The sequence below is a fragment of the Hemiscyllium ocellatum genome, chromosome 11 (genome assembly GCF_020745735.1).
Source record: "Hemiscyllium ocellatum isolate sHemOce1 chromosome 11, sHemOce1.pat.X.cur, whole genome shotgun sequence".
NCBI lineage: Eukaryota > Metazoa > Chordata > Chondrichthyes > Orectolobiformes > Hemiscylliidae > Hemiscyllium > Hemiscyllium ocellatum.
Window position 1 is genome coordinate 80,433,943 of NC_083411.1, and position 72,089 is coordinate 80,506,031.

Below are 72,089 nucleotides of genomic sequence, written 5' to 3' on the forward strand. Positions count from 1 at the left end.
TTCCTACCTTCATCGCAGATATTTTCAAGTGTTCAGTTGTTAAAGGAATACATTAAAATATGAATGCTGCACAGCCTAATTAAAGCCCAGTTATCCCTAGAGTATTGTCTAAATGCAGTCTAACAGATCATAAATCCACTCAACTCATTTAAAAAAAAGACTTTCTGCTCTCTGATCAGCCTTCTGCTAGTAACTTTCCAGAGTTTTCATGCTCTTACCTGGATTAACAAAGTAAGAATTGTAACAGCAGTCACAAACATTAATCGCCTCTGTCCGGATGGAAATAATAAGATGTGATGTCAGACTATCAGGTTAAGTGGTTCAGATGTTGCTTTGGTTTACAGCTCAGTGTGCCCAAATAACTATTTGGTCGTATTGAATTTGAACATTGCTGAAATATGACACAATGTCAAAGCTTTCATCTTACACACGTTAGGACTAGGATGTAAGAAATTACGCTTTCAGAATGGAGCAACAATTTATACAGCAGAGAAGAAAGTGATGATTGGTTCGACCATGGTCTGAATGATGATGAAACATGGAATGATAACTCTTAATCTTAGTTGGCTGATTACTTTCAAGCCTGGCAGGGAGATGTTGATTTGTCAGGGCATTGCCATGCTGAATGCAGTGGGCATTGTCGTTCTTTGTTGCAACATTTTTTCAATGAAACAGGTATATCAAAATTAGACAAATTCCTTTAGCCTGCAAAGAATAGGGTTTCTGAGTATGAATATATGTAGAATCTAGCATGTGCAAATAATCACGCTGTGAGCCTGACTGATTATCTTAACTTGGTTTCCTGAATAATTCTTAGCATGGTCAGGATGAATTTATAAATGGTGTTCATAGCAGATTCATATCAAATGCTGGACACAGTATTGTGAGGTTTACAAGCATAGGATGTTTGAGCACAATCACAATGCAAACAGTCAAATGGAAGATTTTTTTAATACAATTTGATACAGCCTATAACCAGGTTTCATGATAGCACTGAAACTCATTTGTATGGTACATAAAGTATCTTTTTAGCTTGATGACAGCATCCTGCTAATAAAGAATACCACTCATGTTTACCGCAAGGTAGCAGTCCCTGTTTCATCTATTGCTCAAATATTTGAGACACCTTTCCCTTCCACAACAAGCTGAAGTGGACTGGACACCATTCATGGCCAAAGGTGGCAGCCATTGATCTGTATATAAGATTGCATGATATACAATCTATGATGATTGATCTGGGTAGCCATTATCATGCAAGATAGTTTGATAGTCCTCCTTTCAGTATCAAGGGTCCAATTCCAGACATACATTGTAGCTCTACTATTACAATGACAGTAAATTTACAGTGATGTTAAACCTGCAGCATAAATGCATGATTTCTGCAGAGTACAAAAAATGTCTGAGAAAACAGATAAACAATTGGAGAATATAAATGCATGACTGATTATACATGAAAGTGCATGTAACCTGAGTCACAGCAGCAAAAGACAGCTGATCCAATGCCAAATCGTGATTTGATTCACTTGAGGCCTGAAGTTACACTCCAGCATGAACAAAGGTTTAAAATTTCCCTCCTCACTATCTTATTTAAAGCATTGCCTGACTCACCGTAAGCAGTTTAGCACCTTTGCTAAAATTCTAGGGCAAAGAACTTAAGAAAAATATCTTAAGGATGTCTCAGAAAATTATATTGGTGCTATTGTGATTCTGGCAAATACCATGCACTACCAACAAATGTAACCAAGGAGTCTTTAGTATCCCTAAAATATTTTCAAAGACTAAAGGCTAAGGATAATGAAAAAGCTGATTTTTCAATTTAAAACTATTCTCCCTCTGTCCAAGTAATGCTGTATCAAATTAACATTGCACATGGTATTAGATAAAGTGTTACATGTCGAAGGTACCATCTTTCAGATCAGACATTAAATCAAAACAAAACAAAGATAGAACATCAAATGCTGGAGATGATCAGTGGGTCACACAATATCTATCGTGAATTGTTGCCTCTCATTCTCCGTTCACAGAAGTAACATGACTTGTTCAGTATTTCCAAAGGGTTCTGTTTTTATTTAAGCTTTCCAGCATTGTTATATTTCACATTTGTATTAAAGTCCTGTGTGCCCTCTCAGTCCATGTGAAAGATCCCAGGTGCCATTTTGGGAAGACCAGAGGAGCATTTCTGGTGCCCTAGTCAATATTTATACCTCAACCAATATGAATGAAAGAAATTTGGTCATTAACCTGTTGCTGTTTCTGGGACCTTACTGAGAATTCCTGATGAAGGGCTTTTGCCTGAAACGTCAATTCTCCTGCTCCTCGGAGGCTGCCTGACCTGTGCTTTTCCAACACCACACTCTTGACTTTTACTGAGTATAGGTTAACTGTTATGATTCCTTTGGTTTGACAGTGATGAGATTTCATTAACTTTGTGGCAGCTTGAGATAATGAAAGATATCTTTTATATTAGAACATAGATTATAGAATGGTACTTCACAGTACAGGCCCTTGAACCCTCAAAATTGTGCCGATCTTTTATCCTACTCTAAGATCAAGCAAACCCACATACCCTTCATTTTACTATCATGCATGTGTCTATTGAAGAGGTACATAAATGTCCTTAATTTATATGACTCTGCCACCACTGCTGGCAGTACATTCCACACACCCACTACTCTCCGTGTAAAGAACACCTCTCTGACATCTTCCCGAAACCTTCATCCAATCAGCTGAAAATTATGCCCCCTTTGGATAGGCATTTCTGCCCTGGGAAAAAGTCTCTGTCTATCCACTCTATCTATGTCTCTCATGATCTTGCACACCTCTATCAAGTTACCTCTCAACCTTCTTCATTCCAACGAGAACAACCTTAGCTCCCCCAATCTTTCTGGTAAATTTCCTGGTAAATTTCCTCTTCACCTTCCACATCTTTCCTGTAATGAGGCAACAAGAACTGAACACAATTATCCAAGTGTGGTCTAACTAGGGCTTTACAGACCTGCAGTATAATCTTGCTGTTCTTAAATTCAATCCCCCTCCTAATGAAAGCCACATTGCCAAGAATCCTGTCTTTAACCCTATAATCTGCATCCAATTTGACTTTCCAAAATGAATCATTACACACTTTTCCAGGTTAAACTCCTTTTGCCACTTTTCAGCCCAGCTCTGCATCCTGTCAATGTCTGGTTGCAATTACAACAGCCTTCCACACTATCCACAACTCCACTAATATACTAACCCACCCTTCCACTTCCTCATCCAAATCATTTATAAATATTACAAAGAGCAGAGACCCCAGAACAGATCCCTGTGGAACACCACTGGTCACTGAGCTCCAAGCTGAATACTTTCCATCTACTATCACCCTTTGTCTTCCATGGGCCAGACACCCAAATTTCCCTTTATCCCATCCCTCCTCAGTTTCAGAATAAGCCTACCATGGAGAACCTTTTTAAACACCTTGCTAGAATCCATATACACAACATCCACTGCTCGATCATCACCAATGTGTTTTGGCATATCCTCAAAGAATTCAGCCAGGAGAAAATGAGGACTGCAGATGTGAGAGATCAGAGACGAGAGTGTAGTGCTGGAAAAATACAACAGGTCAGACAGCAACCGAGGAGCAGGAAAATCGACATTTCAGGCATAAACCTTCATCAGGATGCTGCCTGACTTGCTGTGTTTTTCCAGCCTCAAAGAACTCAATTAGTCTTGTGAGACATGACAAGAGACATAGCCCTCACAAAGCTATGCTGACGATCTCTAATCAAATTATAATTTTCCAAATGATCATTAATCCTGTCTCTCAGAATCCTCTCCAATAATTTGCCCACCATCGACGTAAGACTGACTGGTCTGTAATTCCCAATCATCTATCCAGTGGACAATGAGTACACAAAGATCATTGCCAAGGGCGCAGTAATTTCTTCCCTCCATCCCATAGTAACCTTGGGTATATCCCGTCTGGCCCAGGGGATTTATTTCATGCTGTCCTCACAAACAACAAGGTCCCTCTCAGTAGTGAATACTGAAGCAAAATATTCATTAAGGAGCTCCCCTACTTCCTCTGACTCCATGCACAAGTTCCCTCCACTATCCCCTGATTGGCCCTACCCTCATTCTGGCTATCGTCTTGTTCCTCACATAAATGCAGACTGCCTTTGAGGTTTTCATAAATCCTACCTGCTAAGTCTCTTTCATTCCCCCTTCTATCTCTCCTAAGTCCATTCTTCAATTCCTTCCTGGCTACCTTGTAACCTTTTAGAGCCCTGTCTGATCCTTGCTTCCTCAACCTTAAGTAAGCTTCCATCTTCTTCTTGACTCGATGTTCCACATCTCTTGTTATCCAAGGTTCCATCACCCTACCGTCCCTTCCTTGTCTCAGTGGGACAAACCTATCCAGCACTTGCAGTAAGTGCTCCCTAAACAACCTCCACATTTCTGTTGTGCATTTCCCTGAGCATACTTGTTTCCAATTTATGCTCCTCAGTTCCTGCCTCATAGCATTGTAATTCCCTTCACCCAATTAAATACTTTCTCGTACAGTCTGCTCATGTCTCTCTATAATATTATAGTTAAGGTCAGGGAGTTGTGATCACTATCACTGAAATGATCTCCCACCAAGAGATCTGACACCTGACCTGGTTCATTGCCAAGCACCAAAACCAATATGGCCTAGCATTAATGCACATTATTTGGTTGTTTCTCTCTTATAACTTGTGCATTTTCTACTATTTATTATTGCTTTGACCTTGTTGAAATGAACCTTTTGGTTTGCTCCTTTCTCCGACTCGAAATGGGTTAATGCAAGTGCAACTCCGTGGGACGTACTGTGGACTGTCATTGTGTGATTGTTCAAGGTAAAGGACCATGCTGATATATTATACATTCAGAGGTTAGAGTTGGAAGACAGCAGAGTTAGGAGCAGACAGGCATGATACTACAAGCGTAGGGTTCGGAATGTCCTTCTGTTAATTAGAGTTCTTGTTTACTTGAGCAACATATTGGAGTTATGTTGGTTGGCATGCAATCATATACCAGTAGGATACTGCTTTGAAGATGGGAGGATGGAAGAATGAGTGAGCAAAGAACAGAATTAGAAACAGTTCTCAAATCAACAATAATATTGAAGGTCATTTTTAAAGTAAAGAACAAAATAAATCAGAATAAATTACTTTATGTCATTACAGGCATGGTAACAGAGATATGTGAGCATCAAGCAGTAGGAATTACACTTCTTAAGACTCAGAAATAATTAATGTTAAATACAAAGTAAAATTGCATTTAGACATAACCTCATTCCTTAAACCAGAATTTGGATTGTTAAAAATGGTAATGACATTCACAATGTATCGTGTTATAAGTAACTACTGACTTGCCTCTTCCTGGATTATTACTGAGGAGTTGTCCTAAACATAATCTGAACTGCAAAATAATTATGATGAATTAAATAAATTGTTTTAAAAATATTAAATACTTTAGCCTAATAGGCAGTGGAGACAAAATAGGGTAACAAGAGAACTGCAAGGCAGCAGCATTATGTAAATAAATTGCATCAGCTTACATTTTTTACGTATGCAATCTACCAGGAAAATCTACACATAAGTATCCAAATACTGAACAAATGCACTGACAGGTTTGTTTTTTTTTCAGGTTTTGTTTTGATTATTTCTAATCATGGCAAAGCACACAATCTTTCTCCTGTGACATCACTTAGGACTAAAATATTCTATTGTTTCTAACAGTGATGTAATGGAAGTGAGCTTTCACGCTGATCAGCACCCTTTGCAAAACACACACCGACAGTTCTTAGAAAATGTGATTCAGGACCTCTTCAAGTCCTTTTCAGTACCTATCAAGAGGATCTGATTGTTTTTGGCAAGAATGCTGAGGCATCTCAGAGGAGACAGTGCTGAAAAAGTAAGATTTGAAGGGAGCAGTGATTTATTCTCATTTGTCTAGTCTACAGTTGATAGTACAGAGCAGACATCTGGTATTAAACATTCACTGCAAATGAATACTTTATCCACACTGGGATGTGAAATTTGAACCTGCAATGCAGCAGACTATAAAATGGTTGACTGAGAGAGTGAAGATTCTGACACTTAGGTGCTCAGAAATGATGCACACTTTTGGCTCCACAACTTGACAATTTAAATTACTCCAATGATATGGGCTAAAATGGTATGATTTAAAGTTTATCCCCAGGAAGGAGTCCATGTCTGTACTAGTTTTGGTGCCCTTAAGTAGAAATGTTGCATTGTCTCACTCTAAAAGTTAAATCTTATGTTTTACCACTATTATCATGATGAGGTGAGGAAAGGTGATTTGGCTCCCCTCTCTGTCAGTCACAACAATGCTTTTCTTTTTGAACACATAGCTATAAGATACATCAATTTAAAAATACAGTTAACCAGATCAAACTGTAGGAGCTGATTACAGGTGAAGAGGATTTTTATTATCTACTAGTCATAAGATTAAAAAAAAACTTGAACATTATAATTACAATTAATAAAATGTTAAAAAGGGGATGGTGTCTGGCACAGATAGAAAGAATAAAGACTATGTAGCTTAAAAATCCTCTCAGTCTTTTTTTAACTGGAGACCACAATTAGAGTCAGTGTGTCATAGTCATAAAGGAGTACAGCATGGAACCAAACCTTTCAGTCCAACTCGTCAATGCAGACCAGATGTCCAAAATTAATTGTCCCATTTGCCAGCACGTTTCCATATCCCTCTAAACCCTTCCTATTTAAATACCCATCCAGATACCTTTTAAATGTTGTAATTAAAACAGTCTTCACTCCTTCCTCTAGCAGCTCGTACCATACATGCACCACCTCTGCATGAAAAAGGTCCCTTTAAAATTATTCCCCTCTCACTCTAAACACCTTAATTGTTTAATTGTTGACTGTAACCCTTAGCAGAGGTGAAATGTGTAAGTTTCCTTGAATTAACCCTCATATATTGTCTTCTGAATTGAGATAAACAGGGAGAGAGGTGGAATGAGAGAGAGAGATTCAGCTCTTGTTACAAATTCATTCTTCCTTCTCTCTTCTCTGACCAGCAGCTGCAGAAAATAGTTAATTTTATATATTCACATGTCTGCCTCAATTTCCTTTTCAATTGGAAGAGTTACTAATAACTTACGATATCCAATATGTGTACTTATCATATAATGGATGAGAATAAGGGATGTGAGTTTCTTGCTGCTGATTCAGTTGCCTTGTTTCAAGGTCTTCAGATAGATTGGTATTTTCAGTGCAGACATTTTTATTCCCAATTTCTGTTTTCTGGATATGCCAGAACCTATGGTCTGGTGATGGTGGCAGCCATTTGAGGACAATATACTTCTATTTTCTCAAACAATTTTAGTACATGAAGGTTTGAGGGGTAGTATTCAGATGTTGAAAATTAAGATTTAATATTATCAGCATTATAACACCATATATGCACCATTACTTACATGAACAATATGTTGAGTTAAAATGTTACTGAAGTTAATGTGTCCATCACAACATGTGGTTAAATGCAGAAGTTGCTGTCTAACTTGTGCCATAAACTTTGCTTCACCTCATTCTTTGGTCATTAAGGCATTTCATGTTTCAATGCTCTTTTTACAATGTAGTTAGTGTTAATTACTACTAATAAATCTCTTTGGTACTGAAATTTAACTATGACAAGTGTAAAGGCTTAATCTTTCAAGCATTAAATGGTGTTGAGGTTATTTCCTTTCTGTTTATGTTTCACTCTTTTAATCCAATTCAACCTTTCTTTAGTCTATTTGTTTTCTAAATCTCATTCAGCATGTATTTAAAACAGTCTAATTCATTCTTCCTTCTCAGTCCTTGCACTGTTCTATTCACTCCATCAATCTGATTGTTTAAGGAGATACACAGCTACCTGAGCAATTCAATCAGATTTCAGAAATGTTTTCTTCATTATGGCATTATTATTTTAGGTTTTCAACACTTTTTTTAAAAAAATGTAAATATCCTTAAATTTAAGCAAACAAAGGCAAATTTAATCACAAAGTAGTATTGTATGTTGTTTTGTGGCAAAATGTGGGTCATTGATGATAAAAAATATATACAATTGTGCATCTGATACACTTCGCAGGAAGCAGCATGGATTGTTTGATTAGTTGTATTAGGCTCACCACAATGCTACATCATTATCCCAACTCTCACTATAAACATGACATTAAAGAAGATATATTAAATTACAAATCACTATTGAAGATATTAGCGATGATTTTCCTCTGCCCGCCACTCTTGCTGAAGCTATAACCTATTTGAAGCAAACTGATTAATGCTGATGATTAAATAACAAAATATTGTACAAACATGCCAGGCATTCATCCTTTAATAAAGCTAGCATTAATGTCTAAGCTATTTGCATTATACCACCTACAACAAGAGAAAACTGTGTCTGTAATGATGTTTTCAATATAATGAAATAGTCTGTGCTGCCTTGCATTGTAGAAGGATAGATCAAATAATAAAGGATTTTTGACAGCTGGCTGGAGGCAAAATCATTTGGAAAGGCTAGACACAGATTTTTATGGAAAAATAGCAAGATGAAGAAATTTAGAAGGAATGTATAGCTCCAGTCCCTTTGCAGATGGCCTTGGGATGGTAAAATTCATTTGGGCAGCATTGGAATGAGGTTGATCCAGGTTTTATCAGCAGTGAACAACAAGTCATGTGAGTATGCTATGCAAATTTGAAAGAGAAGCAAATAAAGCAGTAAAGGACTTTACAGCGTCAACTGACATGCAAACACTTACAAACCTATTCTAAGTTTTCAGAAAGTGCACTGTGGTAACAGGGTTTCAGAGTCCTGACAGATAAATCAGTGGGACTCCAGCTCAGGCAGCTGTTTAGTGAGGCTATGCACTTCCACAGGAGACCTGTGGGGCATCATCGGAGCACTCTAAAGCATGGAGGAGGAATTCAAGTGGTAGGACTTTGGGGATACAGCCTCCTGAATTGCTTGCACTCGGTTGCATTGAAAGACGGTTGGAGAAAGAATGACCCAGAAAAGTGGCAAGGAAGAAACATAACTCAAACCATGAAGTGGTCTGTGCCATCCGCTAATATCTTCAACAGTGACTTGTAATTTAATATCATATCTGTAGTGAGAGTAGACTGTAGATTGTCTGGCATTTCAGGCACTTGGATTGCTGTAATAGGTTTATGATATAGGGGATATGAACTCCAATATGCCCAGCAAATCTTACAGGTCATAGCAGTTTGTTGCACAATATTGCTCTGCAGCAGGGAGTAGACCCCACTGCGGCTCGGGCATGTTGGACCGAAGGATCTGTTTCTGTGCTGTATATCTCTATGATTCTATGCTGAGGATATACTAGAGCATGAGGCATCCCTGTGGGGTGGATAATGAGGCGATTGGTGAGCAGCTTTGGTACTCTGATAAAACATAGGGGTCACACAGGGAAGCTTGACAGGTACTCATACATACACACATCATCCCTTCAGTCAAGTAGAACAACCGTTGTTGTTGTTTACCTCAACTGAAACCCTGGCTCTTGTGCTGAGTGTCATTTGGTGCATCTAGACAGTCAAAAAAGTAACAAAAAGTACTGCAGTCCATCAGAATAGCCCTTTGGGGTGAGCTTTGATAATCATGTCATAGTAGAGGGGCTCCAAGAAGAGATGGCAATGTTGAAAAGATGAATAACAACTTGATGACAAATAACGGCATGCACAAGCAGTAACTCTTTGACTAATTCGTCATGCATGAAGTCCAAGCACATTTTATTCATTCTTTTCTCAATTCTCATGTATGAAGCTCTCCAGTTGTTGCCAGCTGCAATGGAGGAAGGTTATAACTCATCCTGCACCCTTAGCCTACAGTGACCTTGGCAGCTGTCCTGTGGCTGACCAATGCCTGGAGGGCCATGACTTTCTGAGGAGCTCCTGCACAGAGCCTGGAATATTTCTCTGTCACTAAGGTGCTTGCATCATTGGGCAAAGAAGCTGATGTGTTGCTGTCCTCACTCAAAACTTTCTGGTAGGAGCCCTGAGTGTGGAATGATCCACCTCCACTTTCCTCGCAGTGCAAATTTGTAATATCTTGTTCAGTAGGGATGGGTGAGAGAGAGGATACAGTCTCATCCTTTTCTGGCCATAGCACCAGCAGCCCGCCCTTGTGCTTAGCAACAAATGTGTGCAGTATGCTGACTAGAAGGCAAAATCATGCATAAGTCCAGGTGCAGCAGAGTTATTTACAGACATTGGTCCTGTAGTGTGCAGAAAAAGACTGATAAACATGCACTAGCATGTTGGGATGCTGTAGCATGCCTGTCAGAGGGCCTGTGAAGAAGTCTGACTCCAACACGATATTGCTGAGAGCTTGAAACCCATCCTTTCCACTATTGAAATGGTGGCCGACTCCAGAAGAACGTTTGTGAAGCGACCTCATGATGCAGGCTCTCATTGTCAGTGAATCCGTTCCCATACCAGCACAAGCAGAAACTGGCTAATGTTGGAGAGTTGCAAGGGCAGCTCATAATGAAGTCATGTAACCTCAACTTTCCTCCTTGCAGCCTCAGATTGGTGCCGCCATTGTTACAGGTGTCAGTGGTAAAAGGAGCTTGCAAGGCTTCACAATTCTCCAGCCAGTTGTGCCTCAGCTGTTTCTTGGATTGTTGAGCCATTCCCTGATGCCACAGAATTCAAACTTGCTGGCCTCCTACAGGATGACAAAACTTAATTTGCCAACATTATCCATCCAACGCGCCCTTGCTAGTATTTTTCTTCTAGTGAAAACTGCTGAAGTCATTGCAGTCCACCGACTAGAGCTGCTTTGGGTTTTCCTGCAAGACACTCTGCGGTCTCTCCCATTGAAGGTCAGCAGCCTTCCACTAAACATGGTGCAACTACTGAACAAGGACAGCCACTGAGGACAGATAATGGTGCACATGAGACATCCACCTTGAAAATGCATAAGAGTAATTAGTTGACTGTTGTATGGAGTATTGGATGTATTGTTGGACAAAGCTGGTATGTAATGGCTGTTTCATTTGGTGTTTTATTTCAGGATTGTAGCTAAGAGGAAGCTATGATGTTTCATTGCAGGGAATGATGACAATCCTCATGGCAACGTGGTTCACTTTGTACCTGTAGTGAGATCAGAGTGGAGAGTCTTCAGTTAGGTGGAGGGACAATAGCTCTTGTTTCAAAACTGCCACTCTTGGATTTGATATAGTGGCTCCAAAATTGTTAGCTTCATGGACTTTCATGGAATGAATGCATTCTGACTGCTGCCAATAAACGACAAGGTCACATACCAACTGCACATTGAATCTCCCACAATTTTGGTGCCTCTCACCATTGCTGTGTCTAATGTTAACTCATCCTGTATATAGGCGAAAGTGAGAATTGCAGATGCTGGAGATTAGAGTTGAGAGTGTGTTGCTGGAAGAGCACAGCCAGTCAGGCAGCATCTGAGAAGTAGGAGAATCGATGTTTTGGGCAAAAGCCCTTCATCAGGAATGTGACCCATGAAGGGCTTAAGTCCGAAAATTTGATTCTCCTGTTCCTCGGATGCTGCCTGACCGGCTGTGCTTTTCCAACACTGCACTCTCACTCACATTGTATATTGTCAATATCACCTTGCAGTTTGGAAGAAACAGCTATTTTGACAAAGCCAAGTATGTATTCCTACTCCTCTTCCTTTCCAGTTCGAGAGTAGATAATGACATTTTCTTACACCTTTTAGATGTAACCATGGGTGGTGAACTGACATATGTTTGGTAAGCCACCTTGTGTGACCTGGAGAATTCACTGGTGCAAAATCCTGAGATCATCTGGCCTCTTGGAGGACAACAAAAAACCTCCAGACAGGGGCTGCAGTGTATTTGGACAATGGGTTCAATGTACAAATCAACTTTCAGATTAACATATTCCAATGCATGCTGTACAAGCAGGAAATCAAGAATCCATTAACAACTATCAAACCATGCTGCAACAATAGGGTCTGTGTGTACATTTTCTGATGACGAACTAGCAGAGAGACTAATTGAATTAATAATTGCCTCTACTGAAGAGAGCCTTTAGGAAAGGTCTGCTGGGCAAAAAAAAGGAGCCAAACTATTGACATTTTGCTGAAAGATGGATGCTAGTGAAAAGCCGTTGTGTCAGGCTAAAATCAATTATGTGCTTTCAATGTAGATACCTTTGTTGTTACTGTCAGCAAACTGTACAAAATCAGCAAGGTCTGTCATGCATGCAGTTTGATTTAGCTAACCATAAGTTGCCCAGTGTTTCTTCACTGAGAGAGGCTTTACATTCACATGATGTTCCTTCAGCTCCCTGGAATTAAAAAGCAACAGATTTAGTCATGGTACAGGGAAATGATTACATCCTTGTAACAAATCACTTCTCCAAATTTCCCATTGCTGAATGGCTAATTGAGGCAATGAGTGTAACTGTAGCCCCCATTTTCAGTTTATTTGGCATATCAAATAACATCTAACTCTTCAGATGGTTGTACAATCACCAGCTCAGGATGAGTTGTCAAACCTTCAAAATATTATTTAGAATAATGAATTAGTAATCATGTTAAGTCTATTTTACCTATTTGTATAATTACTGAATTGACAACACATGCTATGTACTACTAAGTTTATGTGTTTGAGATTTCTTTCTGTTTTGGATAAAGGCAGAATATTGTGATATGTCTCATAGATATTACACAAATTACCTTTAAGGGATTTGCTCATGATAACATTATCATACCATTGCATGTATTGTGATGCTGTAAAAGTCTCCATCTTACTGAGCTCTGCTTTCTCTCTTATAGTATGACAGGCAGAGGGAAGCGTGCTGCAGATTACATCCAAATTGCTTAGCTTGAGCCCTAGACACAGAAGTGTCTGCTATTATAAAGTCTATCTGAAAATAACAGGAACAGTATTAAAAGATTATTGAATGTTTCAGTACCACTTTGCTCACATATAATTCATATGTTACAAGAGCTAATGTAAGCATCACCTCATCACAGAGGCAGTTTATAAGGAAACGATTCCCAAATCACAGATATCACATCAGGTATCACATTGTTAACAGTCATCTGCCATCGACTGGCAACTATGTCTTGCTTTGAGGCCTGGTCTCAAGAGATGACACAGTTCTCTGATCATCTCCTTGGTGACATAAAGCTGTGGAACAACTCCTCCTGGCTAAAATTCAGATAAAAGAAGTGCTTCTTGAAATCTTAAGTAGATAAGGCCTCTTGCTGTCAGCACTGTTCCTCCAATCTCAGTGAGCAACTTGTCAACACTGCGGTCCTTCTGATATCTCTGTGCAAGGAAGTCTGCAATCATAGTCTCAATGACTTGGAGCATGCATTTAAAGGCTTTTCCATAACAGAAAATATCTTTCTAACGCCCAACACCATTCCTGCAGACCTTACCAACTTTTTGGAATTTTGCCAATAACCGAGTATTTCCACAAATTCTACAAGATCCATCAAGGGGAGTCTGTTCATATCCTGTGAATAAATAAGACAAATAAGAATAAGCACTTGGCATGCTAATCGCATAAGTCTCTTTAAACAGTCCTGGTGTGGACAGTGTCCCATTTAGTTGAATGCATTTTCGACTGATACTGTTTAAGGAAAGCCTTTTGTGGGACCTGCACAGCCAAAGGCAAGGTCAAAGTCAGGCACCAAGTCAGGTGGTATATGGACAGTATAATCAGACTTCCAAGATTGCTGACTAATGTGGATCACCTCAGAGATGTACCCTACCCTATTATTTATCTCAGCTCATATTGCTATTATTGGCATCACACCGTAGAGCTGCATTTTTCAGCTAGAGAGTTATTGTGGGAAATGGAATTGTTGCAGGTTAAAAGGTGACTCACAAATGCTGGAAATTTGCAACACGAATTGCTAAAATTTCAAATGAGCCTGTAGAAGGAAGAACAGTTGCAGTTTTTAGAACATCAAAATTATGTACTTACATCATCTCTGTCAGGACCACCAGATATCTCAAAGTGCATTGTAGCCCAGTACATTGTTTAAAAAAAGTGACTTTTTTTTAATCAACCTGTTCAGAGATTTTGTTACACACTCCTTGAACAGGTAGGCCCCTCGAGCAAAGGATAGGGACACTACCACTGTGCCACAACAGCCCCCTCATATGTTTTTGGGAAGCATTGTAAATTAGGAAAGGTGGCAGCTAATTTGCACACACTAATACTCACAGAAGCAATTAGGTTTTTTTTGTGTGTTGATTGAAGGAGTTGTATTCATCAGGATATTTCAGCTCTTCTTCAAAACAAAGCTATGGAATCTTTTACACCCACTTAAGAGAACAGAGGAGGCCTTAGTTTAATGTCTCATTGAAACGATAGTTAGAATAAAGCTCCATCAAAAATCAGGGAGCAGATAGAAATGGTGTGGTTGTAGCATGTGTACCATGGAGGTGAGGTGAAACTGTAACAGCCAAACAGTGCAGCAAGCATATTACCCATGACTTGTTCTTGAAGAAAGCCTAGACTGTTTAATGATAACACTAGGTCTAAAGAGTTGTATAATTTTACAGTCTTCCACGGTAACATTCTTCACTTTGAACTGCACAAAATTACTTCCCCAAATTAAAGTCTACTGGGTTCCATTCAGTTCATAATGCTGCATACTATTGTAAGGCTGTGGTAAACACTCTAATGTTTTACTATGAAGCCTGACCTTTCTAAATATGCATTTGACTCCCTGTAATACCCTTCCAAATCTCTTGTACATAAATAAGACGTTAAGTTGTTGTTTTGCATAATTATTAGCCATGTTCACAGATGGTCAGTTGAGGTAACGAGTCCCTTCAGTAAAACCAGGTCCAGAGATGATTCGCTGGTATTGCTGTTATATTATGCATGACATCTGTTTCCTCATCTCTACAACTGACCGTGTAGTATAAAGGAATACTATTAGACTGAAAAACATCTGAATAGAACTATGCTTCTTTGGGAAGTATTCATAGTCAAAACCATTTACACAGTAACAAAAAGGAAAGCACAATGATAATTATGATACTATTTTTCAAATGAACTCTAAGTCCTTAGAGGAGAATACAAATTATGATGCTGTTGTTCATATGAACAGGAACTTAAGTGCATTCAACTACATTCACTTATTTTCATTAATGTCATTGCAAAAGCTTTGGTACTTATTGAAGTTCAGTTTCCAAATTTGCAGAGTTTAAAGCAAATATAGTCCCAAATCTTCTAGTTTCTAAAGAAACTCTACACTGCATTACCTTGAACTAATCATGCATCGATTATTATTCAAATGGAGTTACAATTCTACAGTTTTTATCTGTTAATTTATTTGTAGAAACTTCACTTGTTTATATCCAATGCTCCTTTCAAGTCATTAACAGACTCTTTCTCAAGACTGAGACAATTTAAAAGGCATTCTTATTTACTATTCACATTGATTAGGAGTTCAAGAGAAGCAAAACTAAGGTTGTTTCTGTAAATATTTTCTCCTCTATAACAATGCATGGATTCACTCCAGTATGTAAAATTGATTTTCTATGTTAACTAACCTTTACTTCTCACATAGCGTATCTATGTAAGGTGTTTTATGCATCTCTTTATTGGGCCAACAGGTGGTATGGAGGTGTGTTAGCTAACACTCTGAGCAATTCTTCTGACTGTTTACGCATTCAGTGTGCAAATAATTAAGTAAAAAATCAGCAATGATCAAGGCTTATAGATAAAATCCATACAGTGTGAAAACAGGTCATTTTGCCCAAAATGTCCACACCGACCCTCTGAAGAACATCCCACCCAGACCCACCCCCTACCCCTGTAACCTTTCATTCCCCCATGGCTAATTCCTTATCCTGAACACTGTGGTCAATCTACAATGGCCAATCAACCTAATTTGCACATCTTTAGACTGTGAAAGGAAACCAGAGTACCCAGCGGAAACCCACACAGGCAAAGGGAGAACATGCAAACTCCACACAGACAGTACCCAAGACCAGAATTAAACCCAGGCCTTTGGATATGTGAGACAGCACTACGAACCACAGGGCCAAAAGCTGTGTCAAACATTGAAGGTTCTAGATTGAATAATCATTTGACATTCAAATTAGATTATCTTTCATTTATTTAGTAGAAGCTGCAAGATCTCTTGAAACACTTTTTATTATCATATAAACCCCACCTATTGTGAAAAGCTCTCAGTTTTGCAACAGATTGGTTGATTAAAACTATTGTCAGAGATAAGGATTAAAGCTTTATTTTGTAGTCAATATCTTGGCATATAGTAACTTTTTAGGAGAAAGTGAGGACTGCAGATGCTGGAGATCAGAGCTGAAAATGTGTTGCTGGAAAAGCGCAGCAGGTCAGGCAGCATCCAAGGAGCAGGAGAGTCGACGTTTTGGGCATGAGCCCTTCTTCAGGAATGAGATAAGTGTGTCTAGCAGGCTAAGATAAAAGGTAGGGAAGACGGACTTGTGGGAGGGGTGTTAGAAATGCGATAGGTGGAAGGAGGTCAAGGTGAGAGTGATAGGCCGGAGTGGGGGTGAGGACGGAGAGGTCAGGAAGAAGATTGCAGGTTAGGAACGTGGTGCTGAGTTCAAGGGATTTGACTGAGACAAGGTGGGGGGAGAGGAAATGAGGAAACTGGAGAAATCTAGGTTCATCCCTTGTGGTTGGAGGGTTCCTCGGCAGAAGATGAGGGGCTTTTCCTCCAGCCGTCATGTTGCTATGGTCTGGTGATCCTCCAGCCGTCCTATCGCCAGACCTTAACAACACAACGGCTGGAGGAAGAGCGCCTTATCTTCCGCCTAGGAACCCTCCAACCACAAGGGATGAACCTAGATTTCTCCAGTTTCCTCATTTCCCCTCCCCCCAACTTGTCTCAGTCAAATCCCTTGAACTCAGCACCACCTTCCTAACCTGCAATCTTCTTCCTGACCCCTCCGCCCCACCCCCACTCTGGCCTATCACCCTCATTTTGACCTCCTTCCTCCTATCACATTTCCAACGCCCCTCCCTCAAGTCCCTCCTCCCTACCTTTTATCTTAGCCTGCTGGACACACTTTCCTCATTCCTGAAGAAGGGCTCATGCTCGAAACATCGACTCTCCTTGGATGCTGCCTGACCTGCTGCACTTTTCCAGCAGCACACTTTCAGCATGTAGTAACTTTCTGCCTGGTGGAGATTAAATTATAATGAAATCAATTCTTTTTCTCTTTTCTGCGTCCAGATTGAAGCATGGATTTGAATTCATTAACATTCGAATATACTGTACATTGAATAATGGATATTTCAGAGTCCTACACAGCCACATAATCCATGGTTCAAGTAGATCTCTTGAGCTGTGATAATGGAGCACAATTTCCCATTGCAGCTCTTCCTAAATCTTGAGTTATTCTGCTACCTTCAATCTATGATTATTTTTGTATTAAATGTAAATTCTATGTTTAATTAAACAAACGTCCAATTCCACTTGTCACGCAGCAACTAAAACTCCCCAACCTTGAAATTTGTCAATTCAGAGTTTGAAGTTGAGCCTAGGTAAATTCAGAAAGGTCACTGGTAAAGTGCCTGATAGATTACTGGATGAACTCTATTATCTTTCAGGGTGTGGTTAAGTAGTTATGTGGAGCCGAGGGAGAATATTCCCAACCTCCGATATCTTCAGTGAGTAAATTAGCTGGAGTGCAGCTTGGATTTTGAGTTGACAATAGAGCTTGTTTAGTTCTAATACAGCACACAAAGTAGGTCATCTTGAAGTCATTTCAACCAAAATTTCACCATCCTGCGAGAACCAATCTTCACTCGTCTCAAATTTGTTCAAGCTTTCAGGTTTGTAAACAATATTACCCTCATCTCAAAATGGATCTGATTATTGGGTTCTTGAATGATTTGTGGCATAGAGCCAACTGAAAAAAAACCTCATTAAAATAAACAGATATCAGAAGTTTGTATGTGTGTGCATGCGTAAACCGAAGATGCAGGATTGATTGAGAAAGACAAGGTAACCTCCATCATTCTCCACATTCATTCGTTTGTCGTTAGCATTAATTGGATTTAACAAAATAAATGCATAAATTTGATGGCACAATGGAGGGCTATTGTACAACTCATTGTTTTATGAGATGGTGAAAGGCAAAATACTTCACGGTGTTCTGTTTAATGCAGAGACTTGCCACCAATATCATTTTTTGATTATATTCACCCCTTTTTTCCTTTGTTACAGAATTGTGGCTGATGCCGGCAAGGTGAATTCATTGTGCATTTTTAACTGACTGAGAAAATAGAGTTATTGGATTCTCTTGTAGACCTGAGTTTTAGATCCGACTGACCTTTTGACTGGATAACAGATACAATGGTTTTACTTTATACAAGAGCAACAGAGTTATCACCGGTGCCCTCGCCAATATTTATCAGTTCGACTTGACAAAAACAGGTTATCTGATTATTGTAACGTTACTGCTTGTGAGAGTTTGCTGTATGAAAATTGGCAGCTGTGTTTCCTACATTCCAGCAGTAATTGTACTGCAGCAGCTGTAAAGCACTTCGAGACAACTGGTGTTTGTGAATAACACAGGTACAGAATACTTCCGATTAGAATTAGAATTACCATATATACACATGTAAAAGTCAACATTTTTAGGCTATTTTTAAAAGGTTACATTTATAGGGTCGACTATTCCATGGATACCACTTTTGAGGGGCTGAAATTCATGCTACTGTCCAAATACTGCATCCTTAGCAGAAGCCCAATTGATCCCGAAACGAAAAAAAACCCACAATGAATTACAGTAATTATCAGATAAAGACAATAGAAACAAAAATGAATTAGTAAGCTTTTAGTTATACATACAAAAGGTAAAGTAGAAATATCATATGTTTTTAAATCACAATTAAAAAATAACATCTTATATTAAAATAGGCAAATACAAAAATTCATCTTTCTTGAGTCTCTCACAACCTTCTCCGTAACACAAGATTCTCTCACTGCCACATAATTATTTGTCTTCTCTGCAACTTCAATAACTTTCAGTTTAAACGCTGCTGCATATTTTTTTGTCTATTCTGGAGGGCATTCTTACACAAAATGATCAAGAAATTTCAAAACCTCAACTCGGTATGTGATTGTATTCCAAAGGGGAATAGAGCTCAGCTAAACTGCACACAAAGGGAGGTTGTCACCTGACTCTGACCTGATACGTCTTAAACTTTCGGCCGAATTGGTGTGAATTGTACATCAAAATGCATAATAGCCCAAGAAAAATTTGTTTCCTCATCATAATATTTATGTATAAGATAATACCTTGACTCACAAATGTTGATCTGTTATCTGTGAAGAACTAGAGTGAACTTCTCCATGAAATATATAGAAAATTCCAGATTCTTTTTACCAAAAATAGGGGGTTGACCTTTACATCAGATTAACTTTTACTCGAGTATATGCAGTAGGTTTGTTGTCTCATGCAGTCAAATTTCAAAAGAACAGCAGTACAGTGAAAAGTGTACAATGTTTGAAAACACACAGCATCGTCTTAGGTACAAATTTTAAAAAAAAGGGAAAATAAAGAAAAAATATTACAATACATAGGACAATATAGGAGAATAAGGTGCATTATTGAGGTGCATAAAAGTTATGAGAGGCACAGATGAGATGAATGCTTGTAGTCCTTTTCACAGGAATGGTGTATTGAAAACCAAAGGCACAGATTTAAGGTGATGGGGAAAGATTTAAGAAGGACCTGAGGGGCAACTTCTTCAGGAAGAGAATGGTGTGGAAATAGAATAGGTTGCCAGAAAAAGTGGTTGAGGCAAGTACAATAGCAGCATTTAAAAATAACATTTGGACAGGTACATGGATGGGAAGGGTTTCGAGGTATATGGACCAAATGCGGGCAATTCGAACTAGCTGAGTGGGTACCATGGTCAGTATGGACTAGTTTGAGCTGAAGAGCCTTTTTCCAAGCTGTATTATTCTATAACTCTATGATTCTGTTACAGATATACATAGTATAAGTCATGAAATTAAGAAATAAGGCTAAAAACATAGACATTACAGTCTTCCTATAAAGGTTTCCACCTGGTCTGTCTGGGTTCCTAACCAATAGCCATTTTTTCTCAGGGCCCACTGGCCACCAACGCTATGTTGCTCTGCCATGGTTGATTGGAGAGCTGGAGCTGGTGGCATTCATCAGGAGTATGTTCTGAAATTAATTAACATTCTTTCAATAATGATATAACAATACATAATACTCAGAATGACAGATCAACTATCGGGTCCCAATTCATACCAGCCTCTCAATAACATAGAGCATACTGTAACAGGAGTTATTTTGCTACATCTTGTTGCTACTGGAAAGCACCCTCCCCCAACCATAAACTTGGTCCAAAAGGTAGGGGCATGTATGTCTTCTGTCCCAAAAATAGGATCTTTAAAACAATGTCAAGCTGAAAAATGATCAGATATCAACTGCGAAGGCTAGCCTGGTGGAGAAGGCATGGAGAGATGCCCATATCAGTTAAAGCTCATCAAAATCAACCACAACCTTCAGACATGGGAGAAAAACAGATCAGAAATCCCTAACTCAGAGCGAGGAGAGTGAACCGAAGTCTATAACATTGCAGTAGCTCATCAGTTCCAATTTAAATGGAAGATTTCGCTCTTTGTGAACAACTCAATGTGAAATATTTTACAACTGATACTGACTGGTATGTTATATTAAAAATCAGACCTGGAAGTTAAACATTTACTGGAATGTACAATGGCAGGAATAACAAAGGTTATGAATATCTGGGTGCCAATATTTACCTATAACACTTTGAGAAAATATTTGACCTACCAGAAAATATTGTTGTGCTCGAAACAAATATCTTTTTATGTGGATTTTTAGATCCCACACTTTACACAGCCCACAAAGCCAACTATGTTTTTGTATGCACTGCTGTGTGGTAGATCAGAGCTAGAATGTGTAATTTCCATCAGTTTAAAAAAAAGTCACAGTTTGACGTTAAACTTCAGAGTGTTCTACGACAATATTTGTCCGTACCCTGCCAGTGATTGGAGAATAACATGTCCCATCAGTGTTCAGGTGATAAAATGCACCACAATCCAAAAATCTGAATAGTATTGGATCAGAAGTGAATGTCACACTTGTGTTTCCATTTGATAGAGTATGTAATTGGCAACAAATTCACACACTGAATCAAGTTAATTTTGAAGTGTGATTTGTCGGTTGAGGTAACAACAACTGACAGCTGCTTGAATGCGATATAAAGTGGAACAGATTGCACCATAGCAGATTGTGACATCGTCTTGAAGGACTCTAATTTATTTCATGCTAGAATATACATTATCATATTATGTCATGTGATTCAGATGGATGTAAAAACTTTCATTTAACAGTATGATGCAGCTTCATTCAGGGCTTTGTATATATCACAATGAGTACCTTCAAATGAACCACTGGAAGAATGGATAGTCACAATATTTACATTGTAGTAATAACTGCATTAATGAAAACCAGTGAACCAATTGGCAGATTCAGTTCCTTGTGTGTATACTGCATACTTATTTGGAAAATAAAACATGACTGAAAATAATTAAAGATACCACCCAACCATTTGCTTAACAGCTGACTTTGACCCACTGGTGAGAAAAAGCTATGTTAACTCTGTTTAAAATGAGCCTCAAGATCAACACTACCTTAATGATACTTTTAACATACAATTGTATTTTTCATGTACGCAGGCCAATGTCAAATTTTACAGATGAAAACAATTACGTCCGCTTATTGAACTTACTACATCCGCAATTTTCAACCATCACGTATATGTATTTATCTGTCGACATGTTGTTGTTCTGATCATTCCTCTATTTCTGAGATCAGCCTCAAGCTTTCTGAATTTTTTTTTCTCTCCACCATATTTTTGTCATTGCAATTGGACTTTCTGAACAGTTTGATATCTTTAAAGCAAATTGTGTTCCTTCTTTGCTGCACATCAGGGCCTCCTCACCCTGTCCTAACATATCCAATTTATATCAGACAGCCTTTCTCTCTTCTTCTTCTTCTTCTAGATTTTTTTTTCCATGTTATATGCAGTTGCCACAAAGATCACCTTTCACAGTAACTTTCTTTTCCAAAAAAACAGTCTGTGGATCTTTTGTCTTACCATTTGTCTATAATGCCTCACAATTTGTCTATAAAGTGGAGAAGCACTGACATAAACTGGTTTGCTTGCACTGGTGACTGCATTTACCCGAGGCTGTCAAACTCTGGATTGGGACTTGAACCTAGAATCTCTTAGGTCAGAAGCAGGAGTACTACTAAAGGCACCTCTCTGGCTCCTATGCAGTGTAGTTCTGAAAACAGTACCTCCATTTTATTGTTACTGTCAATGCACTCCCAACATGTTAAAAAAACAACACAAAATGTGGTCCTACACACAACGTTTCAGTCTCTGCTGCAGACCAAAGAGCACAAAATGACTCACATCTGCTAAAAGTGTAGTTATTTTTCTGTATTTGTCAACAAATAAAATGACTCAAGTCAATGTTGAATTGTGAAATAATATCTAAAACTCTTTGAAATGTATACATCTAAACTAAGGTCTCATAATTCTATGCCCTGACTATTTTGCCAGAAAAAATGTTGAATGTACTGTCAAAGCAGCAATGCATCTGCTAGATGGCAGTGCAAGGTAGCACAAGGTAGCAGAGGAATAACCAATCTGATAGCTAAATGAGGTTTTGCACGGTACATATTCTTTAATAAAAGCTTTCTGTGTGTAAATCAAAGCCAGCCACAAGATGAAAAGACACACATACAGTGACACATTTATATGCAAAATATTTCAGAGGAAAACCTTGCGCAAATAAGCAATGGTATTGTGCTGCCAGAAAGATCTACTGCATAATGTATGAGACAACACAGTCTCCACAGATACATTCTGCTCTCTGCAAAAGACAACACTGCAGGCCAAGTAGTACAATCACTTAATTGTGGATGAAGAATGAAAAGTGGTGCCTTTCCTTCAACGTTAGAGAGCAAGCAAAACAACTTATGTTGGGAGCATCAGCAGCCTTCAGTTATTGTCCAGGGAAAAAGAGCTGATGATAAATGTACAAAGGATATGTCTTATCTCATTGGTCAAAACTGTAGATATTATTCTCATGTTTCCTATCAAGCCTTACCCCTTCCTCAGCCAGAGAGCTTTAAGCTAGCTGTGGCACTGGATCAGGTGGTGTTGCTGCTTCAATTGATGCCAGATTGCTGCCAGAACTGACAGGGATCAAGTTGGTATGCAATTGGCAACTGTGCCACAGCTTCTCTAATTAGACATGGATCAATGAAGATACCGTCAAAGATGAAGAAGGCTTTAAGACCTTCAATTCTTATTTCAGTTCATATTTCATTACTCAAATAGATCGGGTGAAGTTCAATCAACACAGCCAGGAGACAGAAAAGTCTATCAATGACCTACCACACCTCACTGATAATTACCAGTATGGCACACCGAAAGATGAACTTATAATAGTGTGAGTGTTGTATAAGGTGATATTTTAATGTAGCAGCTACATTAAGCTCCACCCAATCTGATGATGAAAGAGTGGAGAAGAGGCAGTCCGGCAAATGTTACTGTGATGGGTTGGAATTTTAAAATGCCATATATATTTTCAGCCCTTAATTCCAAAATCTTTTTTTCACAAAGAGGACAGCTACCAAGGCAAATTAGCTGCATGTGTAAATTCAATGGCTGATTGACAAAAAAAAAGTCTGATGGGGACTGATGAAATGTTACAACTAAAGGTGCCAAAGAAACATCAAACAGAGAGAAAGTAACTTGAGCTACAACGGACTAAAAACCCTCTGTCCAACAGCAAACCACCCTTATATATTATGTCCAAAATTCTCCACACATTCTATGTTTTTCATTTTAAAGTCTACACAAGGACAGGGGTTAAAAATCCAGTTTTAACTCTACTGGAATCTGCTAGTGCACTGACTGTTCTTATGCATACCGGCCTAGGTTTAAACATTAACATGCGGTGAAGGTCACAGTTAATTAATTATCCCCTAATGACCACTTTGTTACAGGCATAAGGATTCCCTTACTCTGATTGCCAGAAGTCAGCTAGTTTGCCAACCAAAGGAAAACAAGGCTAACAAGGTGATTCTCTCATCCTAAATGCTGTAATTCATTCACAGTTGAAAGGAATCAGAACTGTAGAATCGCAGACATTTTGCAAAATAAGAGACCAAGAAATGAACTGTTCAATTATCAATGCCAACACTACTAATATTTGTGGTGATTGTAATGAAGTCAGCCTGGTAGACCTCATAGAATATGAGTCCCCTGATTTGGGCTTTTAACCTGGAACAATCAGGGAGCCCTGACTGACAGATATAAACAGGAATATCAGAGGTTCTATTCATTCGGAGAGCTGGCTCTGAGGGAGCTGGATCAGTGTCAAGGACTCTCCACATGTAAACAAAGGGTGACTTGATGATGGGATACCATCCCCTGTGGAGTAATTTCAATAACTTTCACTGCAGTGGCTACAGCATTTAACTATCCACTAGTCATGAACAATTCAGAGACTGATTAATAGATCTGTTTTTTTTAACAGTTCTCATTTGTACCCACCTATTATTTCTAGACCAAGTATGTGTGCTATGTTATTAATCCTTCTTGTGTTTAATAATTAAGAAATCATTATTATTTCTACAAAGCCAGGTTAAATTAGTTCTTTTTAAAACATAATTGCAATTGATTTGAGAATATGGTATCCACAAGGAAAGTAACACTTTGAAAATTAACCATGTTGTGACTAACTGAGTTGGCTATTGAACAAAGAAAGGGAGCCATTTTATTTTTCCTGACTGAGAATTTAATAGCTGGAGTATCCTAACTGGTACCATTGGGGATCTTCACCTTAAGCCTGGTCATAACACACAAAATCCTCTGGTTGTCTGAAGTGATATGTTTGTTTCTTTTAAAATTATTAATTCATGGCATATGGGCTTCACTAGCTGGTCAGCACTTATTGTCCATGCCTCATTGACCTCAAAATGGTGAGCTACTTTCTTGAATTGCTGTTGCCCATTTGTGAGCTACTCCCAAAATGCTCTGACAGAACCAGATCTAAGATCTTGACCCAACAACATTGAAGAAATAGCAACCTATTTCCAAGTTGGTATGGTAGGTAGTTTGGAGGGGAACTTGCAGATCGCGGTGTTCACATGATATTGCTGTCCTCATCCATGTAGATAGTAAAGTCAAGGGTTTGTAAAGTGCTGTCAGAATAGCTTTGGTGAATTTCTGCAGTGCATCTTACAGGTGGTACACATTATTGCTACCGATCAAGAGTGGCGGAGTGAGTGATTGTTTGTGGATGTAGTGCAATCAAGCGAGTTGCTTTGTTCTGGACGAGGTCAAGCTTCTTGAGTGTTGTCAGAGCTGCACTCATCCAGGCAAGTGGGAGTATTCTAACACATTCCTGACTTGTGCCTTGTTAATTGTGGACAGGGATTTAGGGGTCTGGAGATGAGTTGCTCATTGTAGAATCCTTAGCTTTTGACTTGCTCTAGTAGCTCCAGTACTTACACAAATATTCCAGGTCATATTTCTGATTAATGATAATCCCCATTCTTCCCAAGGTGATGGTAATGAAGGGTTCAGTGATGGTAACGCCACTGAATGTCAAGGGGTGATGGTTGGGCCATCTCTTTTTGAAGGTGGTCATTGCCTGGCATTTGTTTGACATGAATGTTACTTGCCATTTGTCAGCCCAAACCTGGATATTAAGATCTTGCTGCATGTGGGGTATGGACTGCTTCAGTATCTGAAACTCTTAATAGTCTTAAGAAGTTGTCTCTGACTAGTCAATGTAACTTATAACTATGCAAAAAAATGACTCCTTATGTGAAACTCACCTGTTAAGACTTACCAGTGGCCTATCAACTACTATTAAATACAACTATTTACACCCTCAAACTCAGCATAGGAAGGAGAACTGGTAGTCATGTTATACCTTAGCCACCCAGAGCCCAATGCAGGGTAAATATCACAAGCAAATGTGAGGAGGAATTCTTGCAGCTAGATTACCAATTCCCATTCAGTCTCATTCACACTTTGCCACTGCTGACCCTTCCTCTCCCAAAAAGCTGTAAATGGGCTAGCAAGAAAAAGCTACCAATGGAAAAAAGACACAGTTCCTGCTATGGTTAAATGCCAGTGTTGCCATCAAGCCTGGTTGTGCCATTGATGCTAAGAAGCACACATAGAAGAAAAGGAATCATTTTAATTTGGTTTACCACAGCAACACAAGACTTTTATCTGTGATGTAAACATACTTAAAGCCATGCCTCTCCAATCTACCCCAATTCAGGAGGTAGATGATACTAATGAACAGCATGGATTCTTCTTAGGGAAAGTGACAGATCCATAAGAAAATTTCTGATATAGCGATATCATGGTTCATTGCAGGAATACAAATTTTATATCAGACACATATGTAGGAGTGCCCATTCTTGAAGAAACTGAATTTTGACTGAACTGCAGTTTCACTAACAGTCTTTTGTTCAACTTCTTGGCCTAGGGTCTATTCCCCTTAAGGTGCAATGGAAGATTTGTGGTACTTTTTAATGAAATGAGAAATCCATCATTGATTTAGTCCTTAATCAACATTATCACTTATTGAACAGAGAAGCATGTGCAGTGTTGAAAATTTTGTATTTAATGTCTAACAACTGCAGATGAAATTCAAGTTGACTCAATATTCTGTGAAGCAGTTTTCAATGAAAGATCGCCATTCCTAGTACCACAGTGAGATGTTGTGTAGGTATTTAATTTGCAATGGAAGGTATGTAACTGATCAATATTTAAATATCATTTATTTTAGAATTTGGATTTGAACTAGTTGCATGTGGGCTTTAGTCTGTGTGTCTGAAGTGGTTTAATAAAAAAAACTTGGATGGATTTATGTAGCTATAGTTAAAATATTTTTAAAAAGACAGTCTGAGAGACAGTTTTGGAAACAAATGGTAATGTATTTTCATTTGGAGAAGGTTTATTTTGTAGCTGTACAAAGTAAACAGTTGTGCATTAGCCTTTCAGCTTAGAGGCTCAGAGGTTTTTTTTCCCCAATATACAAATACCCATTGCTTCACAAAATCTTTTGGGTTTTGGATATTTGCAGAATCTTGATGAAGCTGAATGTGTAAAACAGTTACTTCTGATGAAAGGAGACAGTTTAGAACTGTCTAGAAATAGGTTCCCACTTCTGTTGAGTGCCATGTCAGAAGTTGTTGGCTTCAACATTCAAGGGGTTATTTGAAGCTGAGAATGTTTATACTCTGTTTTGTGAAGGCTCAAGAAAGAATTGCCTTTAGTGTCACATGCACTCAAATCAATGTAGTGAAAAGTTAGTAATGTCACCTCTATGTGCCACTTGAGGTACAAGGTACCTCGATACAGAATTATGGATGTTACAGAATTGAAATAGAAACAAAATAGACTAAGATAGGAATACAGAGTTTAAAAAGTCCAGAATGAGAATTAAAAAGTACCTTTAAAATACTCAAGTTGTAGTCCTTTTACATTGAATCCATGCCAGCTGGGCTTTAGAATGTGAGGCCTCACCACCTCCACACGCTGGCCTCTGTCCTGAACTCACCTCTAGGACACATCATTCTTGCTGGCTGGGGTTCACTCTGCTCTCACTCCAGTCTCTGGACTGCGATTCACTTCTGGTGCTTGGCCCATATATGCTCTGTTCCTGCTCCAGGTTCTGGCCTGCAAATCACTTCTGGGATTCACTTCTGGAATATCATTGGCCCTCACTTGCTCTACTCCTGCTCTGAGCTTCGGCCTGTGACTTAGTTTTGGGACTTGGTCCTCACACAATCTGTTCCTGTTCTGGGCTCTGGCCTGTAACTCACTTCTGGGACTCAGCCCTCACACACACTGCTCCCGCTTCAGGTTCTGGCCTGCGACTCATTCCTGGGACACAACCCATACACGGTCTGCTCCTGCTCCAGGCTCCAGCCTGCAACTCACTTCTGGGATTTGGCTCTCATACGCTCTGCTCTCACTCCAGGCTCCAGCCTGCAACTCACTTCTGTGACTAGGCTCTCACATACTCTGCTCCTGCTCCAGACTCTGGCCTGCAGTATGCTTCTGGTATTCAGCCTACACACTCTGTGCTCCCACTCCGGACTCCGGGCATGACTCATCTCATGAGTTGATCTAGGACTCTGTTCGTCATTGCCTCCAGGTAGGGTACTTCAAGAAGTTAAAAGTTGGATGGGGGGGCTGGCATGGAGATGATGTGTGGAAGAAAAACTGTAGCAAGAGGAAGAACAGAAAGGAAAAGGAGCTGGCGAGCAGAGGAACTCTGGCTGAAGCATCTTACTCTGCCGCCATCTTAACCAGAATTTTAATAATAACATCAGCTGGGATCATAACACATTTCCCTTTGAAGGGAGGCTAAATGATATTGAAGACAAAAAAAAGGTGACCAGTTGCACAACAATATGAATTTGCTTTCAGGAAAGACAGGAAGAGAATGAACATGCCACTGATGTAGATGATTTATTGGAGAAGAAGGTCTTGAATCTGCTTTTTCTTTTTCAAAAAACAACATAGATGATATCCATGATACCCCTAATGTCATTGTTAAGGTGGATCAATATATTGTTAAAGAAGGACTGAGTATATGTAGTTAGACGATTTAAAGAAATCGAGATTCTGAAATAAAAATCATAGAAATACACTTACAAATTGGGTGACAATTGTTTCAGGACTAATATTATATTAATAAAAATTGTGAAGCTACATTGAAGTTTCTGAATTTCATGATGGGAAATGCTGCGGGTAACCCAACTGAAATGTCATGCCAGGGATTGAAGTATGCAATAAATATGTTACAGATTTGATGATAGCCTGTGTAGAAATACAGAGTGCCACTGCTTCTGTTTGAGGTCCAGACACTCACTAAGACTAGAAATAGAAGAGATTCAACAGAGGACAGTCATGGCCGCCTACCTACTATGTGGAATAGTGGCACGTCATGATCTAGCTGGACAAATCAAAGCTGTTCTGTATGTATTCAACTAAATTGGATAGATGTTCAGATAATCACTCAGGAAGTGTTTGTCCAACAAGCGGTTATGAAAGAAGCTCAAAGATTTCTTCAGAAAATCAGTGCTCGGTTATACAACAAGAATGTCTTGAACATTTGAAGAGAATCTGGCTTACAGAAAATGGCAGTCAAACTGCATTAACAAACAGCAGAAAAGGATTCACACACTCAAAATGGTGTAATAGAAGAAAACAAACCGACTGCAGTAAAGGAGTGTGTAATTGTTACACTGCACCAGAAGAGACTAAACAACATTAGAGTATAAAGGGCCACAGAGTAAGTAACTGAAGAAATGTTGAAAATCTATATTCTTCCTATTACCAGTGTAGCTGTTTGGCCGAAACTTCTGAGGCTAATTGTAAAATATCAATTAATTCTTAGGCTCCGAATATTATGGTGAAACTTTCTATGGATCTTACTATCTGAATCTGCAAGTTTTTCCCACTGTTAATGGTGAAGTGTTACTTTCTACTGGAGTCTGCAAAAGAATAACATGAATCTGAAGAAAATGTGGCAGTAGCACTGTCACTGACAGAAAAGCTGTGTTTTACCCTAGGACTAGGAAGGAAATTATCATTGATTCATCTCCAAAGCAGTCTTTGAAAAAAAGATCTTTGTTCTTCTTTACATGTAGCGTTTCACTTCTGGATGAAGTGTTGAATAGTTCTTTCATCATTCCAGTAGAATGATTCAGCTGTGCAGCTCCTCACGGGAGCTGAAAGTGTTTCAGTTTTGACAAACCAATACATTCAGCCAGCATGCCGAAGCAAAGACAGAATGCCGAAGATGTGAATCAGAACTTTAATTTGTTGTTATTCTCTTTGTATTTAGGTTGGGCAGACTTTTCCTTTGCTGATGCATCTCTGAGGGATTATGAGACTTGTTCCTCAGAGATGGAGAAGGAGATGTGCTGTGGCATTTGCCCTTCGGCTGCCAAGACTGTACAGATGCCACTTGTATCTACAGGAGATGAAAGAGAGAATGCCTTGTGAATAAGGGGTAGAAGTTCAAGCATTCAAGAGTACATTGTCAGTGTCAGTAATGGTGAGCAGCACAGCTTTAAATATGGCAATGGTGCCAGGGATCTCATGATGTCCTGGTGGTGGTAAGTACTCACACCTTCAGTGCGAGAGAGAATAGAATGAGCAAGAAGCCATAGTTTGTGCAAGTTTGGAATACTGCATGAGAAAACTTACTGGCCTTGCAAAGAGAAATCCTTCATGGATCTTACCAAAATTGGTACTTGGCCAATTTCTGATAAATTCCGTCCCACAAATTGAAAATTGTAGTTCAATTATAGAGTCCATCAATTCAAAAGTCTTAAAATCAGATGGGATTTAGGGTGGGTTGGCTAGATGGATACAAAACTGGCTTGGTCATACAAGACAGAGGGTGTCAGTGGACAGGTGTTTTTCAATATGGAGTCTGGGAACTAGTGATGCTCCACAGGGCTCAGTCTTAGGTCCTCTGTTGTTTGTAGTCTATATAAATGATGTGGAGTAAAAAGTGAGGTCTGCAGATGCTGGAGATCAGAGCTGAAAATGTGTTGCTGGTTAAAGCGCAGCAGGTCAGGCAGCATCCAAGGAACAGGAAATTCGACTTTTTGACGTTAGGAGGGCAGTGCCTAACCTGCAATTTTCCTCCTGACCTCTCCGCCCCCACCCCACTCCGGCCTATCACCCTCACCTTGACCTCCTTCCACCTATCACATCTCCATTGCCCCTCCCCCAAGTCCCTCCTCCCTACCTTTTATCTTAGCCTGCTGGACACATTTTCCTCATTCCTGATGAAGGGCTTTTGCCCAAAACGTCGAATTTCCTGTTCCTTGGATGCTGCCTGACCTGCTGAGCAGTCTGATTAGTAAAGATTGGTTAAGTTGCTGATAGTGCTAATGACTGTGAAAGGATACAACAGGATATAGATAGATTAGCGACTTGGGCACAGAAATGGCAGATGGCTTTTAATCCAAACAAATGCAAGGTGATGCATTTTGGAGGATCAGATTTCAGTGTGAATTTTATCATAAGTAGTAGAACCCTTAGGAACATTAACATACTGATAAATTTGGGTGTGCAGGCCTATGATTTCCTTAAAGTGGCAACACAGGTGGCCAAGGTGATTAAAAAGGCAGATGTCATGCTTGCCTTCATCGACTGGGGCATGGAGTACAAGAGTTGGCAAACAATATTGCAACTATATAAAACCCTTGTTAGGTCACATTTGGAGTATTGTGTGCAGTTTTGGTAGCTACCAGAAGAATATGGAAGAGAAGGTTCACCAGGATGTGGCCTGGTCTCGAGGACATTAGTTATGAGGAATGGTTAAAAAGATTAAGATTGTTTTCACTGGAAAGGTGGCTGCTCAGGGGAGACCTGGTAGAGGTCAACAAAATTGTGAGAGGCATAGATTGGGTGGATAGTCAAAGACATTTTCCTAGGGTTGAAGTTTCAATTACAAAGGGACACAGGTTCAAGGTGAGAGGGTGAAAATTTAAGGGAGATGGGCAAGGGACGTTTTTCACGCAGAGACTGACAGGAGTCTGGAACGCACTGCCAGAAGAGGTGGGAGAAGCAGGTATGTTGGCGACATTTAAGAGGCATAGGATGGGTACATGAATAGGGAGGGAACAGAATAAGTGCAGCAGGTTTGTTTTGTAGTTAAGTTAGGGCTTGATGATCGGCACAGGCTTGGAAGGCTGAAGGGCCTGTTCCTGTACTTCTCTTTTGTTCTTTTGTTCAATTATATGATCAAAATTCTGGAAGAAACAGCACAATTTACAATGTCTGTCAAATTTGTCCCTACTCCGGCTCCACATTGCACGGATGAAGGCCTACTTAGAGTTTGAAGCACTTTGATGACCTATATGTTCCAGAAGCTGAATGTTGGAATTAATTCTAATTTGCTGTGCCTGGAATTAGAGAGACATTAATGGCCTCAAAATGTCATTGGTAACCTTACTTGCCCATTGCAGTAGCTGACACCATTTTTAAAGCACCGAATTTTGATCAACTAAAATGTCTCATAATTTTAATCCAGAAATTGGGGTCCAGATCCTATTTTAGGATGAAAATCATCAGAGAGTGCTCCCTAACACTCGGAAGCCTGGGCTGATTCTGTTGAATGCTGAACTGGCAGTGAAGGAACCTAAGCAGGATTTCAATTAGGCAACACCACTTTAAAATGATCATTTCAGTAAAAGTTGTCTGCATCAATGTGATAGTTCCTTTTGAATCTATTGTTAATATCTACTGCGCATTCTTCCATCTATTTTTCAACAATGTTGTTCCACTGCTTTTCATTTTTGTCACAAAGGAACAGATAGTAGTGTAGTGCTGCAGGCTATCTGCTACTACTGCTTGTTTCCCCAAGGATATTTCATTGTGTGTCCTCATATATAGTCACGTGGGCAACATTGCTTATTTACAGCTTGAAGCAGAGGAGAATCCAAACACATATGCTAGACAGCTGTATTTTCACCTTAGATCCTCAGTGAGGACCTTTGCTTGCTGCATGTACAAGGCCACACAGTTATATTAAGAATATCTGAACACAGCCCTATAGCTTACAGTTGAGAAATTCTGCAAAACTGCACATTTTACAGGCACTAAGTGACCTCCTGTGTGGTATGATGAGACTCAAATAAATCATGATGATGTAACTGATTCTAATACCAATTAAAAACCCATCCAGGATGAGCATGTGAAGAGATAAAAGTTGCACTATGTACAGATGTAAATAAAGGACAGTACACAAAGAGTTGAAGAACCTTACTTAGAGGTAAGGACCAAGTAGCCTCAGGATCAATGTACAAAAGATCACAGACTGAGATACTCCAGAGCAGTGTCTGAATGTGCAGGTAGCTATCTTGATAAGAGTACATGATAAAAACATTGCAGCTTGGGAAAAAAACCTCCCAAGCCAGAATCTGAAGCTAAAAGAGATACAAAACAAGTTAAAAGAAGGAGCATAGTTGAAAGGGAAAAATGCCAAAGGTGGGCCAAGAGCTTGGAAGACTTTGAGGGAAGAAGTTGGAAAAGAGATGAATCCAAAAACAGAGAAAAGAACTTTTAAAACTTTTACCACAGGGCTATAGTGTGGAAAGACACCAAGGGGCAGGGAAAAAAACCCAAGAAGACTTTGAAACCCAGCCATAAATTAGTAATAGTCTAGATTAGAGTGGTGCTGGAAAAGCACAGCAGGTCAGACAGCATCCAAGGAGCAGGAAGATCAACGTTTCAGGCAAAAGCCCTTCATTAGGAATAGACGCAGGGTGCCTGCAGAGTGGAGAGATAAATGGGGGGGGGAAGTAGCATAGAGTACGATAGGTGAATGGGGGTGGGGATGGAGGTGATAGGTCAGAGAGGAGGGTGGGGGAAGGTAGCAAAAAGTACAATGGGTGAATGGAGGTGGGGATGAAGGTGATAGGTCAGAGAGGTGGAAAGGAAGATAGGCAGGTAGGACAGGTCATGAGGGCGATGCTGAGCTGGAAGGTTGGAGCTGGGATGAGGTGGGGGCAGGGGAAATGAGGAAACTGGTGAAATCCACATTGATATCCTGGGATTGAAGTGTTCCGAGGCAGAAGATGAAGCGTTCTTCCTCCAGGTGTCCGGTGGTGAGGGAGCAGAGGTGGAGAAGGCCCAGGATCTGCATATCCTCGGCAGAGTGGGAGGGGGAGTTGAAATGTTGGGCCACGGGACGGTGGGGTTGATTGGTGCGGGTGTCCCAGAGATGATCCCGAAAGCGCTCTGCTAGGAGGTGTCCAGTCTCCCTAATGTAGAGGAGGTCGCATTGGGAGCAACGGATACACTAAATGATATTGGTGGATGTGCAGGTGAAACTTTGATGGAGGTGAGGGAGGAGGTGTGGGCGCAGGTTTTGCAATTCCTGTGGTGGCAGGGGAAGGTGCCAGGATGGGAGGGTGGGTTAGTGGGGGGGGGGGGGGCGTGGACCTGACCAGGTAGTCTCGGAGGAAACGGTCTTTGCGGAAAGCAGAAATGAGTGGGGAGGGAAATATATCCCTGGTGGTGGGGTCCGTTAGGAGGTGGCAGAAATGTCATTGGATGATGTGGTTTATGCGAAGGTAGGTAGGGTGGAAGGTGAGCACCGGGGAGGGGGGTTCTGTCCTTGTTACAGTTGGAGGGGTAGCAATACACTGCAGAGAGAAAACATAGAATTGAAATAGTTTGAAAATAGGAAGGGAAAACCCAAGTACTTCCCTAGTTCAAGCAGACATGATAGTCCATAGGGTTGGCACTTTCAATATAGAGCTTGATATGACTTCAAGTATTTGATAACACAGAAGGCCCATAGCAGATGGGAAGCTGGTACTCAGGGAGTGGCAGTCACAGTGCTATAAGAGTGCTTTAGATGTACGCATGGAGGAGTTGCACAATCACATCAACATGTTTTATATAAAGCAGGTCCAATAGCTGAAAAATATCAAATGAGGCAAATTGAGGAAGAAACTACATAGGATACATTGATTGAAACATTTGATGGATATTTTAACTCTAAAAGAACTTCAGCAATAGAACCAGCAACCTCAGCATTTGGGAGAATTGATCGAACCTTTTTAAATGGATTTATAACATCTTGCAAGTTGTTGCAGTTCTGGGACTTTGAAGGATAAATTCATTAGATACTGTATATTACTGTATATGTCAGTGTAAGGGATGAGAATAGAATCAGACTTTCTTTAACAAGAGGAGGCTTTAACTTTTGACCAGATAATCCAATTCATTACAGATAGACATCAGGGTCCAGAAGTGGTCAGTATGCAAGGGAACATAGGGGTTCCTCTGATGCAATAGGATAGGTAGGCCCCAGGTGGCATTGTCACCTCCCAAAAGCCTGCCATTACATCAATAAAAGCAGGAAATACAATCATCAACCGTGCGATGATCTGGCTTCGATCAGAATCATAAAGCAACAAATATTCAGAAGGATAATTGTATCATTTTAAGTGTGACCCGTTGGAACACTTAGGAAAATTCTTTAAGTTAACAGCAACTTCATCAACTCAAAGAAAAAGAGAAAGGTCCTGCAGAGGGATAATTTGTGGAGGAATAGAAATCGTTCAACAAGTCAAACATTCAAGAAGTTAAAGGCACAGAACAAGACACAAAGACAACATTTTTGAGGGGGATCAAGCAGAGTCAAAACAGATTCTAGACAATCAAATGAAAGGTACGAAGATTTAAACAGAGTTTAAACTTGACACAGGAGCTGCTGTTTGAATACTGGCAGACAGCTTATCATGACTGAAGTCTGGGAGAGTCAATTCAGTTCAGATAATACCAAGGCCCATGAGGAAAAGCCTTTAGGTACATAAAGCTTAGTCACAGAAGATTAAATGTCAGTAAAATATTGTATATACTTCGAAATGCATTGTCTGCATGACTGACACAATACTCCCTAAGCAGCCGCTGTCCTCCCAGCTCCATAACAGCTGGCGAGCCCCAGATGGACAGAAAAAACGCTTTAGTGATAGCCTCAAGGCCTCACTGGTGAAGTGCACCATTCCCAAAGATACCTGGGAATCACTGGCCCAAGAGCATCCAAAGTGGAGGAGGTGCATTCAGGAAGGCATCAAGTATCTCCAGACTTGCTGTTGGGAAAAAAAATGGAAGCCAGGCAAAAAACAGGGAAAGGACTGTAGTGTTACATCAATGCCCCAACCCCACCCCTCTTCCCATGGCCACCACCTGCCCCAGGTGTAACAGAGTCTGCGATAGCCCTATCGTCCTGTACAGCCATCTATGGATTCACCCTGAGAATGGAAGAGAGCCATCCTCATCTACGATGAAACTGAGGAATCAGAATTCCTCATTGTTCGACAAAATGTCTTCATTCGCCTAAATCTCTCAGAGATTGTCGATAAAATATATCAGATTGAAGATGGTTGGAATTTCAGCACGTTTCCAAAGCTGTTCAACAGTTCAGAAAAACTGAATCAGGAATATAGAATGACTCTGTGAGAAGACACTAACCTCACTTGCTTGTATATTCCCAGGAAAATTCCTCACCTTGTAATTGGAAAAGTCAAATCTCCATTAAACAGCATGAATGCAACTGGGTTCATACTGTCACTTAAAGAACTGACAGAAGGTGGTCAGGGCTGGGAACAGGGCTTGTTCCCATATTACGTTTGTGTGTGAGAATCTCACTTGCTTGAACTAATGTGTATAAATGGAAATCCATGTTAATTTGTCTGTTCTCATTTGATAAAATTACATTTATTACTTCATGCGGGCAATATTGCTTCAATTTGGGATTTCTGCTTCACCAGAGATTTTCCAAAGGGCAATAACTAAAATTCTGCAAAAGAAATAGGGAGCCATCTGACATGTGGATTTTATCCCAGTGCATGGTAAAGCAAACAAGGAACTCATCTTTGAGGATCAGTGACGTAATATAGGCACTGCAGAATGCGCTAAATGATAAATACTAATTCTCTGGAATGATGATTACGTTTTGAGGACCTGATTCATTTTCCTTTTAATCACATTATTCAATTGTATCCGAGGAGGAAAAGATCCATTTGTGAGTTTCTACACGAAAGTGAATCAATGATGGACAGTACTTTTTTGGCATGGTAGATCAAGGAGACAGTTAATTCCCAATTTAATCAGTCCTATTCAACCCATAAGAAGCTTTTTTTTCAAGAAGACCAGCAATGATATTCAAGGCAAGAAAAGATTGCAGCTTTTATATGGATTAAAGAGAATATTTTCAATTCAAGGTTTGTGCGAAGATTTGTAGCTCGGATGCTCGTTGTTGTGGTTCTGTTCGCCGAGCTGGAAGTTTTTGTTGCAAACGTTTCGTCCCCTGGCTAGGTGACATCATCAGTGCTTTGGAGCCTCCTGCGAAGCGCTTCTTTGATGTTTCCTCCGGTATTTATAGCGGTCTGTTCTTGCCGCTTCCAGTTGTCAGTTTCAGCTGTCCGCTGTAGTGGTTGGTATATTGGGTCCAGGTCGATGTGTTTGTTGATGGACCCAATATACCAACCACTACAGCGGACAGCTGAAACTGACAACCGGAAGCGGCAAGGACGGACCACTATAAATACTGGAGGAAACATCAAAGAAGCGCTTCGCAGGAGGCTCCAAAGCACTGATGATGTCACCTAGCCAGGGGACAAAACGTTTGCAACAAAAACTTCCAGCTCGGCGAACAGAACCACAATAATATTTTCAATATTTAATTACATTATGCTCCAGATTATTCATGACAGTATCCAAAGGTAATCTGGGGTGGGGCAGTAGCTCAGTGGTAAGCACTGTTGTCTCACTGCACCAGGGATCGAGTCTCCAGTGATCGTCTGTGTGAGGTTTCCTTTGGGTGCTGTGGTTTGCTCCCATAGTCTTAAGATGTGCAAGTTGGGTGGATTGATAATGCTAAGCTGCCCACAGTGTCCAGGGATGTGCAGACTAGGTAAAATAGCCATAGGAAATGCAGGGTTACAGGGATAGATGAGGTGGGGTGGGGAGGGGTTGTAGGTAGGATTTTTTTTAGCGAGTTGGTGTAGATTCAATGGGCTAAATAGCCTTCTTCCACTTTGTAGGGTTTCTATAGATACTTGGTCCACAGAATTTTTAAAAAATTCTTATTCAAGTACATACTGACAGACTATGAAAACTGTTCTATTTAATGTCAGGACCTTTGATGGAGACCAAATGGAGGAGTGTAATTGTAAAGAGAGAAGCATTAACAGTTGGATGTGGATGTGAAAGCTCCACTGATTATCTCAGGGGATTGATTTTCTAGGTTAAGATGGACTGCAAGCCTTTGGTAACATTATTGAAAACATAGAAATGTAGAACACAGAAGCAGGAGAAGGTTATTAGGCCCTTCGAGAGGACAGTGAGGTCTGCAGATGCTGGAGATCAGAGTTGAGAATGTGATGCTGGAAAAGTATACCAGGTTAGACAGCATCCAATGAGCAGGAGAATCGATGTTTCAGGCCAGAGCCCTTCATCAGCCTTTCCTGATGAATTGCTCCAGCTCGAAACGTCGATTTTCCTGCTCCTCGGATGCTGCCTGACCTGCTGTACTTTTCTAGCATCACATTCTCAACTATTTGGCACTTCAAGCCTGCTCCACCATTCAGTATGATCATGGCTAATCATCTAAGTCAGTACCTTCTCCCCATATCCTTCGACTCCTTTAACACTAAGAATTATATTCTATGACATCTTCAAAACAGTCAATGTTTTGACTTCAACTGCTTTTCTGTGGCAGACAATTCCACAGACTCAGCACTCTCTGGGTGGAGAAATTTCCCCTTATCTCAGTCCTTCAGGTCTATCCAGTACCTTTGCAATTTGACTCCTGGTTCTGGATGTCTTGGTCATCGACAATATTTTTCCTGCATCAGCCAAAATAAATGTCTCTACAAAAACAAAGATTCAGGCTGCGACTGATGATATACGACAATGGATTCTGTATGTTCCAGGTAAAGCTCAAGTAACGATTAATGCACTGTCTCACTAGCTGCAGTGGATCAATCAGTAGGAAAGTGGTTCTTTTTTCTTGTAAATGATATTGAGTCTTATGATTTGAAAAAAACTAGCACATTATCTGCAACTAAAGAACATTCAGATAATTTTGTGTCACTCAAAATCCGACGCGTGTATAAAAGTCAAACGAATCTGTCTGTAGAAGAGTGGATGTATATTCCAGTTGACTAAGTGCTGCAAATATACTACAAGCAGGCACAAACACCTGATAGTAGTGGAATATTTCTTTGTGTATGAGCATACCTAAGTCAGTGCAAAAGAGAAATCCTAAAGTAACTCTGTAGGGGGCATCTTAGTATTAGGAAGAACAAGATAAGAGTACAATAGTCAGTAAAGTGAGCAAAGGCATACTGAATTAACATTTCATCATATCAAGCATATGCCATACACAAACTAGTGCCTACGAAGTCAATCACTTGTTCAAAATTTACAGAAGACATTTTAGAAAATTTAGTAATAGAGTCTTCAAATTCTAAAGGGAAAACTAATTTAGTCCCTGTCAACTAGTATTCAAGATGAATTTAAGTGGGAAGACTTTGTTCGACCACTGCAGACTCAGTCATCCCAGCAATATAAAATATCAATGCAATGCACCAGTTCCTTCAAGAATTAGTACCTGGCAATTGATGACAATTCAAGAACAACAATTTCAAGAAGTCCACATTAAAGCAGGCAGAAACAATATGCTAAGTTCTGCACTTCATCCTCACTCGAATTGAGAGGTGAAAAAATTGTGAAGTCATGTATACATAAGAATCCAGACTGCACATTAGCTTTTGGTTACAGAGCAACACTGTTGAAAAATGGATATTCACCAATTGGTGTTTCATGCATTTGGTCACCAGCCAGAAAGCCCTGAAAATTCCTGGTGGACATTGCACTACCGATACCACCCTACCAACCAATATTATATACGAGGTACATTGATGACATTTTCTTCCTCTGGACCCATGGCGAGGAGTCACTGATAAAACTACACAGTGATATCAACAAGTTTCATCCCACCATCAAACTCACCATGGAATACTATCAACTATCTATCTCATTCTTGGACACATCAAGGATAGACACCTCAGTATCACACTATATCGCAAACCCACAGACAAGCTCACAGTGCTACACTTCTCCAGCTTCCACCCAAAACATATTAAAACAGCCATCCCTTATAGAAAAGCCCTACACATACACCGGATCTGTTCAGATGAGGAGGTACGTGACGGGCACCTGGAAGTACTCAGGGATGCCCTCATAAGAACGGGGCACGATGCTCAACTCATCGACCGCCAGTTCCGACGTGCCACAGCAAGGAACCGTAATGACTTCTTCATGAGACAGACACGTGTTGCAACTGACAGGATACCCTTCATTGTCCAGTACTTCCCAGGAGCTGAAAAACTACGCCATGTTCTTTGTGACCTGCAGCACATTATCAATGAGGATGAGCACCTCGCCAAGACCTTCCCCACAACTCCACTGCTTGCCTTTAAACAACCACCAAACCTCAAACAGATCGTTGTTCGTAGCAAACTGCCCGGCTCTCAGGACAACTCCATACAACCCTGACAGGTTAGACACTGCAAGACATGTCAGAGGGTGGACATGGATACCACCATTATACATGGGGACACCTCCCATCTTGTACATGGCAGGTACTCATGTGACTCAGCCAACATTGTCTATCTTATACATTGCAGACAAGGATGCCCTGAGGCATGGTACATTGGGGAAACCAAGCAAAGGCTATAATAATGGACGAATGGGTTTTGTACAGCAATCAAAAGACAGGAGTGTTGCCTTCCAGTTGGGGAACACTTCAGCAGACCAGGACATTCAACCTCAGACCTTCGGGTGACCATCTTCCAAGGTGGACTTCGGGACAGGCAGCAGCGAAAAGTGGCCGAGCAGAGGCTGATAGCTAAGTTCAGCACCCATAGGGAGAGTCTCAACTGGGACCTTGGGTTCATGTCACATTACAGGTGACCACCATTGCACTACACACACACACACACACACACACACACACACACACACACACACACACCTATACACACACATATACAAACACACACACTCCCACACTCACACATGCACCTCCTCACACATGCACTACACTCACATACACACACATATACGCTCTCTTTCAAACTCACAATCCCCCCGCCCCTAACAGGCAGACAGACAGACAGACAGACATGCACACACACACACTCCTACAGACACACACAATCCCACACATGCACCTCCTCACATACGTAGACATTCTACACTTACACACACACACACACACACACACACACACACACACACACACACACACACACACACACACACACACACACACACACACACACACACACACACACACACAAAGACCCACATGCACAAATATACATATACATTTGTGGGATGAATTTGTTCTTGCAAAGTTGCATTGTTCTTTGCTCAAAAACTGCATGAATTCATGTAAAACTCTGTTATCTCACTTTTGAGATTAGAATCAGTCTAAACATTATGGCACCGACAGAGAACACAGAGGGCTAACGTCTTCAACTTACTGTCTGGCTAACGATAGAAGAACCCAATTGTTACAGCTAACCTGAGAATGTAACTTTTGCTAAAAAAAGGTGTTGTGATTTACACATGGAAGAAGTGAACCTATCATGGTATTCGAACAGATGAAAGACTCAACAAACAATCAAGGTATTTTTCAATGTATAATTTCAGTTACCTCACAGTGCGAACATTTGCTATAAATTTTGAGTCTTACAATTGTGTACTCCACAACCTCCTGATGAAGGAGCAGCACTTCAAAAGCTAGTACTTCCAATTAAACCTGTTGGAATATAACCTGGTGTTGTGTGATTGTTAACTTTATACCACCCTAATTTATGTGCAATGTTACAAGAAGCAGGGAAGCAGGCACAAACCTTAAATGATAAATTGTTGGCAACCTGAGAATCTCTTCTTGCTCACAAGTTTGCAGTCACTTGGAGGAGTTCAGAGGTCACAGTCCAACAGGTCAGTTCTCTTTGACACCAGGTGAGAAAGACCAGGTATATGTCTACCATTGACACTTTTTAGATGCCCATCAAGATCCACTTCCTGCACTCCCGCACCAGACCCACCCTCCACCACCACTCCTTATAGACTTCCCCAAACTGATTTCCAATCAATTCTCCCAGCTCTTCCCCCTGTTCACCTTTCGTGAAAGGCCTTTCACTGGTGGTGCAAGAACCCACTGGTGAAACGGCTTGTAGAAATGGCCACTGCTTCTGGTTATACTGGGACTGCAGAGCTACCTGTCAATCAAACTGGCTGGCAGCTCTCTGAGGCAGGACTGAGTAAGAGACACTTCCAGCCAATTTATGCAATGTATTTCCATTTGAGAAAAAAAACTTGCTTGCCTTTGTAAAAACATGAAACTTATTGATTCCCTTCAAAGTTTTGCATAATTTTACTCTTTTCTTTCCACTTTCCATTACTTTGATCCTCTTGTGACATTGTCTTTAATTGGCCAATACCCTTGATATTTCACCTTCACTCTATCTTCCTTTGCTATTAGTAGTGTGTTCCAAATTCTAAACTTTATCTCAAATGCCTATGATTGAGGCAATTTTGGGTCTAAATTAGAGCAATACTGAGAAATCGCAATGATCCATTTCACAAATCAAATATCAGCTACTCTGAAATTTGAAGAAAAATGCCTCAGTTCTGATTAATTTCAATTTAGAGAGGAGTAGAAAGTTATTTCTATACATGCATATGGGTATCATTGATTATAAATCATAGGTAAATAAGGAATGCTTTATAACTAATAAAAAGAGATGAAGTGAAGAATACATGCTGTCTGAAGAATAAAAAGTCAGGGACATCCACCCCCAGTCCTGAAGAATGTTCACACCTGAAATGTTGACTTCTCCATCTCCTGATGCTGTATGACTTACTGTGTTCTTCTAACCTCCTGCATGTCTACCTTAAACAATAAAAAGAACTTCATCTTTGCCATAATGGATTCTTGCATCTAGGTTCTACACATCACACTCTTCCAATTTAGTCCATTTTCATATTATATTTATTTTACCAGGCATTGTACTCAAGGACAGTTCATCCATTCTTGCTATGCTGTTTGCTGATGACTGATCCTGATTTTTTAATGGGAGTTTAACCTTCTAGAATATTCTTTGCACAAAAGATTAAGAAACAGTGCATTTGACTTGATTAGGATAAAAACATGCAAGCAAAGGTACATTATGCATTTAGATAGTTATTAAACAAAAACAGACATTGCTAGAGAAATTGTTGCATATCTGGTAGCATCAATAGCAAGAAAGCAGAGTTAATGTTTTGAATCCACTGACCCTTCTTCAGAACTGTTAGTAGCTCAGAAAAGCTGGTATTTGTGCTGCTGATAAGGGATGGGGGTACAGGGAGTGAGCAGATAGCTAAAGTGGAAGCTTAGTGAGTGAGCAAGAAAGTTAGGCAGATAAAAGGAAGCAGATTAGTAAGTCAGGGAGGAAAAAGAAAAGTCAATAATGGGGACCATAAGTACGTGAAATTGGTTGCGAGTAGGCTGTGCTAAAAGCAGTTCATGTTACATGTGGAGCTGAGTAAAAAAGAAGAGTTCAGGCTGTAAACTTATTGAACTCAATATTGAAGCCCAATGGTTGCAGGATTTATAAGCGGAAAATAAAATGCTGTTCATCCAGCTTATACTGAACGGTGTTGGAGCTCTGCAGAGACTTGATGCCACAAGGAATTAAGGGCTACGGGGAGAACGCTGGTAAGTGGAGTTGAAATGCCCATCAGCCATGATTGAATGGCAGAGTGGACTTGATGGGCCAAATGGCCTTACTTCCACTCCTATGTCTTATGGTCTTATGGAGACAGAGACGTTAGCATGGGAATACAGTGGTGTGTTGATGTAATAGGCAACTGCAAGTTCAGGATAATTTTTGCTGACAGAATGCAGTCACCTCCTCTACATTTCATCTCCCTAAGATACAGGAGACCACACCGTCAGCAGCAAATACAGAAGACTAGATTGAGTGAAATACAGATTAATCACTGCTTCACTTAGAAGGTGTGTTTGGAGCTTTGGATAGGGATATTTTTCTTATATCGTTATTGTTGAACAGGTTGGACCTTTTGGTCAATTGAGCAGAATTATCTTAAAATGAAGGACTGATGAAAGTAAAATTGGCTGTTTAAAATTGATCGGGTTTCCAGGTTTATTCGTAGTTTTAATAGTTCACAGCTTTAACTGTTACAATTGTCCCACTGTAATGAGGGGGCCTATTTTGCTACGTCTAGTCAGTGCGTATGAATATCTAGTGAATTGATTTTAACAGTCGTCAGTGATTGGGAGTAAATTCAAGGTAGGAAATCCCACTAGACTTGACAAATTTAATTTAGATTTATCTTGGTAGAAAAAAATGCTTAGCCTTTTGGCAAAAAGTAAAAGATAATGAAAATATTGGTCTATATGAACACCATTTTGTTCATCATGCAAAGCATCTATTGCTTTTCAACAGCTATGTAGGAAGAAAATTATTGTGTATAATAATTCATATCCATTTTATGTGATAGTTTAATGTGCATGTTTCCCCTTTCTCTGGTGACTTAGTGATAGAAAATATCACTTATTCTTTGGATTTCATCGGATCAGCAAGGTTATGTTCAAAGGTTAGATACAGAGCACTTGAATTTCAAGCTTTCATTGAGCGTTCAAGTCTAATTATCAGTGCTTACAATAAATTCTAAAATTTATTTGATGATTGGCTTGCCAATTAGATTTTGTTACTTTACCAGTTTATTAAATGCTATCATGTAATTCTAAAGGGAACAAGGCAAACGCGAAGGTAACAGCAATGATGAATCCTTACCACGCAAATATGACAGTGAAAACGTTGAAGACAAGGCTCTGTCAAAATCATGCACATTTCAAAAGTAAATCACATCCAGGAGAAAATCCGAAGACAACATCCCACCCTTCTGCACCACCTTCCCCCCCCCCACCCCCCACCCCCAACATTCACCACATCGACTATCACTCCCTCTTTGCTGATTTCATTACAACACCTAACATTTCCATCTCTACACCCCCTCAGGTCACAGACTCTTTTTTTTGTGTGGAGTTTCAAAACTAGAGAAGTCACATTTGATGTTTTGGATCATTTTACCATGTATTCCAACATGTAACTTGAAAGTGTTCTGTTCATCACAGCAGAAAGAAAAAGATAGTAAAAAGGAGGAGAAAAAACAATCTGTTTAGTGACAAGCCTGTGGAAAAAAAGAAAAATCTTCCAAATTATTGCTGTGTAGTGCTGCTTAGAGGTGATGTTGATGTCAATAAGACTTTTACAGAGGTTGAACATACTAGCATTATCACTTTCACTGGGTTTTTTTCCCTTTATCATTGAGCAGATCTATTCTGACATTCAAGATATAACTGATTTGCATTTAAATGGCATCATTTGCAACCTCAGGATGTCCCAAAGCACTTTACATTCAATAAAGTACTTTTGACGTGGAGAACACAGAAGCAAAATTGCACAACAGGAGGTTCCCGCAAGGAGCAATGTGGTAATGATTAAATAACCTGTTGCGGTCAGAGCTTAGTGTGTTACCGAGATTGAAATATTGATCATGACCCAAGGGAGAACTCTTTTGCCCTGTCGCAGTACAAAACCATTGGATCTCTTACATCTACCTGAGAGGACATACAAACAGGTCTCAGTATAATATCATCTGCGAAGGATTCCATCTCCATCAGATCACGAATCCACATATTCCTCCACCCAGACCCAATCCCTTGAGATGCCAGCCTAAAACTGTGCCCAAGCTGCAGCTCTTGAACCCATGCCCCCTGACACAGTGGTGAAAATGTAGCCAGCTGAGATACAACTGACATCAAACTCTCAGCCGTTTGGATGAACTCTTGATTAAAGTTGCTATCCACATTTTCAGTTGAACAGAAAAGCCACTGGCTTTGTTATAGTCACCTTGTCTGTTATCTTTACTGTGAAATCACTTTCTTGGGCATCCTGATGATAAGGTGAAGTAACTCATTTTCACTGCAGCACAACCATTAGGCGAAAAGAAATTGCATTTGGGAAGAAGTAGTGCTGTTGATCTGAAGTACCGCATGCTGCAGATTTGATCAACAGTAAATGATGTTTGGATGCTTTGTGGTGTAGTAACGGATGTGGGATACTCCAAAAGAATACATGACCATCCACATCCATTTCAACATTAAATGCAGTCATCAAAGAAGACTCTTACTTCGGAAAGTTAACAAGACAAAAGCATTAAATAAAATGCCCTGTTTATAAGAAAATAAACTGCAGGCAGTTGGTCATATTAAGTAAATTAAGAAAGGACTAGAAACATTCAACAGGTAAATTAGAATATGTGGCAGAAAATTAATATTTCAGCTGAATGACCACTCGTCAGATCTGAAAAAAATAATCCTTTTTTTATCTTTCCACAAGGTCTACCTGACTACAGTGGCTACCCAACATTATGTCTGTAAGTTTTAAAGTCTGTACTATTCTGTGCTTTATTGATCGTATTAAAAATGTTTCATATTGATGCACCTTGTACCAAGAATGGGCAATCAGTAGTTTTATTTTATGGCACTTTTCTGCTCCATTGCTATTCCAACAATTACCCAAATGAGCACCCCCTCCCTCCACCCATCCCCCCACCCCCCATCAAAGGAAAGAAAAAATCAATTCTGATGAAAAGTCATTGGTCTGAGCTGTTAAGTCTCTTTTCCCCTCCCTTGGTAGTGCTTGAACTACTGACTATTTCCAAGATTTTCTGTGTCCTTTTTCAGAATTCCAACATCTGTGATATTTTGCTTTGGAAAAATCAATTGTTATTGGGATGCATTCAAACAGAAGGATAACTTCTCTACTTGTCTCTGTAAACAAAAAGGAATTACCCACACATGAGAACTAAGTGATCACTGAAAGGCAGCAAAAACACCTGGGAAATATTACATTTTGATCATTTTATTTTGCAAATTTGTTGTTCTTCAGTAATTTGATCAACACATGGTTTGACTTCTAAAACTGGATAAGATTGTACCATAGAATTATTGAATGGTTACAAGACAAAGGGATTACTGTGTTTATGCTGCCTCTCTGCAAAATCAACTCAGGTAGTCCCACACTCTGCCTCTCTAAGTTGGATCTGCAGTGGTTTTCTTGTCAGATAATTAGGCAATTGCCTTTTGAAAATCAGAATCAAATCTTCCAACTTACTATCTCAGGCAATGTTATTCTCATCCTAACCAATAAGGGTGCAAAAAGATTTTTCTTCATGTTACAAATGATTCATTTGCCAATCCTCTCAAACTAGTGTCTTCTGGTTCTTGGTGCCTCTGCTGGATTGGACATTTTTTCTGTTTACTCAACTTCAACTCATCATGATTTTAAATGTATTTATAAAGTCTCTATTCAACCATTTCTTCTTTAATGAGTATCGTGCCAGCTGCTCCATATAATTGAAGTCCCTCAATTCTAGAACCATAATTACTGTGCCCTATCGAAAGCATTCATATACTTTGCATATATTGTGTCCCAAAAATGGACACAATATGCCAGTTAAAGTTAAACCATGGTTTTGCATTATAAATTGTTTATTGTAATTTCCTTGCTTTCTGTAATTAATGCATTCCTGAGTGAAGTTCAAGATCACACTCTTTAACACATTTCTAAACCTGTCTTTGTATCTTCAAGGCTACAGCCCATATTTTTTGTTGGCCAGATAATTGTTATTGTGGAATTTGTTGCATACGTGGATCTTGCAGAAGTCTACCATAGCAGACACCAAACAAATTAAATACAGAGTTGAACTATTCAGCTGATACCACACAGATCTCACACACCCTCAACTATATTTCCCTGACACAACACCACAACACTGCACCCATGCAACCCCCACACCCCCATACCCCATACTATGTCATCCATCAGCTCAACCCTGCAACCGCGCCCCCACCCCCGCACCCTCCCCCAACACTGGATCAGACTTGATGTTCTCTCATGCCATCCCCTCTACTGCTGAATCCAAGCCAACCCGAAGCCTTATGGTAGACCCAAATACCTCCCCTATCCTACCCAAACTGGACCAAACACGCATCAAATCTAATTTCTCCCACTTACTCCACCTACTTGAAAAATTCCATTATAATCTTTAGCACCTTGCACCTTACCAACTTGGCACCCTGCCTATAGTTAGGTGGCTCCCTACTCTATCTAGCAACCTACTTAACTGACACATTACCCACCTGGCACCTTACCTTCTACCATCCAGCATCCTACTCCCTCTACAACTGGCACACTACTCAACTGGCACCTTGGCACCAGCATTCCCTTTATTCCTTTTTTTTTTACAGAGACCTCTGAGCTCCATGACTGGTGGCAACGTTCATAACTTGATGTCAATGCTTCCATCAACATCAGCACACCGATCACCATATGCAGAATATCAATGAAGAACACCATGCAACTTGTATGGGACACTGTCTGCCACCATACACACATACACCCTAAACGCTAGGTTCAAGTAGGTAAGGTGTCACTAGGAGTGAGTGTTTGGCTGTCAGCTGGGAGCATGCTGTGTGCAGCATATAATGTGTCAAATGGATAAGCTGCAAAGTGGGCAGATAAGTGATGCAATGTTTAAATATATCAGGTTGGGTTGGAGAAATCAAATTTCCTAAGGGATGTGGGGAGGATCGTTCTTGTGTCTGGGAACTTCATGTCTGGTAGTAGAGATGATGAATATAGGGTCAGTTTGGTTAGGATCTGGCTATGGGACAGGAATGAGTCCACCTGACGAAGGAACCGAGCTGTAAAAGCTTGTGATTTTAAATAAACCTGTTTGCTGACAACCTGGTGTCATGTGACTTCCAACTTTGTCCAGCCCAGTCCAGCACCAGCATCTCCACATCATGGCTACTATCAGGTGCCCTGGTGGAGAGGAGCAGGAATTAGTCCAGAGCTAGTGCCTGCAGAATTGGGTCATATTTGAGATTAGGCTGGCAGTGTGGTCGTGTGTCAGACCCTGGAGAGATTGGGTCAGCTCCAATGGTTGAGAATAGAGGTGGTCGAGTCTGATTGAGGGAACACAGGGTCAGGGCCCAGCAGCCATTAATGGTCTGGGAGAATTGTATTTGGGCCAATGTGAGCTAATTATAGGGTTTATTTAACAGTTACTCATGACTATGGATTTAATAAACTAAACCTTTCCTGAGTAACAACTTAATTTCATCAGAGCCATTCAAAATCTTCAATTTAAATGGTGTTCCAGGTGGTATAGGAGTAGTCTAGTGCAAAATTCACTTTCTCAGGCAATTCCTTTCGAGTGTGCTATGATGGGAATTCTGCAGGATCCCCATTTGTAACTCCTAAATATACAGGAATAACAAATACCAGGGCAGAGAAATTCACTCCCCTTTGTTTCCTTTCCTTCAACTAATTATGCATTCATGTTATCATCGTCACTTTAGTTTTTTTATACACTTCTTCAAACGCATTTCTGATGTCCATGTGCATTACAGCAACACTTTTGCACCACATCAACACAAATTTGTAGAGATCTCAGCTATCTGTAAGAATAATAGGGTGGTTATAGGAGAAAATTTTAACTTTCTAAACATAGACTGGGACTGCCACAGTGTTAAGCGTTTAGATGGAGAGAAATTTGTTAAGTGTGTACAAGAAAATTTGACCTACTCTTGGGAAATAAGGTAGGGCAGGCGACTGAGGTGTCAGTGGGGGAGCACTTTGGAGCCAGCGACCATAATTCTATTAGATTTAAAATAGTGATGGAAAAGAATAGACCAAATCTAAAAGTTGAAGTTCTAAATTGGAGAAAGGCCAATTTTGACAGTATTAGGCAAGAACTTTCAAAAGCTGATTGAAGGCAGATGTTCTCAGGTAAAGGGACAGTTGAAAAATGGGAAGCCTTCAGAAATGAGATAACGAGAATCCAAAGAAAGTATATCCTGTTAGGGTGAAAGGAAAGGCTGGTAGAAGCAGAGAATGCTGGATGACTTAAAGAAATTGAGGGTTTGGTTCAGAAAAAGAAGGGAGCTTATGTAAGGTAAGACAGGATAGATCGAGTGAATCCTTTGAAGAGTACAAAGGCAGTCGGAGTATACTTAAGCGGGAAATCAGGAGGGCAAAAAGGGGACATGAAATAGCTTTGGCAAACAAAATTAAGGAGAATCCAAAGGGTATTTTACAAACACATTAAGGACAAAAGGATAACTAGGGAGAGAATAGGGCCCCTCAAAGATCAGCAAGACGGCCTTTGTGTGGAGCCGCAGAAAATGGGGGAGATACTAAACGAGTATTTTGCATCAGCATTTACTGTGAAAAAGCATATGGAAAATATAGAAAGTAGCAAAATAGATGGTGACAGCTTGCAAAATGTCCATATTACAGAGGAGAAAGTGTTGAATGTCTTGAAACGCGTAAAGGTGGATAAATCCTCAGGACCCAATCAGGTGTATCTTAGAGCTCTGTGACAAGCTAGAGAAGTGATTGCTGGGCCTCTTGCTGAGATATTTGTATCATCGATAGTCACAGGTGAGGTGCCGGAAGACGAGATTGGCTAACGTAGTGCCACTCTTTAAGAAGGGTAGTATGGACAAGCCAGGGAACTATAGACCAGTGAGCCTGATGTCGGTGGTGGTGGGCAAGTTGTTGCAGGAAATCCTGAGGGGCAGGATGTACATGTATTTGGAAAGGCAAGCACTGATCAGGGATAGTCAACATGGCTTTGTGCATGGGAAATCATGTCTCACAAACTTGATTGAGTTTTTTGAAAAAGCAACAAAGAGGATTAATGACGGCCGATCGGTAGATGTGATCTATATGGACTTCAATAAGGCGTTCAACATGGTTCCTCATGGGAGACTGGTTAGCAAGGTTATATCTCACTAAATAAAGGGATAACTAGCCATTTGGATACAGAACTGGCTCAAAGGTAGAAGACAGAGGGTGGTGGTGGAGGGTTGTTTTTCAGACTAGAGACCTATGACCAGTCGAGTGCCACAAGGATCGGTGCTGGGCCTCTACTTTTTGTCATGTACATAAATGACTTGGATGCGAGTATAGGAGATACAGTTAGTAAGTTTGCAGACGACACCAAACTTGAAGGTGTAGTGGAAAGTGAAGAGGGTTACTTCAGATTACAACAGGATCTGGACCAGATGGGCCAATGGGCCAAGAAGTAGCAGATGAAGTTTAATTCAAATAAATGCGAGGTGCTGCATTTTGGGAAAGCAAATCTTAGCAGGACTTATGCACTTAATGGTAAGGTCCTAGAGAGTGTTGCTGAGACCTTGGAGTGCAGGTTCATAGCTCCTTGAAAGTGGAGTCACAGGTAGATAGGATAGTGAAGAAGGCATTTGGTATGCTTTCTTTTATTGGTCAGAGTATTGAGTACAGGAGTTGGGAGGTCATGTTGCACTGTACAGGACATTGGTTAGGCCACTGTTTGAATATCACATGCAATTCTGGTCTCCTTCCTATCGGAAAGATGCTGTGAAACTTGAAAGGGTTCAGAAAAGATTTACAAGGATGTTGCCAGAGTTGGAGGTTTTGAACTATGTGGAGAGGCTGAACAGGTTGGGGCTGTTTTCCCTGGAGCGTTGGATGCTGAGGGGTGACCTTACAGAGGTTTCCAAAATTATGAGGGGCATGGATAGGATAAATAGGCAAAGTCTTTTCCTGGGATGGGCGAGTCCAGAACTAAAGGGCATAGGATTAGGGTGAGAGGGGCAAGATATAAAAGAGACCTACGGGGCAATGTATTCACACAGAGGGTGGTACGTGTATGGAATGAGCTGCTAGAAAATGTGGTGGAGGTTGGTGCAATTGCAACATTTAAAAGGCATTTGGATGGGTATATGAATAGGAAGTGTTTGGAGGGATATGGGCCGAGTGCTGGCATGTGGGACTAGATTGGGTTGGGATATCTGGTCGGAATGGACAGTTTGGACCGAAGGGTCTGTTTCCATGTTGTACATCTCTATGACTCTATGACTCTATAACTCACACCTAAGTGAATGCTAATGTTGTCTCAGATAAGAATCATAGAGTCATAGAATCATACAGCATGGAAACAGACCCTTGGTCCAACTAATCCATGTTGACCAAGTTTCCAGAACAAAACTAGTCCCATTTGCCTTTATTTGGCCTATATCCCTCAAAACTTTTCTTATTTATGTACCTGTCCAAATGTCTTTTAAATGTTACGACTGTACCTGCATCTACCACTTCCTCTGTCAGCTCATTCCACCTGTGAACCACCTTCTGTGTGAAAAAGTTATCCCTCAGCTCTCTTTAAATCGTTCTTCTCTCACCTTAAAATTAACACTCCCCTACCCTGGGGAAAGACCTTTTCTATTTACCTTTTCTATTTACCTTATCTATCCCCTCATGATTTTATAGACCTCGATAAGGTCACCCCTCAACCATCTGCCCTCCAGTGAAAGAATTCTCAGGTTATCCAGCCTCTTCTTATAGCCAGTACCAGTAACATCCTTGTAAACTTTTTTTCTGTAGCTTTTCTAGTTTAACAACATCCTTCCTGTAGCAGGGCAAACAGAACAGTAGATTGTTCTCCAAAAGTAGCCTTAACATCCTTTTTGAAATAGTTTTTTGAAAGAATCCCCACTATTAAGGTCAAAATGACTAGCATTCAGTTTCAAGGATCTAATATTTTTAATGACTGGCTTTTCAATGGAGTTTAATTTAGATAAGTGTGAGGTTTTGTGTTTTGGAAAGTCAAATCAAGGTAAGAGTTTTATGGTGAATGGTAGAGCCTTAAGGAATGTAGGGGAAGAGAGGGATCTTGGAGTTCAGGTTCACAGTTCTCTGAAAAATTGGAGTCACAGGTAGACAAGGAGTGAAGAAGGCTTTTGGCACACGCGCCTTCATCAGCCAGGGCATTGAGTACAGGAGTTGGGAAATTATTTTGAAGTTGTGCAGGGTATTGGTGAGGCTGTACTTGGAATGATGTGTTCAGTTTTTATCAGCTTGTTATAGGAAGGATGTTATTGAACTGGAAAGAGTGCAAAAGAAATTGACAAGATGTTGTCTGGTCTGAGTTATAGGGAGAGTTGGGACAAGCCAGGACAATTTTATTTGGAGCATAGGAGACTGAGGGACTTTATAGAGAGCATATAAGATCATGAAAGGCATGGATAGAGTGAATACACTCAGTCTTTCTCACAGTGTTGAGGAATCAAGGACTAGAGGGCATCAGTTTAAGGTTAGAGGGGAAAGAATCAAAGAGAACCTGGGGAATTATTTTTTACACAGAGAGTGGTACTCTTATGGAATGAGCTGCCAGCAGAAGTGTTTGAAGTGGGTACATTAACAACATTTAAAAGGCATTTGGAAAAATACATGGATAGGAAAGGTTTAGAAGGATATGGGCCAAGCCCAGGGAAATTAGGTTAGCGTGGATTGACATTTTGGCTGGCGTGGACCAGTTTGGGATAAAATGCCTGTCTCCAAGCCTCATCCCCCCGAATCAGATTCAAAAATATGTTTCATGTTGGGATAGAAACACAATGATCAAAAACATCTTCTGAACACATTTTCTACTCTTTGTTCTTTGCACTATTACTATCCCAGTTTATATTAGGATAATTAGATACCCTGTTATTACTGTTCTAGTTTTGCACCTCCCTGCAATTTCCTGACAAAATTGACCTTCTCAATGTTTAATTTCTCCTAATTGGTCACCTTTAGAATGCAGTGCAATAATTCCTCTATTGTTTCTTAATTTACCAAATGCATTCCATTCCTTAAGCCCTTCTAGATTTCTGCTCTAACATTGTCACATCACCCTTAATGAACACTGCAACCGACCATTCTTTTCTATTCCTTCCTAGATTGTAACCCGTTCAGCCCTTTTAGAGTCAGTCAAATAAGCCAACATGTTTATCTGGAGCTACAGCTCGCCAACATCATTTATCATACTTTGTGTTTTGTAAACAAAATTGAACCCACCAACTCCATTATTGTTTATTTGTCTAGTGCTATAAGCCTCTTCTGATCCTTTGTGCACCTTTTCTTTCTCCTTTTGATTATGACATCTCTGTAGCTAGCATTGCAAAGTTAGTTTAAACTGTCCCTAACTGCATTAGAAAACTACTCAAAAATGTTAAGGTACAACTTGTTTGGCCTGTGCAAGTCACAATTCATCCAGAATCTGTCCCTTTGTTCCAGGACTCTAAAACCCTCTCTTCTATACCATCTCATAATTCAGATATTTATTGGGCCTTTCCTCTTCTTTCTATACTCAGTAGCTTGTGGTAGTGGTGTACCCATGCTGTTGCTACTTATCTAGACCACTAACTCTGGATGTTGTCTCCATTAGTGTGCTGCATAACCATGCAGTTATATCCTGGACTCTTACACAAGTGAGGCAACATATTATCCTTTATTCATACCTGCAGCCACACAAATGTCTGTCTGTTCCCCCTAACTATTGTTTCTTCTATCACTATAACTTTTCCAATCTTCCTCCTTTTTATCTGGCAGCTGAGCTAGCTGTGGTGCCTTGGATCTTGTTCTAAGCCGAATACTGGCTGGTGAATGAGATGCTTTTCAGATAATTGCACATGCTCTTGCTGCCTGCACATCCTAAACTGTGAGGTGTCCTTATCCAGAAACATGCTATCCCCAAAATTCTCAGCCATACAGATGCAGTGACTCCAAGTGACATTCAAATCAAGCTAAAGATCCTACAGCCAATGTTAATTCTTGTAAATGTTGCTGTTCAAGGCAAAAGAAGCATCCTCAACTTCCCACATGGAGCACGATGTGCACTCAGGGTAGTTCTACTATTCTCTAATAATTAGACTGAACTTAAGATATATTGATGACTGATCTAACAAGTTTCTTTATGACTCATGAAGCAGCATGTTCCCACTTGCTGACGTCTATTTATTCTTTTTCTCTTCATTCTCTGATTCTTACTCTGGGCTCTGGTTCTAAACTCCTTCAACTCAGCTGTTTCATTTGTTGAACTTCAGCATTATTTTCCCCTCAAACCTTCAGCATCTATCTCTCCACCACTGCTTTTAGTCTTCAGTCCTGCATCTACTCACCTTTATCTCTCTGATTCCCACTAGACATCCTGTTACTGCTCTTAGCTATTGACCTTTGGTATTGCTTGCCCTTTATATACAGATTCTTTGATTTTTTTTTTGTTGACTAAGATAGCCTGGATACATCACACATTTCTCAGAATGCTCTGCCTTCAGACTTGGAGAAATAGTAGGACTCTTGCTTGAGGACTTGATCCTGGTTCTGATGTCAAATATTTAGATAGTTTATCATTACCTAATATAACACTCTGTTGTTTTTTTTTCCCCTGTTATTATCAGACATGTTTTAAGTGTTAATGTCAACTTCGCTTGAATGCTACTTTCTTGGTATTTCTGATTATAACTGGGTTCAATGCTTTTCAATGCAGCACAAAACAGAGTGAAAACATAAGCTTCAACTTTTGTAGGGCTTATAGAGCTTGCTATTACCCAATGGATATTGATATTTTTTATTATGGCAACTATTTTCCAGCTCTCATGGATATTTTGTTTTGAGAGAGCTCTATAATCCACTGGTGAATGAATATAGGCCCGAGATACTCTTGATATTTTTCAAGATTATACCTCTCTTCCAATTTTCAAATTTAGAATGTGAAGTGTACAAAATAAAATTTGTGCCATGCTCACTCACTTTATATCTCATCTCATTAATTAACTTTGCTGACACTCTTAACAAGGAAAGCAATATTGGCGCAGTTTTTTTTTTGCTGTATTGTGCAAAACATGTATCTTGTTAATAAGACATCAGAAAAATTGCTGAGATGGATCGAAGCTTATGTGTAATGCTACTTTAAAGCTAATGTAAAAGAGATCAATTTATTATGAAAAACCAAATCAGCTTCAAATGAACTCTGCCATGCCGTATGATGATTTTTACATCTGCACTGTCCTGCAACTCACTCTAATCCATTTAGTTAACAGTAGTCTTAACTATCATAAGTAATGTATGGTAATGAAATAAACTGGATAAATTAAATGTGCAGTAATTTAATCCATTAAATTATCATACATGCTCTTCTGGCCCTTATTTCATTTTTGCCAAATGAATTAATAGTGATGTGATGTGTGATGTTGCAATCCTACAAAGTGTTTTTTTTGCTGAGTTGCTTGTCTTTGAAGAAGGATTTATACAATACAGATTTGTAATTGGATTATCTGGTATTATGAATCAGAAATATAACCCACTATCTTAAAGTGTCATGAACAAAGAAATTTGTAATTCCTCTGAACATTCTCTTTATGAAGAAAACTGTGCAGCTGCACTAAAATATGCTTGAAAAGCAACAACAGAAAGCAGAGTGACATTATCGTTTTACTTTGATTTAATGAGCTTAAGACAAATGCGTGTAAGCATTCATAAAAGCAAAGCTTTATTTTACATTATTTGAGGATCAGAATGTGTCAAATACGGAACCAAAGATAGCTTACAAAAAATGTAGATGTAATAAAAACACAGTGATTGATTTATCAGAGTTGAGCTTCTAGAGTAAAGAATATATGCATGAAGAAATATTGTTTGGGATCTATAAAAATGGTCAACATTTCTATTTGATGAGCAGAAGAAATTGTAGCAATGCTTAAAACTGCAAAGGTTAGCATTTATTCTCAATATTGCTTAATCTGCATTTCTGCTTCTTGCTTTATTCCACTTGTCCAAGGTTTATCATTCTAATTTTAAAAGAAATGCTTGCTTGCATATTGTTACCATTATTAATAGAGGCATGAACAGAGTAAAATGATCACTGACAACTTGAAGTTTAAATTGAACATAAATAGAAAAGAAGCAAAATGATTTACTGTAAGTATTTACTGGCTTTAGAAATCATCACACTTTCAAATTTGTCTTGATATGTACCATATCCAAAGATTACAATACCACTGGTGATATATTGCCTAAAATCCCTTTAAATTATGTTAAAGTCATCCCCATGATTTGCAAAGTGCTGAATATATACATAATAACAGTGAAAATGAAAATTAAAAGTTAAATTGTGACCAAAGGTGAAGACATCCACATCTCAGCAAAAATCATACTTTGACACATGTTGGCTATGAGAGATTTGGAGATAATATCCTATTCAGTCAAGTCAGCTCATATATGGTTGCCATTGCTTGAAATAACCTTTGTCCTCAAACATAATCCAGTTAGCTGAATGTGAAACAGTGTGCTAATGGTATATACACACAAAAAAAATCTGCGTTTCCAACTTTGGAAATAGGATTGCTCAGCTGTCAGCTAATAACATCATCATTGTTTTCCTCCAAAATCTAGTGTATATCCTAAATCCTGGACTTTACTAAATAATGCAAATTGATAAATTTGCTTATCACACCTAAGTATATAGCTTAACATTTAAGTTTAACATAATTAGAATAAAACTGCATCAAAAAGCAGAGTGTGCTGAATTTTGTTTTACTATCTAGTATAGAATGCAACACATTATGAGTCTAACACCAGACCATTCAACAACAGGAGGTCCCTGAATTACAAATGTCTGACTTATGAATGCTCATACATTTCAATGTAATTATACACATAGTTGTAATTTTAAAATCCTGACATCTAAACATTTCTTAGACTTACCTATAGCTGCTTTTCATTGTCCTACATTGTGCTCTGACTTGTGTACAGATTAACTTGCAATTGGATTCCAGAATGGAATCAGTTCACAATCCAGAGACTGCCTGTAAATGAAATTTGATCTGAGAGTATTTCACGTAACTGATCTACAATGTGCAGTGAGGTGTCCCAAGGTGTCCAAAATAACTTTATAAATTATAGTTCTTACTTCTTTCTTAGAAGTCTAGAGATTAGATGTTACATGTTCATGCACTGATTTGTACAATAAGTTTGCATCACAGGCCATTGTGAGTGGAAAACCAATTATCAAATGAAATCTCCACTGTGATGGTTTTGAAATTTAGCTGCATGGTTTTCTGTAATTGTCTTTTAAATGGGTTGTTTTTCACTAATTTTCTTTTAAGCAGTTTAAAATCATTCTGGTCTGTTACTTGGTCACTAGCATATCAATGTCAGTGTTCTTGATTTATTTTACACAACAGCAGCTGCATTATAGGCAATCACACCCTGCAACCTAACCAAAGGACTTTTCATTCTCAGATATACAAAGATCAACTCATTGCCCAACCCAGTCTATGTGTTTTAGCATTCTTTCTTTCAAAGCAGGTTTCCAAAAGTTTCTATCATGAGACAATATTAGAGAAGCAGTCAGCAGTATGATCCTCTGCCTTGCTCACAATTGGCCTTGTTAAACCTTAACCTCTGCTCGTCTTGCATCATCTGTACTCTGCATATAATCTTGCACTCCCTCATCCTCATCACAATATATTTGTTCTTAGATGTCGCTATCCACTGCTCATTTGAAGAATATGGTGATAACTTGTGTTTTTGCTCACTATTAATTTTCAGCAAAAGCTTGAATGACAATTGATATTTCTTAGTCTGTGAAAACAGAGTTGGGTTATTATAAGTTTAGAGGTTTAACACACAGGTGTAAAAATCACTATTCACTTCCATCTTTGTTTTGCACTCTGTACGTTCACTGCATGATGATATTTTTTACTGAAATTTGATAGTCTATTAATTTTCACATTTTCTTGATCTCTCTGCATCTTTTTCACAGTAGTTAAGCTTAAAGTCCGTGATCAATTGCACACTGTCAGACAGCTTCATTTCGAACTTGCCAATGGGGTATCTTGTATTATGAAAAAAAATCCTTGTTCCTTCATCATGCAGGTAAGAACCTCCAAGATTCAATCAGTGATGTGGGATTTGCAATTTTGTCACAAAACTCATTTCAAGCCTGCAGTACTCGCTAAAGCTAACTTCACAAAGTCATTTCAATTTTACTAATCCAGTGACTTCTTCACAATAGAAATAAAGATCCATACTTTATAACAGGTGGTTGGACAGTCTTCTGGCAAGCTCACTGAAAATGAAATTACTTTATGTCACCAACATTTTTTTTGTTGCCTGCCTTGAAAATCTATGGGAAAATAACTTTTAAAACATGCAAAACAAAAATATGATAATATGGCTCTTATAAAACAAATTGTCTTCGATCCAATTGATCTTAAGTGCAACAAAATGAAAAATCAAATATGGTGGAAAATGTAAGCTTATTTTATGTGAACCATGATACAAATCTTAGAGCATTGGTGGATATAAAGCCATATTGTTTTACTTACTTATTCTTCCAGTTAAGCGCACTTTATTTCAAAATTACTTGATCTTGAAATTCTATGTATTGTTTTTGTTGACCATCACTTTAAATCCAGAAAGAGATCGCAAGTACCAAATCAATGAGTTTCTTTCAAAATAAATTGCCAAATCCACCACTTTGAGTGATTTTCCCTGAACTGGCAAACCCATGGCAGAAGGTGTTTTTTTTTATTATCCAATTAAGATCAGCAAGTGGGCTATGCAAACTGGATGGCCGAAGGAGGGCTTTTCAGCGCTGACAAAGCAGCCAACTGACAGATAAGTCACCCCAAGAAGAAGTCACCCCCTCTCCAACATTGGTAACTCTAAAATAACAAAACAATGTCTTTGGAAACCAGATCACCATTGTGGAGTGGGCCCATAGTTTTGTTGTAGCTGAAGCTAGGCAGGTAGGTTTGACTTCAAAACCTGCTTGGAGAGCAGGATTTAGCAGACTGTCACACAGAGGCCTCTTCCAAGCTATTACAAGAGGTGAGGCTATACTGGATTTAGTTCTAGGTAATGAACCAGGCCAGGTGTTAGACTTGGAGGTAGGTGAGCACTTCGGGGACAGTGACCACAACTCGGTGACTTTTACTTTAGTGATGGAGAGGGATAAGTGTGCGCCGCAGGGGAAGAGTTATAGCTGGGGGCAGGGAAATTATGATGCAGTGAGGCATGACTTAGGATGTGTGGATTGGAAAAACAGGCTTCAAGAGAAGAACACTAATGAGATGTGGGGATTGTTCAAGGAGCAGCTACTACGTGTCCTCGATAAGTATGTACCAGTCAGGCATGGTGCAAAGGGCCTTGTGAGGCAGCCGTGGTTTAGTAAGGAATTGGAATCCCTTGTGAAAGGGAAGAAGGCGGCATATGTAAAGATGAGGTGTGAAGGTTCAGTTGGGGCGATAGAGAGTTATAAGGTAGCCAGGAAGGATCTAAAGAGAGAGCTAAGAGAAGCGAGAAGGGGACATGAAAAGTCTTTAGCTGGTAGGATTAGGGAAAACCCAAAGGCTTTCTATAGGTATGTCAGGAATAAAAGGATGACTAGGGTAGGTATCGGTCCAGTCAAGGATAGTAGTGGGAAGTTGTGTGTGGAGGCGGAGGAGATTGGAGAGACACTAAATCAATACTTTTCATCAGTATTCACTCAGGAACAGGACACTGTTGCTGATGTGAATATGGAGTCACAAATGATTAGAATGGATGGCCTGGAAATATGCAGGGAAGAGGTTCTGGGAATATTGGAGAGGATGAAAATAGATAAGTCTCCTGGGCCTGATGGCATTTACCCTAAGATCCTATGGGAAGCTAGGGAGGAGATAGCAGAGCCATTGGCCTGGATTTTTATGTCGTCATTGTCAACGGGAATAGTACCAGAGGACTGGAGGATAGCGAATGTGGTCCCCTTGTTCAAGAAAGGGAGTAGGGATAGCCCTAGTAACTATAGGCCAGTGAGTCTGACTTCAGTGGTGGGCAAAGTCTTAGAGAGAATGGTAAGGGATAAGATTTATGAACATCTGGATAGGAATAACGTGATCAAGGATAGCCAGCATGGTTTTGTGAAGGGCAGGTCGTGCCTCACAAACCTTATTGAGTTCTTTGAGAAGGTGACTAAGGAAGTGGACGAGGGTAAAGCAGTAGATGTTGTGTATATGGATTTTAGTAAGGCGTTCGATAAGGTTCCCCATGGTAGGCTAATGCTAAAACTACGGAGGTATGGCATTGAGGATACATTAGAGGTTTGGATTAGGAATTGGCTGGCTGGAAGGAGACAGAGGGTAGTAGTTGATGGACTATGTTCATCTTGGAGCGCAGTTACTAGCGGTGTACCACAAGGATCTGTTTTGGGACCATTGCTTTTTGTTATCTTTATAAATGATCTAGAAGAAGGGCTTGAAAGCTGGGTAAGCAAGTTTGCGGATGACACAAAAGTCGGTGGAGTTGTGGATAGTGAGGAAGGAAGTGGTAGGTTACAGCGGGATATAGATAAGTTGCAGAGCTGGGCAGAAATGTGGCAAATGGAATTCAATGTAGCTAAGTGTGAAGTCATTCACTTTGGTAGGAGTAACAAGAAGATGGATTACTGGGCTAATGGTAGGCTACTTGGTAGTGTGGATGAGCAGAGGGATCTTGGTGTCCATGTACACAGATCTCTGAAAGTTGCCACCCAGGTAAATAGTGCTGTGAGGAAGGCAAATGGTGTACTGGGCTTTATTGGTAGAGGAATTGAGTTCTGGAGTCCTGAGGTCATGTTGCAACTGTATAAGACTCTGGTGCGGCCTCATCTGGAGTATTGTGTGCAGTTTTGGTCGCCATACTATAGGAAGGATGTGGAGGCATTGGAACGAGTGCAGAGGAGGTTTACCAGGATGTTGCCTGGAATGGTAGGAAAATCTTATGAGGAAAGGCTGAGGCACTTGGGGCTGTTCTCATTGGAGAAGAGAAGGTTTAGGGGAGATTTGATAGAGGTGTATAAGATGATTAGGGGTTTAGATAGGGTCGACACTGAGAACCTTTTACCGCTAATGGAGTCAGGTGTTACTAGGGGACACAGCTTTAAATTAAGGGGTTGTAGGTATAGGACAGATGTTAGGGGTAGATTCTTTACACAGCGGGTTGTGAGTTCATGGAATGCCCTGCCAGTAGCAGTGGTGAACTCTCCTTCTTTATGGTCATTTAAGCGGGCATTGGATAGGCATTTGGAAGTTATTGGGCTAGTGTAGGTTAGGTAGGATTCGGTCGGCGCAACATCGAGGGCCGAAGGGCCTGTACTGCGCTGTATCTTTCTATGTTCTATGTTCTATGTACTCTATTCTCTGAAACCTCTGGCTGCAGGGCGAGCTGCAGACAAAATGGAAAATTCCACTTGACCTCTGCCAGCAGATCTTGCAATGATCTTAACTGAAGATGAGCACCTGTCACCTCTACCACCACCATCTTAGTTCTGAGAAATTGACCCAGGTGCTGGTTAGTGTTGGTAATGAGAGGCACGCCAGCCAGGGATGTGAGATTCTCACCCATCTGCTTTGAGGCTTGCTCCCCTTACAGACCAAAAAGGTTAGCCCTAGGTTTTTAAAGGGTTTTTTTTTAAATCAAGCTTAAGATCAAGTCTACTTCCCAGTCTATAGCTGACTTGAGATCATGAAATGAAATGGAGTTGATGCATTTATTTTCTTGGATGATACAATAACATTTGGCATGTTGCATGATAAAATAGTAGTTGGTTTCTTTTATGGTGAGATAGTGTTTACTACAGTATATTGTAAAGCAATATTTGTTGTGGTTTCTAGTACATTATAATTTGTTGTGCTTTATGATACAGTGTAGTTTGGTGCATGGTACAAAGGTATTTAGTCTGATGTAGTTATACAGTATTATTCAGTGTGTATGGGACTGTAAAAATTGGCATGGTGTTTGATATAATCATATAACATTCCTCGTGGAGCTATGGTACTCAGCAGTCTTGGTTCTTTTGTGGAGAAAAAAGAAAGTAGATAAGAATGGAAAATTTGTATGCAAGTGTAAACTGTACCGATTTGCATGTTCTTAAGGGCAGTTAATATTCTGCAAAGTAGACATTTGAAAGTATCAAATTGTATTCTGACTGTCATGTGGTGTTCTTCAAAATGGAGCAGACTTGATGGATGGTGTGGTGTGGTGCTGGAAAGTGTGGAGCTAGAAAAACACAAACAGCCAGGCAGCATCCGTAAAGCAGGAGAGTTGACGCTTCAAGCATGAACTCTTCATCAGGAATTGGGTGGTGAGTGTGGCTAGGGGGTTGAGAGATAAATGGGAGGGGGCGGGACTGGGGGGAAGGTAACTGGGAGTGAGATAGGTAGATGATGGTGAGGGGTGATGGTGACAGGTTGGAGTGGAGGGTGGAGCAGATAGGTGGGAAGGAAAATGGATAGGAAGGACAGTTTAAGAGGGTGGTATTGAGATAAAGGGTTGGATCTGGGATAAGGTGAGGAGAAGGGAAATGAGGAAACTGGTGAAATCAACATTGATCCCCAGTGGTTGGAGGGTTCCAAGGCGGAAGATGAGGCGTTCTTCCTCCAGGCAAAGGGTTGCTAGAGCTTGGAGGTGCAGAAGGCCAAGGATTTGCATGTTATTGGCGGTGTTGGAGGGGTTCTGTCCTTGTTACAATTGGAGGGGTGGGTTCAAGGGTGGAAGTGCGGGAAGTGGACGAGATGCACTGGAGGGCATTGTTAACCAATTGGGTGGGGAATTTGTGGTCCCTGAAGAAGGAGGCCATCTGGGATGTTCTATGATGGAATTGGTCCTCCTGGGAGCAGGTGCAATGGAGGCAGAGGAATTAGGAATAAGGTTTTAGCATTTTTATAAGAGGCAGGGTGAGAGGAGATGTAGTCCAGGTAGCTATGGGAGTCAATGGATTTGAAGTACATGTCCATGTTGAGTGGCTAGCCGCAAATGGGGATGGAGAGGTCAAGGAAGGGGAGGGAGATGTCTGAAATGGGGTGAATAATTCCTATGTCTTATGTTCTTATGATCAATAATAGGTAGCATTTGGGATACATGTTAGCACACGTTAGTAGATAAATGGGCACATCCATGCACACACTATCTTTAATCCTGATTGAACTCCTTTCTCTTCAGAGTCAAGTTATTGCTGACCCTCCTTCTGAAGCATTTATGGACTGGATTTGTACTTTGAATGCAGGAACACACTAATATAAAAATTACAAGCAAAATTAGCCCATTTGCCCATATAGAAGTTTTCAAATTAATCCAATGATCAGTTTACCTACATGTGAATCAAAACAGAACATTACAAAAAAAGCTTTAGGGGGAGAATAGTTTTTTTATGTACATTGTACAACCTACCATCTGATCATGTAATAGTTTAATAGCAAATGTCTCTTTTGATTATTTTATGCCATTTCCATTGAATCAGTTAACTGCACCTCAGTTATAAAAATGAACAAACAGATTTGTCAGACCAGCATAAGATAGCAGCACTGATAGGGATATACAGCAATCATATGGAAGTCATTTGTGTGTTGAAACAAAATAGTGTATGGTGAAAACCATGATAATGTCCTTTATGGCCTTCATTATAAAATGTCCTAAAAGAAGCATATGAACTTGAACGAGATCAGGTCAGTACTTCCATATCTATTTGGATCGGTTCAGTCTTGGAGGGTTGAAAGACCTGTTCCTGGGCTGTAATTTTTCTTTGCTGTTGCTCTTTGTATTATTAAAATTTCTTAAAATTTGATCTAAATCTGAAAATAAGTTAATACCTTTTGAACTAATTGACGTTAGTGTGCTGTTTTGATTTGGTAAGAATCAGAAATTTCTGAAACAGTATTAACTTTTAAGCTGCAGGTTTGGTTATGAAATCAGATTTGATATCGATTGACAGTTTTTTTCATTTAAAGGACTCTGTTTGAGAACCATGTGAATGAACTTACATCAATAGGTTGTAAAACTTCAACTTCAGCCCGCAAATTGCAAACCTCCTGCAGTATAATTTATTTTGCAATTGACTTGTAAGTCTGGCTGGGACTGCAGCAGCATTCCAATGTCTACAACACAAATGGCTCAGACATGTGGTGCTCCATCTGTTGTATATTTTAATTAAAGACAAAACTATGTGTGAACAGTAGTCAGATCAGACAACATTTAATCAGAGCAATCAAACCCAAATCCGATCAGTTGTGACAGATGCTGGCAGAGGGAATGTGTTTGCAGTGCTTTCAGATCATGGGTAGGATATTCCTGTCTATCACACCTTCAAGAGTAAAAATATCCTATGGCAAAAGTATATACTTGATTAAATTAGTTTCGATGTAATTGAAATTCATGCGACTAGAAAGGTGTGGGTAAGTATCAATCAATCCCTCTTTGTGTTTGTGGGCAAATAACTACTCATTGGCTCAAGTATTATTCAAATGGAGAGGAAAAGACTTAACAATCAATCAATATCAGCAGATTAACTTAAAATTATTAAGTCAGAATTCTAACAACAGCCTAAGTGCTTCAATGAGCAGCCAGTATCTACCAGTTAGTTAGTAATGCCCAGCTTGTGAGCACTAATAAACCCAACAATCAAAATGTTCAAGACATTTCTCAAACTGTTTTCATGCTGAGCCCATGTAAGTTTTTTAAAAGAAAGTATTGAATGTGCTCCTGCAGCTTTGCTTTCTGCTGCCTGACATACAAGAGACTGAGGCCTTGAATTTTGCTGTGATAGAGATCATGTTCCCCATGGTGGACATGATGGATGAATACAGAAATTGTACGTCCACCTCCTAAAACACAGCACATCTCATTTGCTTGGGGCAAGGATGTATATAATTCATGTTTTGGGTATACGCAGTTCACAGAGATGTAGAAATCATGAGTTGCTTTAACTTAAGTTGGATTTTTGGAAACCCAGTGATGTGAAACTCAATGTCTGGGGAGTAAACATGGTAAAAGAGACTCTGAACTTCGAGCATTTGGATGGAAAGCCAGGCTTTACCTTTTGGAGAGTTCAGTACCATTTTAGATCTGGTCCATGGGTACCTTTTAGGAGAGATCAGGTATGTTTTTGAATTGTGAGAAATGGACATGATATGCATAAAATCTACATGAACTCATTCACAGCAAAGGTCAATGGAAATGACAACAGATTTGCCAAAATTAACAGACAGTAATGTTAGAAATAATTGTCAAGAGGATTCGTCAAAGGAAGCTATCAAAGAGACTGGCAAACTAACAAAGCATGTCAAAGGCCAGCCCTTGAAATCCTTGGAAGTAGAAGTCTGGTGTGTTTAAAAGAAAAATGTTTTCTTTTTTACGTTAATTGTTGTAAAATCAAAGTGGAGATGGGTTGACATTGGCTTGGCACTAAATTGGAAATATCCGGGTCCATGGGTGGATATAGTGACACAGATCAGAATGCAGATATGAGAAGTTAAAGGAGTCAATGGGGCATGAATTGACATGTTTGGGACATGAGGAAAGTTGGGTGCAAGGTGGTGTGTGGAGTGAAGGCTGGAGTGCTGTTTAATGCTTTTAAAAACAAGTGCCCAAGTCTCAATGGAGGTATTCTGTCCAGCCTAATCTACACACCTAGCATCTTCCTTACCACCTCTGGTGTTGCCCACCTCACACCACAGCACCCAACCTGGACTGAAAATCTGACATTTGGGAAGGCAGTTTTAAAAGTTCAGTTTACAGGACCGGAAAAACTCCATGAAGCCAACTTTTGGATTAAAAAAAAGGTCTCATTTTCTCTTTCCATTATTCCCAGAGCTGAGAGGTTTTACACTGTGTTTTACTGGTCTGTTAAGAACTATCTCAAGTTGTGTACTTTTGTGTATGTACACATTTTCTGTCTGTTTATTGCTGTTTTCTGGCCACAATATAATGTTCTCCTGCTATATTTTTGTTGCATACTCATATCTTGTTACATATTACATGTTTATAGATTCAATTTGTATTTATTTGGAGACTCACAATAGCTTATTGATTGTACTAAGCTTCTTTAACCTATTGATATTATTTTCCAAACCTTTGTCCTGTCTTGATAACATTTTTGAGTCAGTGCAATATTTACTACTCATTCCTCAAGGCTTTTCATCCAGAGCCCGAATAAAAATCAACACATATTCCCCCTCAAGGCTACAATCTACATCTCCTTCAATGGTGACCCCATCAACTGTTTTACTTAACACAGCCCCGTATGTGCTCTCAACCTCATAGAATGTATTTGCCACTTCTAAGCCTAACATCCATTGCATATCCAGAAGGCTTTTTGGTGGCTGTTTTGAGAGAATTCTGTGGTACCCATGCCTTGGAATGCTGCACCTTAGTCAAAGGTTTGTGCTCTTACCACAGACTCAAACTTTCATGGCTGTTCCTTCATTGATGCTATACTCTGTTGGTTCTTGAGGGTAAATGGTATCTGCACAACGTTCTTGGAGATTGCACTGCCTCGCTCCTCAGCTACTGTGTTGAGCCCATTGCATTTCTAGCTCACTATTAACTCAGAATAGGGTTTTTCTCATTCTCTGTAATACTTTTTAAGATCTTTATTTATACAATGGGATATATTATATTGACACAGCTATCTCTGTCACTATCATATTTATATCTCATTATATGATAGTAGTGGATCACCTTATTGAACTACTTTAGTCCTTTCTTTTTATTTGTTCATGAGATATGGGTGTTGCTGGCCAGACCAGCATTTAATACCAATCCTTAATTGCCCAGGCGGAAGTTATGAATCAACCATATATTGCTGTAAGTCTGGAGCCACTTGTAGACCAAGCGAAGGTCAGCGATTTCCTTCCTTATTGGACATTAATGAACCCAATGGATTTTAATGTTGGTTACAGAATGAGGACCAGAAGTCAACTTGATACTTATGCATGTTAAGTTGGGATTTCTTCCCTTTGTGAAACAAAAGTATCTTTTTGTCAATATGAGTTTAGGTGGCAGTGAGGCAGAGAATTGTGAATTATGTAAAATGAAATTTCTTTAGTATTAAGCTCCATCAGTTATTAAACCCTTTCGTGAATTATATTTGGTTCATGCTTTTTTTTGTGTCCTCGATTGGATGATCTAATGTTCCTTTACATAAGGGACATCATTTGGAGCAATTAACTGAATTCAAGAAAATTTCTGGCTTAGACAACAAATGTATTCATTCCTGCCTATGAATTTAACCCAACTTTCTTGCATTAGTTGCAGTAGGTTTAGGCTACAATTCTGTAATACTCCAGCCGGTATAGATAACCCCGGATGGAGTATATCGCCAATTTTGCAATGCTGTGAAGTGGTTTCCATGTGCAGCAAAACCAAGTTGATATATAACTCTGAGGGCAGGTCGTGACCTGAACAGGAGTGAAATGAACTGGAACTTATTCACAGAGATCTGCTTATATGACTTGGACTTGACACTGCAAGGCACATCACACAATTTAGTGTCAAGTTGAATTTGAAGAATATGCAGTCAGGATCATTGGACCTCCTGGATATTTTATAAAATGGAACAGCTCTCACTTAAATCTTTGAGCCTGTAAAATCTCTTGCCTGTGCTTTCAAAGCACCTACAGTTTATCACCTAGAAACTGAGCTCTGCGCATGAAAACAAGCATCTACATGCAGAATTTATTTCCGGTTCCCTGTGCTGGATTCACAGCTAAGGTAATACAGACCTGAACCTGCAACAATTAAATAACAGCATCAAAAAAAAAGCTCTTTGATGCCGTACCGACAACTTAGGAAACACGTTCAAAGACCGCAATGGCAAAAGAATTGGGAATATAAAACTGACCATACATTAAACATGTTTAATTTCAAGTGCAGTAACATGCTTCATGCATTAGATCACTAAACTTACCATTTCTTCAAGGATTTTCCAGCTGAAACTTAGTCACACCATTATCCCTTTGTAAGAGAAGTACGTGATGGCAAAGTGTATATACTTGTCAAATACAGTTAACTTGCAACTTCAATACGCCAAATTATTTCTTATTCATAACGTGTCACAATATGTTCAGATCAAAGCCCCACAGCAACTCATATTACGCTGCATCACACATCTGAATCTTTTGCCCTTTGCCTCCAGTGATGAAAGATCATACCGGGAGAGTGGTGACATCAATGTTGGTTGGGTCTGGTGTAGGCGGTGGCGAGGTGATGGAGGAGGGATGGCGTTACAGGTGTCGTTGATGTTGAGCTGGCTCAGGACCAATGGACTCTCGTTCTGCTAAGTCTTTCTACTTTTTTCCTTAAAACTACTCAAAATGGTGCTGGATTGTAGCAACAATGGAAAAGGTTTTCACTATATTTTACTGTTTTTCTCACTGTAAGACACATGTGACAATAAAATCATTCAGTCATTCACATGAATGCACAATCAGCTGAATTGTTGATTTAGTCCTTCAATCCTAATTCTATCTCCACCATTTTTTAAATTTCACATGTTTCAATTTTTTAAAAAAAATTCACATCTATCAAATGTGTGCATGATTTTGTCATATTTTTTGGACAATTGGAAGTTTAGTATATTGTGGAATAATAATGAAATCCAAAGAGATTTATAGTTCAGACAAAAATACTGGAAATATGTTGTAGGTCAGTAATCATTGGTACAGGATGCAAAATATATTTATCAGATAGAATTTTCTGCTCTTGTTAGTTGGTTGTTGGAACCAGGAAGGGCAAAATATAAAGTGGAATGGAGACTGAACCTCATCATCTTTGTGTTGCAACCAGAATTAAAGTCTGGGTGGGTAAGCTTATAATTAAACTTCTTGCTCAGCGCCAATTGAAGTGCTTAAGTAACTAATTAATCAGTACATAAGGGCACTATGTCATTGCTACTGGGATTAATCCAGCTGTAAGTGAATCTGTCACCATACAGAATGTATGAAAGTAAAACGGTGTGCCCAGCGTATCACATCAGTGGCATGGATTGGGAGGTCCCTCAGTTAAAGCAGACAGTTCCTCAATGCAAAAAATCCTAGTAAAGTCAGTGGTCTGAAGGACGAGTTTGGGAAAACGTCTGGGTATAAAAGCCCACAAAGCAGAACCTTGAAGGTAGGTCCTCCATTGAGTCCAGAAGTCTTGTGAATTGGCTCCCCACCGCTGTTTGTCTGACAGTCATGGAGTCATAGAGTCTTAGAGATGTACAGCATGGATACAGACCCTTCGGTCCAACCTGTCCATGCCGACCAGATATCTCAACACAATCTAGTCCCACCTGCCAGCACCCAGCTCATATCCCTCCAAACCCTTCCTATTCATATACCCATCCAAATGCCTCTTAAATGTTGCAATTGTACCAGTCTCCACCACATGCTCTGGCAGCTCATTCCATTCACGTACTATTCCCCTGCGTGTAAAAGTTGCCCCTTAGGTCTTTTTTATATCTTTCCCCTCTCACCTTAAACCTATGCCCTCTATTTTGGACTCCCTGACCCCAGGGAAAAGACTTTGTCTATTTATCCTATCCAAGCCCCTCATAATTTTGTAAATCTCTATAAGGTCACCCCTCAGCCTCCGACACTCCAGGAAAAACAGCCCCAGCCTGTACAGCCTCTCCCTGTAGCTCAGATCCTCCAACCCTGGCAACATCCTTGTAAATCTTTTCTGAACCCTTTCAAGTTTCACAACATCTTTCCGATAGGAAGGAGACAAGAATTGCACACAATATTCCAACAGTGGCCTAACCAATGTCCAGTACAGCCGCAACATGACCTCCCAACTTCTGTACTCAATACTCTGACCAATAAAGGAAATCATAACAAATGCCTTCTTCACTATCCTATCTATCTGCAACTGCACTTTCAAGGAGCTATGAACCTGTACTCCAAGGTCTCTTTGTTCAGCAACACTCCCTAGGACCTTACCATTAAGTGCATAAGTCTTGCTAAGATTTGCTTTCCCAAAATGCAGCACCTCGCATTTATCTGAATTAAAACCCATCTGCCACATCTCAGCCCATTGACCCATTTGGTCCAGATCCTGTTGTAATCTGAGGTAACCCTCTTCACTGTCCACTACACCTCCAATTTTGGTGTCATCTGCAAATTTACTAACTGTACCTCTTATGCTCACATCCAAATCATTTATGTAAATGCCAAAAAGTAGAAGGCCCAGCACAGATCCTTGTGGCACTCCACTGGTCACAGGCCTCCAGTCTGAAATATAACCTTCCACGACCACCCTCTGTCTTCTACATATGAGCAAGTTCTATATTCAAATGGTTAGTTCTTCCTGTATTCCACGTGATCTAACCTTGCTAATCAGTCTCCCATGGGGAACCTTGTCGAACACCTCACTGTAGTCCATATAGATCACATCTACTGCTCTGCCCTCATCAATATTCTTTGCTACTTCTTCAAAAAATTCAATCAGGTTTGTGAGACATGATTTCCCACGCACCAAGCCATATTGACTATCCCGAATCAGTCCTTGCTTTTCCAAATACATGTGCGTCCTGTCCCTTAGGATTCCCACCAACAACTTGCCCACTACCGAGATCAGGCTCACCGGTCTATAGTTCCCTGGCTTGTCTTTATCACCCTTCTTAAACAGTGGCACCACGTTTGCCAACCTCCAGTCTTCCGGCACCTCACCTGTGACTATCGATGATACAAATATCTCAACAAGTGGCCCAGCAATCACTTCGCTAGCTTCCTACAGAGATCTCAGGTACATCTGATCAGGTGCTGGGGATTCATGGAGCTTCATGTCATCATCCAGGGATTTCATTCCCTTAGTGTTCAATTTGAGATTACAATCACCAAATTCTGTAGGTGTAGGCCCACTATCTAAGGTGCCCTCAGGCACCCAAACTCTTTTGGAGTCCCAATTTCCTCAAATATTTCTCAACCCAATCATTTCCAATGCTAATGATCCAAACTCAGACTGATGCTGTTGCCCACGATTCCACTAAGGTCATCACTGAATAGACAATTGGTCTTTTGAAGATATGCTTCAATTTCCTTGTATGCACAGGTGCAGCACTCCAACATTCATCTGACAAGGTCTCCCAGTGCACTGCACCTTGCACAACATAGCTCTACTGTGAGGTAAGAACTTAAAATGAGGGAAATGGACCAGCTATTGGTTACCTCAGACAAGGATGAAAGGATGTCTGACAGCAATATTGAAGGATGCAGCACTGATAGTGACAAAGTGAAGGAAACCAAGGTGGTACTGAGTCAAGACAGCCAGGCCTGAGAGAAACCGATATCAGCTAGTTGTCTTTTTATTCACATGTGGGATATCCCTAAGTGCATGGTGAGTTGTCATTTTGAACTGCTGCAGTCCATGTGCTGTCAATAAATGCATGATGACCTTAGGTTGGCAATTCCAGGATTTTGACCCATTGACAGTGAAGGAATGGTGATATCTTTCCAAGTCAGGATGGTTTGTGGCTTGGAGAGGGGACTTGTAGGTGATGGTATTCCTTGGTCATGGATCTGAAAGGTGCTGTCTATGGATCTTTGGTGAAATGCTGCAGTGCATCTTGTAGATAGTACACACTGCTGCTGCTCAGCATCAGTGGGGGTGGGAG